The sequence below is a fragment of the Homarus americanus genome, unplaced genomic scaffold (genome assembly GCF_018991925.1).
Source record: "Homarus americanus isolate GMGI-L3 unplaced genomic scaffold, GMGI_Hamer_2.0 scaffold31037, whole genome shotgun sequence".
Lineage (NCBI taxonomy): Eukaryota > Metazoa > Arthropoda > Malacostraca > Decapoda > Nephropidae > Homarus > Homarus americanus.
Window position 1 is genome coordinate 2,629,345 of NW_024722227.1, and position 60,109 is coordinate 2,689,453.

General features: G+C 38.9%; 1 protein-coding gene across 2 annotated transcripts; it reads right to left on the reverse strand.

The window, feature by feature from the left end:
- Positions 1-3,006: 3,006 nt before the first annotated feature.
- Positions 3,007-47,557, reverse strand: LOC121862288 (uridine 5'-monophosphate synthase-like). Of its 2 annotated transcripts, none has more exons than XM_042360420.1 (11): positions 47,455-47,557; positions 40,454-40,564; positions 37,127-37,270; positions 34,426-34,548; positions 27,905-28,028; positions 22,693-22,859; positions 16,599-16,720; positions 14,344-14,462; positions 10,419-10,514; positions 4,916-5,055; positions 3,007-3,173 (listed from the first exon to the last, which is right to left on the reverse strand). In XM_042360420.1, exons 2-11 carry the CDS (start codon positions 40,544-40,546, stop codon positions 3,021-3,023), a joined length of 1,281 nt encoding a protein of 426 aa, XP_042216354.1. In that variant the 5' UTR covers positions 40,547-40,564; positions 47,455-47,557; the 3' UTR covers positions 3,007-3,020. The 2 variants fall into 2 exon arrangements, with proteins under 2 accessions (XP_042216354.1, XP_042216353.1); XM_042360419.1 differs by lacking the exon at positions 47,455-47,557 and adding an exon at positions 47,132-47,399.
- Positions 47,558-60,109: the final 12,552 nt, after the last annotated feature.

Here is a 60,109-nt window from a genome sequence, read left to right on the forward strand (position 1 = left end):
CTTATTGGTAAGTCTCAGTCACTCAATACTGGGTTGCAACTTAATTTCCAAAACAAGTTTTAACTAACTGTATTGAAGGATTTTGAAACTTGAATGGCTTACATTGGCATTAAATATTAACTTTACTTTCAAGCAACTTTTTAAAGTACATTTTTAGTTATAAATAAAATATATGAATAATTTACCAGCACCCGAGTACTGCCAACACAGTGTACAGTACAGCTAGACCCCGACTTACGACCGTCGGGACTTACGACTGCCGCAGTTGTGACCATTTTTTTTTTTTCAAAATGACACACGCATTTTCTATACCGAAACGTTTCCAGTTAATGTAGTCTAATGTATACCTGTAATTAGAAAATTATGGGGGCCCCATGTGCATTCAGCTGACTACATTAAAGGTAAGTGCTCAGTCACACTATCCATTCCTCAATATTTATTACTTTCACTGTAATGTATCCATTATTCATTACTTTTACTGTATTGTATTTCATTGTAGATTTTTTTATTTAAATTTTTTTTTCCCCATCTATGTCGGACTTACGACCTGGATTTGGGTCCCTAACCCCGTCGTAAGTCGGGGTCTAGCTGTACTATCATTAATAATATAAAGTACTGCACTGTTTATTGAATGTTCTAAATTGGCAATCCACTATTTACTCTACCTTTGAGCATCGTTTATTTTGTATTATTTTAGGCGAAATAAGATAACCATTTTTAATTGTGTACCGATAGTTCTTGTGCTTGTTGCCGTATACTGCCAGTACATCGTACTGCCATATATTGTTAATACAATGTGCAACATCCTTTGCTTATTATGTACAATAATTATGAAGTTTGATTTTTTTTTACTTGTCAATATATTTAATAATAAACTATTGGCATTAGTAAATTGCCATTATTCACCTACAGTGTACAGTGTATCTTAAATATTTTTACGCTTGCAGGAACCGTATTATTGTGATTGCTAGCCTGAGTATGACATTTGCTGTGTGCGCACGTTGTTGTTGCTGCTGTGGTTGGACGTGTCAAGGACAGCTCCACATTTCAAGGGAAATTCACAAGGTATTATAGTTTAATTCGCCAATGAACTATACAGAGGGTTACCGAAAGGTACAGAAATATAGAAACTTGATTTTCAGAAATAGCAGTGCTAAAATTATGTGTAAAGGCGAATTGAACTGATATTTTGATTAACCACGTCACCTTTATACAGTACAGTATACCCCTGCGCATAACTATTAATAGCTGGTAAGAAAACAGAAAATCACAGTAAAGAAAAGAAAATGGCTGAGGAAATAAATATTGACTTGGATATTGAGGCATTGGTAAATGAGAAAGTAGAGGGTGAGCTAAAGACAACTGTTTTCACAAAGAAGGGTAAAGAATCCACAAAAAGAGTCGAGGATCTTGCCGAAGAAGTTATGCCAGAAATCACCAAAGCTATGGGAGTAGCAGTGTTGGTGGCAGTGACAAGTGCGAACACAAAAGTAATGGAAGTGTTTAATAGCACGAACAAGAGATCAAGCCAGGCGCAGAAACATGCACTCTGGAACAAATATGAATATGACAAACTAGAGCAGTATCAGAGAAGAGAAAATATATGCATCGTTGGTTTGGAAGGAGGAGTAGAGGAGACTGAAGAAGACTTAGAAGGAAAAGTGGTAAATTTAGCATCTGATACAGGTGTAGGTCTGAAACCAGAAGATATCTCAGTGGTACATTGCCTGGGCAGATCAAGGAATGGGGAGCAACAAGTGATTGTGAGACTTTGTCAAAGTAAGAAGAGAAATGAATTGTTAAGGAAGAAAGCAGTTGAAAAATAAAGAGAAGATATTCCTAAATGAAGATCTTACCCCGATGAGAGCAGCAATGTTGAAAATTGTGAAAGAGCAACAAGAAGTGAATAATGCAATAACGAGAGATGGCAAAGTTGTGGCATGGCTGAAGGCTCAACCGGACAGGGTGATAGAAATAGACAACTCCGATGATCTTTATAAAGTGGGAATAGTTTCCTCTGACTGGGAAAGGTTAAAACTGACCCATTTAATTGCAAATGAAGAGGAATAGGATAAGTCTGGGCCATAGAAACCAGTGAGAAACATTGTTATCTTGACTTTGAATGTGTTCCCCTCTCTGATAGATAGGGCTGTATTCCCCCCTCCCCCCTTTGATGGCTAGGGTAGTACTCCCCTCCCTGATGGCTAGGGTTGGAAGGTTTTACTCCCCTTTTAGTGTTTCATTAATACCAACTGAGTGTTGCATAATATACAGTAAATAAGTCTCCTTAAGTATACTGTATGTGAGACAATAAAAGTAATGCAGTTACAATTCAAGTTGATCATACAAGTCTTTGATATTGTGAGGTTTAATAATTTTGAAATGTTATGGAGAGTTTTTCATTTAAAAATTTACAAAAATAACATTGGAAACAGATTTTTTTTTTAACTTATATTACTCTCCAGAATACTGTATGCTAATAAAGTCTGAAAGAAAGTACAGTACAGAAAAAATATATTATAAATATTGTATATAAATATTTAATTATAAGGCTCTCAAGATTCCTAAATCACAATTGTTAACTTTTACAACATTCTCTTTAATAATTATGTTGTTAGATATACAGTACAGTAATACACTGCACTGTATTATAATTTAAGATCAACAACATTCCCCCTACATTTCACAGGACTTTATTACATGAACAATGCACTTTATTTATTTATTTTTGTAGATTATACATCTACTCTATCAAGGTCTAAACTTTGAGAGTAATTAAACTGAAAGAGTAGGGGCAATACTAACAGCAAGTGAATACCGTATTTGTGCAACTTCAGAGGCAAATTTTAATCAAGACCAACAACTAATGTTACCTAATTAATACCATTATTTTATAATCATGAACACATTGATGAATATTTAATGGAAAATGTTCACAAACTTTGTAATACTCAGGTTCTTATACTTTCAGCACTAACAGGACTTATTGCATTAATAATAATAACCTCAAAAAGTTGTTTTTACTGAATTGATACACGTTCCTCATAAGCAAGAAATGCTTCCTCTCGATACTTCTTGGCCGCAGCAACTGGATCACTGGCTTGTGTGATCCCACGCCCAACAATAATAACATCTGCACCTCGTTCAAACACAGCTGCCCGAGGCGTCACATACTGAGAAGTACAACAAAGAGCACGCCATCAATTAAAAATACAGTATCGTAAAATCAAGCTATTTACAGTACTTACAGTATACTGTAGGTGAAGAGTCATTCTTAACTGCTCCAATCAATAAATATTCTTATCATTGTGTTGTCATATCCATAAACCATCTCCAAAGCAAGCTAGCCCATTTTTATAGTCACATTTATATAATAATAGAACATAACCATAAATGGCAAAAATTTTAAGGGGCCTTTTTCCACTCAATGTTTATGCCTATTAAAAATACAGTATACAGAAATCTATGAATACAGTACAGTAGTACCCCAATTTACGCAGTCAATTGAACCCATGGGGTACCGCGGAAAGTGAAAACCGCGTTAAGTGAACAACAGAACATACGGGATTAATTCCAATAGAGACTGGCCCGACCCCCAAACTCCACTTTTTCAGACACAATACCTACGTTGTAGTAAAAATTACATCTTAATTTTATGATGGTATGCACACACAATTAATAATTACGAGAAATATCAATAATATTAGTTTTTTTAACACTTACATTAGTAGAAAAGATGGCTGGACACACAGGGATGGGGGGGTTGGTTCCAAGACAGAGGGCAGATTATTGGCCCTCACCTGTATCACTTGTATCAATTGTATCACTATCCACCACATAGGCTTGCAGGGCCTCTTCGTCAAACCCCTCAAAGTCCATATAAGTCCATATCCTCACTATCACTGACTTGGGCCGGCTGTGGTGGGTGGCGGGTGAAGAACTCGGTAATGTTTTGATGACTGGGCGACCTTGTGTGCATCCTGCCCGTGCCGCTTCCCGCGTATATGAGTAGATGCACCGCGTAAAGTGAAAGTCCGGTTCTGGCGAGGTACCGCGTAAATGCGAAATCGCGGAAAGTGAAACCGCGTAAAGCGGGGTATTACTGTATACTTGGCTCAGCAATAGGAAGGTGATTCTTTGAACTGGTTTGAATCCTGTACCTAAAGGACTTATGAAAGGAGTTATAAAAGCAAACACTGCCTTGAATTGCATTCTGGATAAGATCTATAATTTGATTATTACAGTAATGGGTATATTATTAATGTTAAGTACAGTACTGTAGCTGCCAATCAACCAGTGCTGTTGACAAGTATAAACTGAAATAAGGAATAACTATAAATGAGCATTAAAGCTGCAAATTTCTTTGTTTTATTACATTAAATATCAAGGTACTGTATAGGGAAACCCCACTTAGCATGACAGATGCATTCCAGAGGTACTCGTATTGCTCTAAAATTTGCACTAACTTCCTAGTTTTGCTATGCGACAGGTGGGATACAATTTGATTAACGCTCAAAGAGAGTACAGTAGTAACCTCAACAAAGAAATAATAGATAGGCTTCATCCGAACGCAACTTTTGACTTTGACTTCGACCGTTTGTTATATACATGTAAAAAATTTTAACATCCTCTTTGATGTGCTAGTGCCTTAAAACCATTTTAATTTTTTAATTTTTAACATTATTATAGAGAACAACAGGTCTGATAATAAATAGTGAACACAGTAGTATGAATAAATACACAGCAAAACAAACATTTGATATGAACCAATCAGCTCGCTTATAGAAATGAGGGCGTGGCTTATGGGCCAAGCTAGTGTAAAGTGAGTATAGTATCCTTGACTAAGCCCCCCCCCACCCAAAAAAAAGTAAGAAATAATTATAATAATGATTCTGTACCAAATGAACAATCTTACCTGCTGTCCAAGTCCATCTGTAGTTTTGTTCAGCTGTACCCCAGGAGTAAATACAATAAACCGAGGGTCCCCACTGATGCTGCTCTGTGACACAAACCCCACAACAAAGGAAGTGTGATTCTCAGCCATCTTTCCACAACCTAGAATAGGATTACATACTCTGGTTACACAGTCAATTTCTGCAGCAATGTCTGTTGATACTCCCTTGGATGTTATCACTGCTGCTACATAAATTATCCAAACATGCAGTCTCCAAAAATTTTATGAAAAAAGATTTTGAATGGCTTCAACTTAGAAAAGTGTGTTAACATTACAATCCAGCAAAAGTGGTACCATAAAAGGACACACACTTTCATCCATTTTTTCCAATGCCCCGCTAAACTCATTATTGGAATATGGTCTGACCTATAATCTGCCACTTGGTTTCGGTTACCAAATTTGTGGATATTTTCAAAATTAATATGTAATGTATTTGATTCCTGACAACATAATTTACATTATCCTGGGAGATATCATTGGATTAAGATACCTAGGGTGAAGTTGAAGCTAAGTACAGGTACTTGGAATTACCATCTTGCTGACCATACAAAAGTCAATTAATCTTTCTTCCCTTTTATTTTTAATACCCAACACATATGGCCCTACTTCTAGTGCTTCTTTCCCTTTCCCTAATTTTGCATTAACCCTTAAAGCCCGGGTGACGTTCCTCTACTTTGTTTAATTGGCAACTTATCTTTCGCGTAATCTGTCTCTCAAGACTCGTGGTCATCTACCCACCGACTATCGTGATGGATGCATGCCCTTCAACATTTGTTCAGTATTTTATAGTTCTTTTGAGAGAAAAGTAGAAATATTTTGTGTTTTGTAGTACAGTAGCTGTAAGATAGAAATATGACATAAAAGTGACTTCAATTAAGAACTGTGTTGCAAGTGTGTGTCAACATCACTTCCCACTCACTCTGGGCTGTGTGCAGCAGTTTCAAACAAAACATCTTTCATTACTCCACACTGCTCATTAACAGACAATTCTCAAACCATGCTACAATGAAAGTTGAATGTAAGCACATTCCTCTGTTTTTTTTTCTTATTTTGATTAACCCATATTTAAGGTGACAATAGATTTTTTATTATTATTATATTATTTTTTGGGGCGCCGAAATCTGTCAGCATAGGGGGTCTGGCGAGTCTTAAGTCGCCCAGGCTTTAAGGGTTAAAATAACCCATTATAATTTGACATACATTCATTAAACTTCACAGTGTCTTTTGCCTTCTTTAAATCTTCAGAAAACTTTTGTAAAACTTCATATTCACTAAGATTATGCAGCTTAATTCAGATATGAAAGAAACACTGATAAGACTGTTCTGCTTAATACAATAATGGACAAAAATTGAACGGATTTTTCTGCTTAAGGTAGCAATGGAAGATACAGTACAGTAAGTCCATTCTTAACGTCTCCCACTTAACGTTGTTTCGGTACTACGTCGCCACGTACTGTAGTACATTTTACAGTGCACCACCCTCTCGTCTGGCCGCGCTACGCTCTCTCAGTGACTCGCCACCCTCCTCCTCCCCTCCCACCGTACTCCAACCCTCCCGCCATCCACCTCCTCCGCTTCACTACCCACCACACTCGCTCTACCACCTCCACCCATCGGTAAGTACCAAAACAAACTTAGTAGTTGTATATATATGCATAATTTTCTATAGAAATGGCAATGATTTTCTGTATACTGTATGTACAGTGGTCCCTTGATTAACGAACGATCCAATTACTGTAACAAAATTTCGGTTAACGAATTTGCTAGTCCGCCAATACAGTAATCGGTTCTATGTTTACATTCGTTTCCAGTGGAGTAAATATCAAGAAAGTTGTGCTCTTGAATATTTTTGCATTTTTTATATTAAAATTATTGGTCATCCTAAAATTTAGTGAACATATTGATGATGTATACAGTATAGGGTACAGTTTTGTGCGCCCACCAGCTGATTGACTCACCCGCCAAAGCTTCTCTGTTTAACTTTGTTTACAGTGGAGAAAACATGGAGTTTGTTGGTCTCTTGAATATTTTTACATTTTTGCATTAAAATTATTGGCCATTCTGAAATTTAGTTAACATATTGATAATATATAGCACAGTGCAGCGTTGATTTAAATGAAATAATCTTTAATTACAGGTAGTGAACTTAAAATTTTATTGGTGAAATTACTATATCAAGCACAGGTCCAAAGAAATCTAGAAAGGCAATTTCAATTCAAGTGAAACAGGAAATTATTAAGAAACATGAAGAAGGCATTAGAACCAATGTACTGAGTAAAAAATATGGCATGTCGGCATCAACTGTATCTACAATTATTGTTCAGAAAGACAAATTTAAAGCAGTGAAAGTGAGAGATAATTCTACCAGAGTGCTTAAAGGTAGATCATTAATAGCAGAAACAGAGAGGTTACTTCTTATTTGGATTAAAGAAAAACAAATGAAAGGAGATTCCATTTCTACTGAATTTATTTGTGAAAGAGCCAGGGAAATTTATGAACATTTGAAGGAAGATCAACCTAGTTCTTCTGAAACCGTGTTTGAAGACTTGAAAGCCAGCAAGGGCTGGTTCGATAAGTTTAAGAAAAGAACTGCCATTTATAATGTTAGGCATGGTGAAGCTGCCAGTGCGGTTAAAGGAGCTGAAAAATTTAGTAGAATTCAAGAAACTGATGGATGAAAAGGATTATCTTCCACAGCAAGTTTTCAATGTGGATGAAACCAAACTGTTCTGGAAGAAAATACCCAAAAGGACATTCATCACCAGAGATGAAGTTGCTTTACCGGGGCATAAACCCATGAAGGACTGTCTCATTCTATTGCTTGGTGCCAATACTTCAGGGAAATTCAGACTGAAACCTATGCTCGAATACCACTCTGAGAACCCCAGGGTGTTCAAACAAGTAAGAGGACAACTTGGAGTTTATTGGAAGACGAACCACAAGGCATGGGTTACTACACAGCTCTTTAATGAATGGGCAGTTGAGGTGTTTTGCCCTTCTGTGAAGAGTTACCTCACCACCAATAAACTTCCTTTAAAAGCTCTTCTCCTTCTGGATAATGCCCCTAGTCATGACCCTGAACTTGCCAGCACTTTGGAGGCTCGATTTGACTTTGTCAAAGTTTCGTTTTTGCCTTCCAACACTACATCAATTATGCAGCCAATGGACCAAAATGTAATCAGCAACTTCAAGAAGCTGTACATGAAGATGTTCAAAAGGTGTCATCAGGCAACTACCACTGATCCTGATCTATCACTGGCACAGTTCTGGAAGATGCAATACAACATCCTGAATTCTGCATGGAAAGCACTGTGGCCACCAGCAGTCCATGATTTTGAGGGATTTCAGGAAAAAGCAGAATTGGGGAAGGAGATTGTGTCCATTGGTCAGTCAATGGGACTCGAAGTGGAAGAGGAAGGTGTTGAAGAGCTTGTGATGTCTCATGAGCAGGAACTTTCTCCTGAAGATTTGAAACAACTGGATGAGATGCTTGAAACAGACAGTGGTGAGGAGGAAAAGGAAAGAGATGACCATATGTCTTCTTCAGACTTAAAAGATGTTGTTCACCACTGGGAGATGTTTAGGAAACTGGCTTCAAGGCACCCTGATGTGGAAACAACAGAACCTATGTTGTGTGCCATGGAGGACAAAGTGGTCTCCTTCTTCAAGAACCAGCTAATGATCAGGAGAAATGCCACACAACTAACACTTGACAGTTTCTTCTCTAAAAAGCAGCATGAGAAAGATGAGTCCCCTCAGTGTTCCTCTCCAAAAAGAAGAGAGGATTTTCATGTTATAGAATCTGTCAGTCCAGAGGTTCCTGACATTATTATGGAAGGTGACTCGCCTTCCAAGTAGCAGTAAAATGCTTCCCTTCTCTTCCTCCACCCCCACTTCCTTCTCTTCTCCCTTCTCCTCCACCCCCACTTCCTTCTCCTCCTCCACCCCCACTTCCTTCTCTCCCCTTCTCCTCCTCCTCCTCCACCCCCTTCTCTTCTCCCTTCTCCTACTCCACCCCCACTTCCTTCTCTTCTCCCTTCTCCTCCTCCACCCCCACTTCCTTCTCTTCTCCCTTCTCCTCCTCCCCCTACTTCCTTCTCTTCTTCCTTCTCCTCCTCCCCTACTTCTAATTCCCATCATCATCATCAACAAGCAACATTTTACATACACACATCAGAGTAAGTGTACAGTACTGTACTGTATTTTGTTTATACTTTGTATGTACTTTTTCTGTGAGTTGGAACCAATTACTCAATATCCCATTGAAATAATAGATTCGGTCAACGAAATTTTTGGTTAACAAACGACTCTGTGGAACCAATTGTGTTCGTTAATCGAGGGACCACTGTGATGTATTTCATGGGGCAAAGGGAGGCTCAGGAATGTAGCGCCCGTATTTTATCTATCTCTTATGCGGAAAACTGATCAGCTTAATGTTGTTTCATATAACGTTGCATTTTTAGGAAAATAACCCCGACGTTAAGCGAGGACTTACTGTATTACTAAAACGGTTTTGCTTATTATTAAAGGAAAGTGTATTATTAATGTTTTCTGTTTAATACAGTAACGGAAACAAATAGTGTACAGTATATCCTCATTACAGTACAGTACTAGTATTTGCGGCTCTATCATTTAGTGATATGTGCTCCACAGAAGTCTTACTTTTTATCAATACCAAATCAAATACAGTATATGAATTGATATTGATAAAACCATATTTTCTTTGCAACTATAAAGGACTTGAATAATTTACTCGAGTACCGTATATTAAATCCAGTAACAGTGTTATACAATTAAAAACTTAAAATACATAGCTCATGAAGCTATAGCAAAATAAAAGGCTTATGAATGTTTTATTAATGAAAATAATTCGCCAATATCATAAAAAGTAAGCAAAATATAGTACCTTATCACATTTATTCACAAAATTATATATCTATAGTACTGCAGTTTTGTTGTTTCTTTGTTACTGATTACCAGTAGTCCCCCAACCCCAGAAAAGACACCAACGGAAATTAGCTGCATGTACATTCAGTCGAAGATCCAACTCCACCCTGGGTTTCGTACTTGCAATTTTATCTGGTAATACTTGGTGAAGGAAGGCTGTTTGTAATGGGGATTGTGATTGGTGGATCTATTTTCGGCTGTATCACTGTCAGGATAAATATTGAACAAAACAAAGGTAACATTTTTATAATAATAAACTATTCATCATTATTTAAGATAATGAAAAGTTTCCAAATGTTCGTATATTTGCTTAAATAACGAAGAAATTATATTAATGAATTGGCAACTCAAGTACAACGAGGGCTGCCACAAGATTCTCGGATCAAATTTTCTTTGGCTGACTGTAAATGGTAAAGCAATATGAATTTGCATGAAAATTTTAGTGAATAAATATCTATTTCTCTAACTTCCTTCAAAATTCACACATACTGTATGTAGAACAAACATAAGAACCTACTCTTGATGTATTCCTCTGATGTTAGGGTCCCTGAGGAACTCATCTGCGAGACCAAAACACAGCCTCGGGTACGTCCATTGACTGCAGATGCCAGACCTGTAGGATGACCAAGTGATTAACCCTTTTGATGTGAATCCTAAGTAGATAGCTGTACCCCCGTTTGAATTTTTTTTTTATAAAAAAGACCTTCAGTACTTGTGTCTAATGATGCAAAAGACATTTTATGCAATAAATAACTGTCATTGATAACAAATTGTGGGTAGATGCACACAAATATACATGTACAGTAGGGTGTCAGAGTACTCGACGGATACGTTCCTGAGATCCCTGCATAAGTGTGAATTTGTGTATACTCAGACCCCTGTACAGTAGTACCCCGATTTACGCGGTCAATTGAACCCACAGGGTACCAAGGAAAGTGAAAACCGCGTGAAGTGAACAACAGAACATATGGGATTAATTCCAACAGAGACTGGCCCGACCCCCAAACTCCACTTTTTCCGACACAATACCTATGTTGTAGTAAAAATAACATCTAAATTTTATGATGGTATGCTCACACAATTAATATTTAAGAGAAATACAGTCGCCAGGTTAATGTCCATTCAAATAATGGACTCAAATCCCCCCCCCTCTTCCCAGCTCACTGGCCCCTACCTCTCTGAGAAATGATTGGGTGAAACACTAGATTTTAACGTTTAGTAATAAATAATACCTCAGACTAAAGTTAGGATAATATAATTGACATTTCTGGATTCCTTGCAGGTCAGGGAATATTTTGAATGTAAACTTCATATATTTTGCACAAAAGATAAAATACTTGCTTTGTGTAAACCAAATTATTACATTAGATCTAAAATTTGTATGTCTAATGCAAAATCCATGATGTTTATATTCAAAACGATCAACATATTGTAAGAATTCCAGCAATGTAAATTATATTCTGGTCCAGTAATTTGTATGAATTTTACGAGCTAAAACAAATATTTCCAGTTAATAAAAAAAAAATATTCTTCACGACACTATCTGTCAATCAAAGTACCCCAACTTGCCTCCCCCCCTCTTCCAACTGCGCCAGATGGTCGGTCGGTCCCACCCCTCCCCCCCACCCCCCACCTTCCCTCCCTACCAGAGAAATGTTGGGTGAAAAAACTAAATTTTAACTTTTAGTAATAAATAATACCTCAGACTAAAGTTAGGATAATATAATTGACATTTCTGGATTCCTTGCAGGTCAGGGAATATTTTGAATGTAAACATCATATATTTTGCACAAAATATAAAATATTTGCTTTGTGTAAACCAAATTATTACATTAGATCTAAAATTTGTATGTCTAATGCAAAATCCATGATGTTTATATTCAAAATGATCATCATATTGTAAGAATTCCAGCAATGTAAATTATATTCTGGCCGGGTAATTTGTATGAATTTTATGAGCTAAATAAAAAAAAAACATTATACTTCAAGCGTATATGAGTAGAGATGCACCGCGGAAAGTGAAAGTCCGGTTCTGGCAAGCTACCGAATAAATCAGAAATCGCGGAAAGTGAAACCGTGTAAAGCAGGGTAATACTGTATATATGAATGTATAATCCCTATTTTATACAAAGGCAAATAACACGCAACTTCAGAGTTCAATACGCCACTCCTTAGTAAGTTCAATATCTTGAATTTTCTTCAAAAGTTTTCACAGTATGGGAGTTAAAAAATTACAATACAGTATCACAACTTGGAGTGGTAGAGGCAAAGCAAAGGGGATGTAGCAATAGGTACATTCCTTGGAGACGTGCCAAGTCCACACATACATTCATTTTACACACACATACACCCATGCTCTACATATTTCTTATTTAATAGCAACATATTTTTCAATATACAGTACAGGTACACTCCATATAATGCAATAAAATAACTACAATACCCTAAAAATAATACAAAAGAACACTATGTGTGAGCGAGTGCCCGAGTGTGCATGTGTGCTTGAATGAGTGTATGGCATTTGCATATGTCTGTAAACATTTAAACAAGCATTTACCATTGCCACATGCAGAATTCTAGAAATCTCAACGTGTTTTTTTAAGCCACAGTTTGGAAGTACTGTACGGGTACAAGCATGGAGTAAGCATCTCCCGCGCATGAATTTTCACATGTGTGCTGTGTAAGTTCCCTTGAACTTAATTAATTTCTAAACCGCGAGGGTCCTCACACAAGGGAAAAAACATGCTTGTGTGAAGCAGGCCTTACAGAGGAATATGAGAGCTGTGGCTAGCCTGTGCAGTTTAAAATATTACTTGTAGGGTATCGTAATTTTTCTTTACGAATACCGGTAAGAGGGTTATGCTTTGCAAATATTGAATAGAGGTGTTAAAATATCAATTGCGGATAAGTGGGGCTGCGAATAGTGAGGTAATCCTGTACAGGTGCTGACCATTATAGGATGAGGGTTTAAGGACCTCAAAAAGCCATCATCAAGTGATCGATCGTATATCGATATTAATAACTTATGGGGGAAAATAGGTTCTGCTCCTGAGACTCTGAAGAACTCAAACAAGTTTTATATCCTGCTGCTATAATGATTAAATAATGTCTAAATAACTGAAATAATTTATAGAAAAAACAATAAATTTATGCAAAATAGTTTTATTTTCATTTATCTTACATGTTATGTACATGTACAGTAGTAAGTTGTGATCACCCAGCTGTCACTACAAGTAATATCGGGTAGATACCACTAATTCGTTTAACGTCCCGATGACTCAGTACATCATCATTTTCCATCGCCACGGACTACTTTTTACCTCTCTTGTTTGGCCGCGCTACGCTCTCTCGGCTTGGTGCAGAATCTCAGTGACTCACCACCCTCCTCCTCCTCTCCCGCCATACTTCTCCCCTCCCGCCATCCGCCTCCTCTGCTTCACTACCCACCACACACTTGCTCTACCACCTCTGCACATCGGTGAGTACCAATACAAACTTAGTACTGTAGTTGTATATGTACCGGTATGCACTATTTTCTATAGAAATGGCAATGATTTTCTGTCTATGTAAAGTATTTCATGGGACAAAGGGAGGCTCAGGAACATAACTCCCGTATTTTGTTTATTTCTTATGGGGAAAATTGATCTGCTTAACGTTGTTTCATATAACATCGCATTTTTAGGAACGTAAACCCGACATTAAACGAGGGCTTACTGTAAAAATTTTTGTAACACTTGTTACATGCAGATATACCCTTTCACACAAAAATGTGCAAATAATAATAATAATAAAATTATTATAAGGTCTAAAACATATTGGGAATAATCATTTCTTACATGTGTGGAACTTATCAAAAGGCAGGGATAGAAACACATTACACAATTTTCTTTTACTGTTACATGCACACAATCTTTCATACAAAATGTGAGAAAAAAGGTAAAAAATAAACATTTATTATGCCAGCAGAAGTTAGTGTGGATTATGGAAGGGGAATGGGAGGGGAGTGCGGCATTGGGACCTCAGCCTCCCCTACCAGGTCAAGCTGTGAGCTGCGTTAGTTATTTTTCAACTAGCAATTTCAGGCATCACACTGTTATGTGTGATGTGGATGTGAAATATGAAAGCAGAACAAATCTATTTTCAGTGGCAAGAATAAAAGGAATAATAGCAAATGATGGGAGAGAGTGCATTTATTCTTGATTATAACACACTTGTATTACTGAGAAAATGGAAAACTTAATTCTTCTGTCAACACATGCAAGTGCACTTTCTGCACATTTCTACATCTTCTCTCTAGGTTAGGAATATTGAACATTAACTTTAAACTCAAGCAACTATTCACATTACACAACATTTATCTCTGAAACTTTTTCTCTACATACAAATAACTTGTAACAGAAGTTCTCCAGAAAAATTAATTATGGAAAAATTATAAGTATCACCTTTAATAACTCCATCACCAGGCAAACCATGAACAGTTACCAGGTCCGCCCAGTCTACAATCTTGTACGCCCCACCTGAGTACTGGCTGGCTACTGTACTCCCAATGTCACCAAATTTTCTGTAAAAGAAAAATCAATACATCTAACAAAACTAAAGAAATTGACAGACACAGTACACCCTTGATAACTCGGAATAGATGGGGGTCTAATCATTCCGAGTTATCAAGGCACTTTCTTCTTGGCCTTTCATCCCACATCAATATCCAACTTTTTTGCCCAAATAACCCACCATAATCAGAAAACTTGCACTAAAATAAATGCTTACCAGCACTGCAGGAGATGAATGAGGATAATTCAGGCTTGTGGTGCCATGTGGTTGGTACCAAAGGTGGTGGGGGGCTCACTGCACTACAGTAAGTACAGTATAGTATACAGTAAACACTTACAGCATCAACTTTACCAACAAATGCCTGGGAGGTTTTCACTGAACCAGTGTGAGAGAGGATGCCAGTGCCAGAGCTAGCACTCAGAGTGGTTATTTTTCAAACAGTATTTTTGGGTAGACATGCTTTTTTTTATTTCATTACATGCACATACAATCTTTAAGTAAAAAAACAAATGGAATATAAACATTTCATATGTGTGTGGGAGTTATCACACAGAGCGGGGGGAGGGGAAATAGGAGGGGGTAGCGGCATGGAGGATATCTCAGCTGTTCACTGTCTCGTCCTGTGTGTAGGGAAATGATTGCCAGATGGCAATGCAATATTTTTCAATTTATTTGTTAGTATTATTTTTTATTTATTCCTCAGATTTACTGGTATTGTACAGTGCAGTATATATTACTTTCTATACAAAGATCAGCTCCACTGGGCAACATGACACAGTTCAGCCACTCAGCAACATTAGAGTATTGAAATGATTTTATTTGTATTTATTTTTTCTCAAATGAGCACGGACAAGTGATTAACACGCTGAACTAGCAAGAGATGTTGGGTGGGTTGGCTCCTGCAAGAGTGAGACCCAAGGATAAGGTCACACGTTACGCCATTCCGATATTGCGTCATCATATCTTGGAATATTGTAAGTTATGTAAAATAAATTTTTTATGTAAAAAATAAATTTAAAATAACTTACAGTAGAGCATTTTACTGCCATTTAGAGTTAAAATGAAATACGAGTTACCAATTTCGGAATCATCAAGGGTTTATTGCATATATGAACTAGGATATTACCAAAACTTTTAAGCTCTCAGTTAATTAACTTTTCCTTAACACGATCTGTCAGAGTAAAAGACAACCTAAATGCAATTTACGCGGGATGTAAAATTTCTACAAAACTACTTGATATGCAAGAGTGTGGCTACGTGAGAGTTTTTCCAAGGTCTATTATGAAGTTACCATTAAGAAATGACAAATGTAATTTTATACACTGAAATAATATATTTCCATATGACAAAACAGAGCATATTGGATTACAGTAAGTACAGTCCTAGAAAAAAATATAAATAAAATACTTTGTAGGTGGGGATTGTCCTCATAATCATCGATAATTTAAGGCCATTTTCCACAGTAATGCAGGTTAACTGTGATTACCTGACAGCAGCTCTCCATTTTGCATGGTCTCTTGCAATCTCGTCAGGTTCTTAACTCGGATGTCATTTCTTACAACCACTCCCTTGTCATTCTTGGCCTATCCCTGGCTTTCCTCCCTTTTACATTTAGACTCATCTTTTGACCCAATTGGTGTCATCTATTCTTTCCACATGGTCAAACCGTCTCAACTATGCAAAATTTTACCAATATACTCTCAATACTAAGCCACTTTCTTAGCTCGGACATGTTTCCTGTCTTTCAGTGTTGCATTGTACATCCACCTCACCACTCTCATTTCAGCTTGCTAGAGTGTGTGAATGTCAATCCCTCTAACTGCCATACAACATAACACTTCTCACACCAGCTGCATACATCTTTCCTTTGAAGGGAAGGTTCTCTTGCGGTCAAGAAAGGCAGCAACTCTCTAAACTTCCTCCAGTCACTTCCAATGTTTAAATGAACAGGTTTCAGCAACCCCTCCAACATCAATCATGTCATCAACACAGTTCAGAGTTATATACCCAGCTAGTTCTAGTTGTACCACTCAACACTCACAAGATTTATAAAATAATAAAATGCTAACTAACCTCAAAGGGCAAAAAATTAAACAAAACAAAGTTTACAAAAGGTTTTTGTAAATAAAGTATCACAGATACAAACCTGTCTTCAAAGATCAAAAAGTTGTGTTTGACAGCAAGGTCCTTCAATGCAGCAACAGTGTCTTGGCTGAAGTCTGCCAATATGTCTATGTGAGTCTTCAAAACACAAATATGTGGTCCAACCTGAAGAAATAATATTTCAATTTAAAAATGAGAATTTTAACCCAATGTAGCTGGGTATCTGAACTGTCTGTCATGAAATGAATATTATTTATATACAAATGATGACTTTACTTATAACAATGCATAGTTGTTTTGAGAAAATTATTGTACATGGGTCATCTTTGATTACCTCAGGGAGTTGTGACCCTGCCATGCCAGCTAAGATGGCTCTTTGAAGTTATAAATAGTAAAACCTGATAAATCGGACTTTAATATATTGGAATTCGCTTTTTTCAGACTCCGAGGAGCTCTGATCACCAGAAAAAAAAAAAAAAATGTTTTAAGAAATTGATAAGATTAATAAAAAGATCGTATGAAATGAACAACACTTATTGAATACTGTACAGTGGTCTAATCAGATTTGCTATAGGCCTACTGAGAACTAAAACCCTTGAGTATGTAAGCAGGTTGGGGCCGATCAGGTGTTACCGCATTCGTCAGGTTTATTTATTGATTCGGTATTATATTCTCATATGATTGGCCTCTTATGGTTTATGGTTCATCATGATTAATATAACATCTTCAGTAATAGAGAAAAAATACAATACGTACTGTATGTAATTTGTAATATGACTTGAAAATAAAAGGATAAGTTTCGTATCAGAATAAGTTTTTTAATTATTATGCATTGATAAATACACTACAATATTACTTATTAAGTGGTGATAAATACACTACAATAGTATTTATTAAGTGGTGATAAATACACTACAATAGTATTTATTAAGTGGTGATAAATACACTACAATAGTATTTATTAAGTGGTGATAAATACACTACAATAGTATTTATTAGGTGGTGATAAATACACTACAATAGTATTTATTAAGTGGTGATAAATACACTACAATAGTATTTATTAAGTGGTGATAAATACCACAATAGTATTTATTTAGTGGTGATAAATACACTACAATAGTACAGTATTTATTAAGTGGTGATAAATACTCGACTGTACTGTACTTATTTACTAAGTGTTGAAGACAGACATTGTGGTAAGCCAATCAGCTGTTTGCTTTTTGTAAACAAGTGATTCATGGTGTTCAGTGGATTCTTTTTTCATGAAAGCTGATTCTTTTAGGATAATATTTTATCACTCCTGGTATCAAATGAACATGAATTTTATGAGAACTATGGTGAAAGTGCATAAGGAAGTGTTAAAGGCATCTGGGGGAGGGGGTACTTTACCCTCCTCTGCCAGCGGCTCCCAGATATACACCCGTTTTCCACAGTGGTGAATCTAGACTGTTTTACACTTTCTCAAGTCGGTCAGAATTTTGGAGTTAAAAAAAATTTTTTACTTGCAATCAATAAAACCGAGAAGCAAATCTCATCTGGCTAATCTTGGCGCTTACAAGGAAAATCCTCACCACCAGCACTTCCCCACCTCCTCGGACTCCACACCTGAACCCAACCTCCTGGGTGGAGTATGACCTGACTTGGCTAATCTTGCTTATGCTAAGGAAAATTCCACCCACCAGCCACTCCCACACCAGCCTGCCTGCACCCTCGCCTGACCCCAGTAGCCCACGTTGAACATCAACCTCAGTGTAGACTGACTCAGTGTGACTTAACATAGAGCTTCAGCAGAAGCTAAGGTTCCGAAAGAAAGCAGACTACCATCAATGGTTTCTCAGTGTTGCAGACAAACACTTTGAGAATGTTTTTATTCCAGAGCATGGCTACCAGTTTACAAAAACGATCATAAATGGTAAACTGCGCTCGTTCCAGCTTCATTGGTTGGATCTATACCTTTGGCTTGCATATTCCCCATCCCAGATGGAGAAACTCTGTAAGTTCTGCCTGTACTTTGGTCATAGAACAGGGAAAAATTCCTTAAAACTAGATAAACTTTTCAGATTCCCTCTCACAGACTGGTCATCAGCAAGAGCAAAATACAAGGACCATTAGGATAATTCAGAGCTTCATAAAACATCAGTTGTATTGGGTGAGTTCATCAAAAGAATGCATGGAAAGACTACTCCTGTGATTGACCAGGTTGTATCTGCCAACCAGGGAGGATGGAAACTAACAAGTCAATACCTTGGTCCATCACCAAAACCATCATCCTTTGTGGAAAGCAAGGACTAGCCCTACGAGGACACAGCGATGATGCCACCACTGAATCTTTTAACAGGGGAAACTTTCAAGCTCTGTCTGACTTCAGAGCAGAGACAGGAAATAAAACCCATAAAAATACTTTGAGAAGTGTCCTAAAAATACTTAAAGACCATACAGAATAAACTTATAAATATACGTGGCCAAGTTATTCAGAAAGAAATCGCGGATGAGATAAGAGAGGGTGGTGGTATATGAAAAGGGCATTTGAGGCATCTTGTGAATGGAGCTGTGTCTGCTTTCCTGATTCTAAGCAATGATCCCACACTGACTGAAACAAGAGCTGTATTTATTTATGCAAACACCACTGTATACATACAATATATTATAAATAAACAAAATAATATACATCACTACTGTCATCTTGAGCCTACAGTAGGAGTATAGTGTCCAATCTCCTGAATGTAATACATAATTGTAACCACTATTTATGTCTTATAACACTTGTGATGGAGGTGTGGTAGGGGATTAGTAGGTCTCATGCTACTGACCTGACCTGATACAATGAGAGTTCACCCATTGTATGTAAACTCTTCTCTCATTTGCAGTGGAGGTAGGGTGGGGTATTAGTGGTCTCACATTACTGACCTTCTGATGCAATGTCATGTCACCCATTTTTGGGGTGGGGGATCAGGACAAATGCACTTCATAGTCAGAGCGAAAGCACTCTACAGTCACTAAAACAGAGTACAATGTGAACTTTAGTGATGTCCTCTCACTGTAATGCATAAAACAAAAAAAAACAAGCACAAAAAACCACCGATGATGACCATTAAACATTAAGCTCCATTTCTTACACGCATGTAACCAAGAAGAAACATTGCATGGACTGTAGTTCACCAGATGGCCATGAGGCAGCATTCAGGTAGATGATGCCTCAGCTGACAAATGAAGTGAGTGATGTGTTCCATATGCCGACTTGGCAAGATGACCTAATATTGTTAATGAAAGTATTTCTTTACATCGCAAATAAGGAAGTAGTCTTAATATATCAGCATCATTAAAGCAAATTATTGTACATTGGGATATCAGAAATATAGGTTTACCTGTATTGAAAAGATGGTCTACTATTGTATATATTACTGACATTATAAGGGTCACATGTAGAATTTTCCAAACATTCTACATTCACTTAATTAACATATTCTTCATGTAAATAAATGTTTTAATGGCCTCTCTTTGCCTGAACTTGTCAATGCTCACACACATAATGATGACTCTCACACAGTATACAATGATTATAAATACTTGTACGGAGGTGTGTAGAAGGTCTACGAGATGATGATGATGGATGCATTTGAAGTTGTGAGTGTGGGAGGAGGAGAAGGAGAAGAGAAGGAAGTGGAGGGAGAAGGGCTTTGGCTGCTTTCCTGGTATGAGCTACCTTCTCATGAAAATGTCAGAACCTGGACTGACAAGGATTCTCTCAAGGGTCATCCTCTCTCCTTCTTGAAGTGGAAGCGCCGAGGATACATCTTGTTCCCTCTGCCTTTACCTAAAGAAAGTGTCAATTGTGGTCTGTGGGGCATCTGTCCTCACCATTAACTTATGTTTAAAGAAGGAGACCACTGAGTCCTCATGAAGGAGCGCAAAGAATAGTTTTTTTCCACTTCTGCGTCAGCTGGGTTCCTTCGAATCCTCCCAGTAGTAAATCACATCTTCAACTGTTTGAATAGAGAGAGGGTCATCACTTTCAATTTCTCACCATCAGTCAGCCTTTCTACCTGTACATCTCATCCAGTTGCCTCAAGTCACCAGGAGTAAAGTCTTCCCTATGAGATATCGTAAGTTTTTTCTCGCATCCTCCATACTCAAGACGGAAACAGATCAATTAACATAAATCTCCGATCAGAATTTTGGTTTTTTTCTTCAAATCCCCAAATGTAAGACCAGAGGGATCACTGATGGCCAGCAGGCTTTCAATATGAAGAATTGAGGGATCTAGCGAGACTTCCTGCCATGCTGACATAACGAATTTTGCAGCCCAGGATGTTGAATTGTGCTTCCAAACTGTTTCAGTGTTAGTTCAGGATCATAAAGTTGCCTGATGACACCCAAACATTCTTCTTCATGCACAACTTCTTAGTTGTTGATCACATTCTGGTCCATTATTGCATGATTGATGTAGTGTTTGGAGTAAAAACAACACTTTCACAAAGTCAAATTGATACTCCAAATGGCTAAGGTCAGGGCTGACTGAGAGGACAATGGTAGAGGAGAAGAACTCAGAAGGAATACATGAAAAAGAGGTAGCTCTTGACAGAAGGCAAACAGATTTAACAGTCATTCATAGAGCTGTCTTGCATACCCATGCCCTAGCATTTGACTCCAATAAACCCAGTTTGGTTTTATCACTTTCTGTTGCTTGAACACCCCTGCCTTTTCAGAGATATAGGCTTCAGCCGAACTTCAGCTTACTGGCACCAAGCAGTGTAGGCGGAGACGGGTCGTGGTTTGCGCTCAGGTAGTAGAGGGTCATCTTCAGATGAATGTTCTTTTTGGAGATTTTTTTCCTAGAACAGCCTTGCAGTTTTGTCCATATTGAATGACTTGCTGTGAAGATAATTTTTTCTTCCATTAGTTTTTACATTCTGCTAAAAAATCCTTACTGCCCTTCTTTACTGGAAAAAGCACTAGCAGCTCACCATGCCTAACAACACTTAAAATGTCATTTTTTTAAATTTTGAAACCAGCCTTGCTGGCCCGAAAATTTCAAATTCTAAATGGAAGAACTAGTTATCTGCTCAAATTGTCTATAATTCTTTGGTTTTTCATTAAATGGAATATCGTAAAACTGAATCAATTTTTTCATCTGTTTTCCCTAATCCAGATTAGGCAACTTCAGTTTCATGATTTAGGATCTACTTTTGAACACTTTAGATTTCATATTCCACTTTAGCCTTTCAATTGGTTTTAAAGTGGAAGAATTGTTTATGTTGATGCCAATACGCTATCTTTTGCTACACATTTGATTTAATGCCTGTTCATGTTTTTTATGATTTTGAAGTTTGGTTTGATGAAATACTTTTTTGATCTTTAGGCCCTATGATTCAAAACAATGTCAATATGGTTTTCGTGTTAACCAGCTTAAAGAAGAAAGAAGATGAAGAATATCACTATGTTATATATTTTCGTATATTGTCAATATGCAAATAAATTTCAAAAATGACTTAACAATTTGCTTGAAACACAGAAAAAGCATTTAGTTGAAGAGAGTCTCACAAGATGTTACTCCGTAAAAAAGAGAGAATTAACGCGTCTAAAAAGGCGAAAATAGATGCGCTAAAACTAGTTTCTTTTACCTTCACTATGTTTAGCACCAGCAAAATGATTCAAAAAAATTGGAATATTAAACTTTAAAGAAATTAGTTAAAGTATAAAATTTTGAGGTGAGTTTACTAAAATAGTAAGGTATTTAAGCTCCCCAGAACACATAATGGGTCATGACTGATACTAAAGTTGCCGCCCGTCAGTGCAAGCAAAACATGTTTGAGGTCGGTTCAGAAGGAAATTGCTAATGAATTTTGTTCAAGAATCAATTGAAGATCCTTGTGAAGGCGGAAGTTCGTTGAATCCAAATTTCTGTTTAATCAGAAGTCATAAACGAGAGGGGTCATTGCATTTGCCTTGCAAACAATTTTCTACCAGCCATTTACCCCTTCACTATGGTACGCTAGACAAAGAACCAATGTCCTAATATACTACCGTTCTCATTACCTATTAGTTCTATCATCTACCATTTTCATTATCTCTACTAGTTCTATGATGCTCTCTGTCTGTTTTTGCAAACAATGATATAAACCAAATAAGTATACCTTTTCAGTTAAAGAAAGCAATTCCTTTGAAGTGGTAACATCTGCAGCCACGCACAAGTTTGTCTTTTTGATGGACATGATCTCAAACAGTTTGCGAGCCAAAGGTTGATTGGTGGTTGCAATGCGAGACTTAAATGAACGTTTCTTGCGGTCCATTACCTGTATTCCTGGAAAAGTAAGCAGTGGTTTATTTCAAATTGTTGTAACATCAAGGTTTATTCATACAGGGGTTATCAACAATATATACAGTAATATTTTAGACAAATTGAGGGAAATGCATGTGTGATGAATAAGTGAGAGGCACAGGAGAGTGGTTGAACATCCAACAGCTAGGGAGGAGGCGAGGTGAGAGGAGAACAGGATAGAAAGTGTAGGGAATTCTAGCTATAATTGGACACGTATGAATTCTTGATATACAGTCTGCGCGGAATGTGAGATCGTGTGCTGAAAAATATTGATATTTACGATTATGTTATATAAATAAAGTCAAGTAACACTTACCACTTCAATTAATACTTTGTAGTGTTTCCTCTGCACTTCAGACAGTCTTTTAGCCTTCGAGGAACACTGTCAGCAAGGTTTTACAAGAGGTCAGGTGGCAAGTTAGCCCAGGTATCCTTGATGGCTGCCTCTAGCTTCGGGATTGATGATGTGTCAGCGTCGCGCAGACGACGCTTAACAATGGACCACAAATTTTCTATTGGGTTAAGATCTGGGCTACTGCCAGGCCAGTCATTAAAGAAAGGTACCTCACAGTCTTTGAGCCACTGTATGACACTTTTAGCAGTGTGGCATGGGGCACCGTCCTGCATGAAAAGCTTGCCTTAGCTTTATCAAATGATTCAGGTAAGAAATCACTGAGCAGATCAAGATAGTTGTACTGATTCATCATCTGGTTCTTAGGGAGGATTACTAGTTCACCAACACCATAATACGTAAAGGAAGCCCAAACCATAAGCGAGGCAGGGTGTTTAACAGTGTTTACAGTGTACTGTGGGAGGTGTGCGTCTGAGTGGGGCGGGCGGTACACCCTCCCACCATTACTCTCAGTCACAGAAAATGTAGCCTCGTCGGACCACAATACACTTTTCCATGACTCTAAATCCCACACTTCATATTTCTTGCAAAATTTCACTATTTTCCTTCTGTCTCTTTGTCAACAGAGGTTTACGGCGGGCACGAAAGCTCTTAAATCTCAGGTCATCGTGCAGGGCTTGTTGAACACAACTTAACGAGACGTGACTCAAAAGACGGGAGTTTCTCTCTTTCACTTCACGTGCTGTGAGTGAGGGATTGGACCGAACTTGTTGAGAAATAACCTTAAGTGTCCGTGGAGACAATAATTTAGGCCTACCAGACTTAGGTAATGGAGCTGGTAACTCGTCCTCTCCAAGGTCACGGAAACGTTTGACAAGATTTTGAACAACTCGTAATGCCACACCAGTCTGAGCCGAAATTTCTCTCAGTACAATGCAATCACTGCTGCAATATCATCTCTTGTAGTAACCCTCCTGGACATCTCTGATGGCCACTATGTCGGGTTAATGCACCTTAAACTAGACAAAACATGGCCACATGGCACAGGAACCCACACAATAAATCTTCCCCTCACAGTTGCCAGAGGCGCACTGACTACAAGCCGTGACGTGTTCTCAGTTGCCAAATGTCACCACTTGCCAGCAAACCAAGCGTTTTGACATCTCGCATCCCAGGACAGCCTTCACAACATATGATCTTATTTTTGCGAGAACTTAGTTCGTCGGCCCTATCGCGATTTAATATTCAGCGCACTCTGTACAGTATGGCCTCAAAGTACATGAGGGTTACTTTCCGGGAGTCTCGCATAAAAGCGAATTTTGCATATATTTGGGTTCCCCTGTATATACTGTATACGTAAAACTTATTTTCTATACTAAAGTAACCCTACCCAAGGTAAGCAAGTGCATGAACTCCCACAAACCATGTACCCTGTACAGTATAGAAACAGCTTAAATGATCAATAAATATGCATATTATAAATGAAAACTTTATATAAGAAAAATCAAAAAGGCTTTGCGTATCTCAGCTTCATGATGTTCGATGGAGCTCATATATTACAAATTCGTGTGGAACCGACACGCAACTTCAAGAGAAATGATATGCTACTTTTTAATAAGTCCAATACAATAAAATCTTGATGATATGAGTATATACTTTCCTTGGAGTCTGCTCATTTCGCCAAAACTCATATAACGGAGGGAATACAGCTCCTCCCCCACTTACGCCCACCCGCACTTATGACCTGCCTCAGTCGTACCAAAATTTGGTCAAATTACGTATTTTTGAGTCCCAAAGTCAGTACACAGACAAAATCTCACACGTGGGTGGCTGGGCGCAGCACTGTATTCCACAGAGCGTGTGCGAGAGTGAGATTGAGGCGGAGCGGACAACTACGTCATCAACATGGCAGCAAACAAACGCTATCATTGATGCGCACGGACGCTTCCCGCAAAATCTCCGTTATTCATGAGAATCCAGACGTTATTATCGAAAATGGGTATCTATTGTAACTTACTGTTGTTGTCGAAAACATTATTGTGGAAGTCGTTATTGGCGAGAGCCTACTGAAATGTGATTTTCAACAAAATCTAATTTTGGGCCAAAACTGTCGAAAATGTAAGTCGTACACCATAGTAATTTTTCGACCAAAATATACTTTTCTCTCAGAATTAAAATTTAAGGGGTTTAACTAATTAAGTACTTACAGAATAACACATTAACACCAAAATCGCACTAACGAAACCCATAATTGGAGATAAATTAGTATTGAAAAATGTCGTTAAATTTTCCAAGCGTAATTACAACCACTAATTACCCCGCAGTCGAATCGTGGACCTCATATTCTAAATCACCATGCTCAGGAGTACCTATACTATTCGGAAAAAATAAAAGAAATAATTGTCCTAAAGGCAAACCTGTACTCAAATGTAATAAATAATTACTAAAATGTTTGTCTAATGCAAACTATGGGATGTCTGTACTCAAATTAATCACTATATTAAAATAATTCCAGCAATGTAAGTTATATTCTGCCAAGTCAATTCAGTGACATTTTATAAGTGAAAAACTTAAACTCCCTCTATATATGACTGATAAATACACACTTGGTAACCTTACTAACCTTCGCCCCGGCTGTGTCAATACCTCACCTCCTATCCTCCCAGCCAGGGTGAAGGTGGTTTTAGGCTTAAAGTTTTTATCTTATAAAATGTAGCTGACTAGACTTAACAAAATATAACTTGCAGTGATGGAATCCTTTTAAGATAATGATTTATTTGAGTAAAACGTCATATAGTTTCCACAAGAGATAATAATTATAGTCCTTTAGGGTATAGTACAATTGAGTACAAAGTGTGTACAGTACAGTAATATGTCGCTGAAAATTATGGCTTTTTCACAGGAAAAGTCTGTATAACTAGCCCAGAGAGAGAGAGAGAGAGATGCTAGTTGGGTTGGCTCATGCAAGAGTCCCATGCATACGGAGATCAGGGAGTTAACTGCATGTACAGTAGGTGTACTATGGATATGAGTACTTGAGACCCTAGTGTACAGTATAATGGAAGTACATACAGTAAAACCTCACTAAGGAGGACTAATTCGGGGGGAAGGGGTATTTGGGATAAGAGGTTGTCTGCCTTAGAGAAGAAAAAAAAAAATAAGAGTACAATACCAATGTATCCAATTTTTTAAAAAAATGCATGTTTTTTTAACAAAAAATAATTTAAAAAGTTATGTACAGAAAACACTGTGCAGTACATTTAGCCCCCAAAAATGGAAGGCAGATGCAGCTGGACATGCCTTTGACTGCTAGAGGCTTGCGGTTCGAGTGCTTTTAAATTCTGTATTCAGCGCATATTTGTGAGGGAGCAGCACCTTTTTCTAGCTTTTTAATCACCTTTAACTTTTCGTTCACTCATAAGGTGAACCAAACACTTTCTTAGGGACCATGGTTATTGTCTAATTTTTCAATAATAATGCAAAAATATGAATGCCATGTCAATCTACAATATAATCACATTACAGGCAATGTCAAATAAGTTTTAAAAAGATTTCAGCACGTCTAAATGGCAATAAAACACAATCGATGGAGCGAGAGAGCAGAAGTGATGCTATCACAGGCGATGCTAATTTATGACTGAGTGTGTGATGCGTGTCCCTGTTTACCAGCGTGGGTGGATCACGAGGTCTGTTCGCCTTGCTCCCTTGAAATTTTGGCTTATGGAGGACATGGCATCTTATGACAAATTATGTCCAACCTTTTTATTTATTTGTAAAAAAGTAATTATTTTTTGGCAAATAATATGTCCAGCTTATGCAGGGTCCACCTTAGCGAAGTTTTACTGTACCAGATTTACAACAGAGTTCTGTTCCTGAAAAAAATAATGTAAATTTTTTCATTAAATTGGATCTCATTTTCCCAGACTCACATTGTAAAAGTGGAGATATGTTCATAGGGGAAAAAAAAACTTATGCTAAATGTCTTAAAATGCTACAGAACATATTCATTATTGGGAGGAGTGTTTCAATTTACTCTAATTGAATGATAAAGACAAGGAAGAAGTAATGCAGATTCTGAACTGGTTGATGAACTGTCCTCAGGATCATTGTCACTGACACTCAACATTAAACCATCTTCAGTAACAGGTTTAAAGACTTCTGTAATTAAACATTGACATTTTCTATGGAGTTTTGATATATTGTTCAATTACACTAAATGGTTAGTAAGCTAAAATAACCCAAAAAATTATCATGCTGCATTCGGATAAAGTTGACTTTGGCAGTGGAGGACAAGGAACTTACTGAGAAATTGTGCCACTGGTAATGATGCAGTGCAAGACTGCAAGCCCCAGCCAAGACATAGGGTTTTCATTTTGTAGTGATGCAACAACAGTAAGTCCACTGCTTTGTATGTACAGAACAGTCTATACATTTTGAAAGTTTAACTTTCACTGGATTTGATTTCTGATGAAGTTTTATCTGAAAAAGAAATGCTAACCTTGTCAATTTAACAAATATTCAAGTGACATCAGATCAAACTCTGGGATACTAAATACATCAGCATCCCCAGTCAAAAGAAGGACTTGGAATTTGAATCTTGCCACTACTTCACCTAGCAATCCAGTAAGCCAATGGAGAGAAAAAGAATACTTGTATTACATTTCACAATAATTACCTTCTTTACTAGAAGACTTCTCCTTGGTTACAATGGAAGTGTCCTGATGAGAACTGATGAATTCCAAGACTGACTCGTGTGTTGTGTGGTCAACCAGTCCATGTTTCAGAAGAATTGCCATCATCTAAAAAAAATATAAAATTAATATAAAGTATTTATCCTGCCAGACATGGTAATGCTTTCTCATAAGGTAAAGGCTAAAGCTTATATTATCTTACTTCATACATATATTGTCATTAACTGTAAGGTTATACAAAACCATTTCATTTCCATTTACTGAGAGGGAGGGAGGGTAGTACCCGACTAGACATTTCCTGTAACTGATACAGTACTAAGATTTTTTCACGAGATGAATTTTTCCTGCGTCTAATCTAAATTTCCCAATATTCATTTTTGCTAAAAAATTTTTAGGAGCCTTCTGGCAACTGTTTCAATGTAACTTAGGCCTCTTGGGAATGTGCTCCTCATTACTGGTTCGTCAATGACCGAGTCAAGATGTAAAGCTCCTGCTTGTACAATGTGCCACAGTCATTATTCTAAAGCTCAAAGTCCTCATCGTAGATATTTAAAACCAGGGTGTATTGTTTCAAAGTTATAATCTTTATCGTGAGGTCGTACTTGAGAAACACCCTGGATCTGAACTTGTAACATCCCATTATTATCGTGACACTTTTGTACCGAGTTGAACATTGTGTCAAATTTATTTATGTTGACTTTCCATCAATTCTTTCTTTATTGTATTTAGGAACAGCAATGGGGCGGGGGGGGGTTCATTTTAAAAATTTTGTAAGGGATTGTGTAACTTTTGGTCTTTCTCAAGTACAGTACTGTAGATACACAAAATCTACATGCCCAAAAGAGTCAATACAAATATTTATATGCAAATCACTGCTATTATGTATGATGTGGTAGGTAGTTAAAAATTTTGAATGTCATTATTTGGGAACTATTTTGGTGCCTATACCCCTCTGGTACTCAATGCCTTAATTGTATTAGGAAAATATGAAATAAAAGTTAATGGTTGTGAGCAGTAACAAAACAGTTAATCATAGCAGGCATAATAATAATAATAATAATAATAATAATTAACGGTTTATTGAAAAAGCTTGGCAGCCAGAAGGCTGAAAATATACAGTTACGTATTTGGGGAATGGGTTTCGAATTACAAATAATATACAAGTAACATAAGTGATATAAATAAGATATATAATAACTAGATGGGGAAAAGCTCAAACTACAGTTCATTTCAACATAGTGACAGTGCAAGGAGTAGTGTTTACTGGGAGTGAATACACTGGTTTATTACAAGTTATTGATAATTTTTACAATGGTTGGGACTGGGCTGTTCTTATAGCGATCAGTTCGTGCACGTATGGGCTGGATGCGGTTGTGGTGTCGAACAGCAATTCTCGGGCTAGGGATCTCAGGTGGTAGTAGGAGCCGGTGTCGAGGATGGTGTAGAAGCTTCTTACCAAATTTGCAGATGAGGTCGTGGTGATGGTCAGTGAGAGTCGAAAGGGTCAGTGTGTTGAGCGCTTCTTGATATGTGGAGTAGGAAGGGGAGAGAATAATCTTGCATGCCCTCTTTTGCACTTTTTCTAGGTGTTTACATTGTGTGGCATTTAGGGAGGAAGACCAGGTGGGGGAGGCATAGGTGAGCTTGGGAAGTATGAATTTTGTGTAAACACTGAGGAGCTCGGGTGCAGGAACTCCGAGGGACTTGAGTCGGCGGAGGAGGTGGAGACGGAAACTGGAGGATTTGACAACTTCACTGACGTGTGGTTTACAATTTAGTTTGTTGTCTATGGTGACGCCGAGGAGCTTCGTGGAATCTACAACCTGGAGTGTGTTCGGACCTAGAATAATGGAAGGAGGTGGGACAATGTCGGAGGAGAGGTTGATGTGCATAACCATGGTCTTGGTATGGTTGATGGTGACATGGTTGTTGGTGGCCCAGTTTTGGAGACTGTTCAATAAATCCTGAAGGGCGGTATAGTTGGGAGCAGAATTGTTGACGCTGATCCCAATAGTGGAGTCGTCGACATATTTCCAGCGAGCAGGGGTTTCTCTTAGGGCATCATTGATGAGCATAAGGAAGCAGAGTGGTCCCATCTTGGTGCCTTGGGGACCACAGGTGAGTGACTGAAAGGTGGAGACAGCCCCTCGGAAGCGTACAGCTTGGCGTCGGTCACTGAGGAAGTCTGTAAGCCATGGTATAAGACTTCTCCGAAGCCCGAGGTCAATAGCTTTGTTGATGATTATATTGTGGTCGACTAGGTCGAATGCTTTAGTGAAATCAATGAAGGCGACAGCTACAGACGTACTGAGGTGTATGTCATCACTTTGGCTGTACTTACAAGTGTGGGTCAATGCGAACCAGTATGGTGTTCCAAGGGAAGATAGTATGCCTTGTTCTCTGCAGGGTTTGAGACCACATCAATAAATAATGAATGCGTCAAAAGGCTAGTTTCAATCATTCCCTTCGACTTGTCCATCACCAGAACTTCCTTAACCATGGCGTTTACAGTCAAAAAAGTGGGGGTCAATGTGAACCAGTATGGTGTTCCAAGGGACAATAGTACTGTGTAAATTGTTCCAGCACAAAAACTCGGCCAGGATTGGGAGTCGGTGTTTACCACAGAGGGTTGGTCGCAGGCTGATAGATTGAATGTTTGTTTGGGTAAGGCAACGCGAGCAATGTAGTTGAAGCCAGCGACGATAACATCGTTATTGATATTCATTTATATTTTTTTACATTTATATTAGAGTACGTATTTACATATTTTACAGTGGAGTTGATATCAGGGTTGTATTAAGGTGGAACAAAAGGAGAGAAGCTGTCAGTATCATGTCTTATTGACAAATATGATAATTGCAATGGTATTTTCTATCTATCTACATGACACTTTCTGATATAATGGACTTGGTGGTAATATAAAGCAGGTATTACAAAAATATTAATACTTAGACAATAGCTATTTTTTAAGAGATGATTTAAAGGAAGGGAGCGTAGTCTTTGCTCGGAAGGGTGGGGGTAAGTTGTTCCACACCTTCACACCATGATATTTTATGGAGGTCTGGGACTAAGAGGAGCACATGGGGGGTGATCTTAGTTCACGAGCGTAGTCCTGCACTGCCCGCGTGTCGACCGCCATGTTCCGTCTTGCCTGACGAATTAAGTAGCTCACCAGTAAGTTCTCAGTCTTGAGCAGCACCTTATTCTGACAATACTTCACCATTGAAGCACCTGCAGACTTTGTGATGCTCATGTGTTCTTTAATCTTGGCGGCATCCTTCTTGAGCGTCCGGATCGTAGATTCGTTCACGCCATGCTGGCGCGCCAAATCAACTTGTCTCGTTCCTTTCTCTAAATCTTGCACGATCTTGTACTTAACTTCGTAACTTAGGGCACGTCGTATCTTCTTGGGCTTGGGGTGGCTTGGTCCAGGTAAATCAAGATTTTTCTGGGGTGGTGGGGGTCCAGCGGATGCCATTATTGAACAGATTAGTGAGCACAAGAGAGAACAGTATACACGGTGACCGAGACCAATGAGACTGACGCGGCTAGGTCAGTAGCTTCCCTCCCGTGCCAGGCCACATCATATAACATTAGGCCAATCACAGCTAGCGGCGGAGAGAGGTAAGGATGCGTGGCCCAATCACAGTCCGATACGTCATATGACGTCAGCGATAACGCAACAGCGACATACTGCGCATCCATATCCGCGCCGCTTCCTGCGTATAGTCGAGAATGGACGGCGTGAATAAAAAATGGCGCGGTGCGTCTGGACCTCCAGCCACTCTCCGCGTAAATGACCAAATTTACCGTGTAATTAAAGCATTTTCATTCTGGCAAGGCACCGCGTAAACAAAAACCGCGTAAATGCAGACTATACTGTAATGTAGAGGTATCACACAATAATATTTAACTTCTAATTTCAGAAAGGTTCAGATACAAACTCATAGGAAGAAGGTACAAAACACATTATATTAATACAGGCAGCGTGATATGCAGAAGGAAGGTGCGCGGATGTCACGAGGTGGGGAATTTAGGAGTCCACATGAAACTCGAGAACTGCAAAACTTGAGCTGTTTGAAACTTACGAGGCTACTGTACTATATTTCTTTCCAGACCTTAATATGAGATGAAAAACACACACACACATCATTTATACATAATGACATGTTCACAATTATACTCACATCTTTTACACCCACTCACGCGTTGCCTACTCAAGATGTAAATATTGGGAATGTTGAGAACATGGAAAGGTATTTGGCCTTTTAAAAATCATGGGGTGAAAGGACGGTGAACATAAACATTGGCTGCAACTACCCATGGCTGTACTATATATGTATGTAGGCCGCAAGTTAGGAGCTAACAAAACCTTATTTATTAATAGAAATATGTGTATTAAATAGACCCTGCTGCCATATGGCATCACAAAAATTGTGACCAAGTCCCAGGTTGCTGATCTGGCTTTCTGCCTCATTTACACACAATTGCAGGGTCTCAATTGTTTCGCTTTGACAACACAACATATACTCTATACAGTAGAGGTATCATTTCTCACTCTTGATTTGTTATTTTTTCCATTTCTGTTTTTTTGGTTCAATACTTTTTTCCCCTTCAGGCCCAATGTGGGTTGGTGACATGTGCCCAAGTGGCCTAATTCCTGTAATAAAAAAAAAAAAAGTATTCAACAACCACCTGATATGGTGGAGGAAATTGTTTATAAAGGCTAAGTAGTGATGGCAATGCAAAATTTATTTTTTTTCCAATTAATGATTTGATTTTCTAAAATAATGCCAAAAAAGTAAGAAATACTGTATCCTGTATATTAGTTTCTTCATGAAATATGAATTTTGATGGTTGAGAATGAGAAATATGGAAACCTCCCAATAATAGAAAGGGTCTGGTACAGTACTGGAAGGGTTTACTTATACAGTATTTAAATACCTGCTAGGTTTATATTGAAAATATTAATTTATAGAATATATTAACCCTTTTACTGTGCAAACTGGCTGTAATCAAATTTAAAATTATTGTGCTACACCAGGAAAATCGATTGTAGTCCATGGCATAATTTTTTTTTTTTATTCCTTGCTTAAATCGACTATGTTCCAAGAGTTTGAATGCACACCAGCCCTGGGTCGTGCTGCCATCTTTCGATAAAAGGCTCAACCACAACACAAACATGCAGAGTCGCAGACAATGCTTGACCCCCGAGCTCAGCTATTGCCGATCATTCTATGAGATTTTTTATCATCTATCATCCAAATAAATAAGGTAAGTTTTTATTCTATTATATGAGGATAGGCAGTGTAAGTGTGTCAAGTTTGAAAATACATATAAATGATGGAATACTGTTTAACTACCACTGTTTTTGGCTTCCCATTTTCTGTGGTGGTGTGAATGTGGGAGAACATATTTTGTAGTAACGAAGGCATATTTTTACTGACTAATTACCATATTTTTTATTTTTTTTTAATTTACTACTGGTATGTGTTGGTACTGATTGTATCTCCCTTTACAGAACCATGAGTGTAAGATGGAAGATGATTGTTGGGAAGAGTTGTGTCACTTCCTTGCAAAGAAGTTTATAAAATACTTTTTTATGGTTTAAAAAAGTGAATATATGCAAGTTTAATGTTTATTGAAATATTAATGAGTTTAACAGTATAACATTTACTAAAGCTTCTCCTGTAAACATTGTTAGCTATGCCGAGTCTAGCAGAGGCTAGTTTGGCAGCTTGTGGCAACCAATCACAACTTCTCTTGGCAAGGCTGGCCAATAGGAATGGTGTGTGGGTGGAATGGGTGGTGAGGGGACACTACCCAGGCAGCATATATACTGTACACATGTAACACGCCATGTGTTGAGACAAAAAAAGACGGCACTGGAAAATGAAAGATATATCCAAAAAAATACTTGAAAATTTTTTCAATTCCAGACTCCAGAATTTTGTTATTGAGAGATTTTAAAATACCTGTAACCATACCTGTATAATACAGAACCATTCACATTGCCCCATCATAAGTAGGTAGTAGGCAGCTATTAAACAAGGAGGTACTACTGCCTGGGAAGATATTGGAAGCATAATGTGTTGTCTAATGGTAGACCCTGGTGCCATATGGCATCACAAAAATGGTGACCAAGTCACAGGTTGCTGATCTGATTTTCTGCCTCATTTACACACAATTGCAGGGTCTCAATTGTTTCTCTTAATTTGACAACTCAACATACATATAATGTTTCTCACTCTTGATCTTTTTTTTAATTTTTGTATTTCTTTATGGTTCTTTATTATTATTATTATTATTATTATTATTATTATTATTACATTTTCGCCCCCCAGGCCCTGATGTGGGTCAGTGACCTGTGCCCGGGTGGGCTAATCCCCGTAAAAAAAAAAATATATATATTTATATGGTATTGATGTGCTAATCCAAGAGTGCTAAGATAAAACTTTAATCAGTTCTAAGAGCCAAATGAATTCTCATTGGCAGTATGGCTCACCTCAGTCATTGTAACAACAGAAACAACATTGATGCCCATTGCCGAGAGATTTGCTGTAGCACCATGCTGACGGTCCAGGAACACCACGGCATCTTGTACACTCAACTGTAATTCTTGTAGGGTCTGCAAATATTCAACTTACACCATCAAAAATTATTTATACAAGTTCCTTAGCAAAAAATATAAAAAATAAATAAAAAATAAAAAAATAAAAAAGTCTATTAGCATAATCTTAAAAACTTCAAAGCAGATATTACATCAGAATACAGTACTGTACTGTAATTAATCTCCAGTATTGAATTACCTACATTTAGAGAATGACTGGGACACATATGTTAGCATTTAAATCAAGTAACAAAAATACAGTACAGGTACGTATAGTGAAAATACATGCTATCTTACAGAACTATTCTTTGTCAATCTTATTCCATCCACAATTAAATGGCATGAAATAAGCACAGGTGCTCAACCCTGACACCGTCAGACATCATATGATGTTTGAGAGGAAAGCATGTAAAGGGCAGAGGACATCATTTGATGTTTAGGTTATTTGTGCCATTGTTTGGGTGCACTTGTGGCTATGTTGTTGTCTGGTTTCTATGATGACACTGGCGGCGCACTCCAGAGCCGGAAAAAAAGTACTCCCAGTTCAACTTGTGATTTCTCCAAGAAATAATTATTTCTCATATTTATTTACTAAATACAGGTACTGCATGAATTTATAGAAAAAAGTTCCAGCTTTCTAATGGTGCAAAAATACCGGTAATTGAAATACCTGTATCTCTATTATCTTACGTACATTAGTTCCATTTACTAAGTAGCAAAATATCCCCTCCAATAAAGGATCAATGCAGGATCATGGCAATGAGGCAGAGAACAACATTACCACTGGGGCAGGACCCCCCCCCCCCATCATACCACCACCCTCAAAGCCTCATTTGAGCTGTTGATAGGTTACCTTCATGCTAACAGCAAGAACTCACAATATTGATTTACCCTTATCGTTACACATCTAATGCTTGCCACGTTCAAACCTTCATTGAATATGAAAGCCGAGATTTTATATGAATACTTATCATTGTCATGGTTAGGGCGATTATTTGCTAACAAGCTGATTGACAGTCTGATATACTGTGTATGGTAAAAATGGACAGTGGTGGTGGTGCGAAGACATATCATTGCTCTGTGAAGAAGAGAGGAGGGGGGTTCACGGAGTCATGAGGGCTGCCCCCAATAAATAATACTATGTTTTAGAATGATGTAAATATATCCAACTATGGTCACTTCAAAATTATCATTTCACAAATTCGAGCCACCCCTCGATTTACCAAACTATTTCACTTAATCAAGCGTGATATTGTTAAATTCTGCACTAAACGTGCCACATGTCACTTGGCATGTCAAATTTGTTTACATCCACTCAGTCTGTGTCCTGCTTTCACCGAGTGTGTTGTTCATTGCTACCTCTCGATCAACTAACTACACTGGAGCACCTTAGCTTTTGTCTTTATGTTACCGCAAGAAGTAATCAGTAGGATGACACACAAACAAACATTATGTTAGGCTGTAAGTCATGACATGTTTATTGGGCGTGCCTGCCCGTATACAAAGCATACAAAGACGGCCCCACAAATAAAACACAGTTACAATAGGATGGTAGTATTAACATGCCAAAAGTTACAGTAAATGTCCCCCATGGTCCTGCATTGAAGGTGCACCTAATGTTTATCAGAAGACAACTCTTACTGATTAAGTTTGTCATGTCATATCTTACCGATACACAAAAGAGACAATTTTATATCAAAACCCACATCCCATAACCTACTAACTCTAGAATACTTTTGATATGATCAATCCTATGAATGATTGCATCTCGGCCCATGTTAGATTCGACCAAGCACCCATACAGTGACCTATCACTCCCACAGTGACACCACCTGAAGGCATATGACTATCAATAAATAGTTATACTGTACAGTGAAATCTAGAAGTTTTATTTGGTCGTGGCAAAGGTGGGGATTGTTTTCACAGGTGTGCTCAGAGCCACCATGAAATATCAAAACAGGTTCAAGAAGGGTTTCTTATTTAGCATGATATTATGGCAGTAGAGTAACCCTCACAATTTTACCTCTGGGGCAGGGACCCCCTCCCCAACCCCCATCTAATGACATCCAACACCCAAACTTGTCCAGCAATCAGCTCCACCTTTCAAGACTACAACACATTCATTATAAATTTGGCATTGCAACGCTGCCACATTACGTAAACATCACCCCTGGGGGGAAGGAACCTTTCGAGGCAACTATATTTGCTTGGCCTTTCATCCTGAAAACCAAAAACCCTCCAATTCCAAAGATTTTGGTTTTGTGGTTAAGTACCTGTACATCTAGCTACAAAATACAACAAATTATAGCTATCTTTAAGTTAGGTCCAAAGAAAAATTAATCAAAATCCCCATAGTCCTAAGATATAAACAGATAACGAAAGAAAATTAGAGGTGGTGTAGGGGGTGTCATGAAAAGATATAGGATAAATAATGAAGGCAGGAAATTAACAAAAAAAAATAAGAAACCCTGAAGGATAACCTGCTCTTTCAAGTCAAGCATCAGAGAGTGGCACAGTGAAAAGAGTCCAGTCATTAATGGGAATAAAGAAAATTCACTGTAATCCTTGCTTATTTAAACTGTCCCACAGATTGTACCTCAACTGTCTCATACACTGAGCTGCCAGACACAATGACGTCCTCTATCATGAGACACTTTTGGCCTGCTTCAAAGTTTCCTTCCACCATTTTCTTGGTGCCGTATCCTTTTCTTTCTTTACGCCGAATCAGCATAGGAACACCCTGAAGAGGAAAAAGTTAATAAATTGCAATGGCTTTCATATTTGCCAACTTCGTACAAGACAACTTAAAATGGGGGAGAGGATGATTCTAAATTGAATTTATTTTCCTCTTCTCTGAAATCTGAAGATTGATTCCTTTACAGTCAGTCCTCGACTTACGACGGGGTTAGGGACCGACGACCAGGTCATAAGTCGAATTGGTCGTAAGTCGAAAATGCAAAAATAATACTGTACATAGAAAATCTAAAATGGGTGTCTCTCTTTCTTCTCAGTACAACGAAAACTCTCACTTTTACGCTTGCCAGCCATTTTAAAGGGAATTACAAACAAAAATTTTGTCAGTACACAGCGCTATCACTAATGTCGGGACTCGAAAATACGTAATTTGAAAAATATTTTATATGACTGCGGCGGTCGTATGTCCGGGTGGTCGAAAGTCGAGTAGGTCATAAGTCAAGGAGTACCTGTATTATCAATATGTTAACTAAATTAGAATAACCAATAATTTTAATATAAAAAATGCAAAAATATTCAAGAGCACAATTTTCTTGATATTTACTCCACTGGAAATGAATGTAAACATAGAACCAATTACTGTATTGGCGGACTAGCTGTCCAGCTGATGCGCACAACAAAGCGTGTTTCTCGTAAGGCTTTCGTTAATCGAAGTTTTGTTCGTTAACGAAATTGAAAATCCTTATGGGAGCTACTTCATGCCAAATCGACCCCCTCACCTGGGAGACAATTACCCTACACCTTTTCAAGTAACATATGTGAAGGAATAGCATATACAGATTGACAATCCTTTATCCAAAATCCTTGGGGCCAGAGGCATTTCGGTTTTCGGAATTTTTCGGTTTTCAGAATGGTTAGGGTTTTTTTTCCTTTTTTTTTTTAATGTGTATTAGCCCACCTGGGCATAGATCACTGACCCACATTGGGGCTTGGGGGTCGAAAATATAATAAAAATAAAAATAATAATAATAATAATAATAATAATAATTCATAGGTCTAGGTCATGTTTCTCACTTTTGATCTTTTCTTTCATTCTTGTATTTCTTTACTGTATTATTATTTTATTATTACAGTATTATTGTTATTATTATTATTATTAATTTTATTATTGTATTTTACTATTATTATTATTATTGTAATCATTATTATTTTATTTTGGTGTATTATTAAATTTTATTTACTATGAATAATTATTATTATTATAATTATTATTACTATTACATTTTTGCCCCCCAGGCCCCGATGTGGGTCAGTGATCTGTGCCTGGGTGGGCTAATAATCCCTGTATATATATATATATATATATATATATATATATATATATATATATATATATATATATATATATATATATATATATATATATATATATATATATATATACACACACACACACAGTTGGTCCTCATATTACGCGGTTAATGTAACCCGGAGGGTACCGCGGAAAGTGAGAAATGCGTAAAGTGAATAACATAACATATGGGATTAATTGAAATGGAGTCCGGGCCGATCCCCAAACTCCACTTTTTGACGACACACAACTATGTTGTAGTAAAAATATTATCTTAACTTTATGATGGCATGCACACACAATTAATAATTAAGAGAAATATCAATAATATTAGGTTTTTTAACACTTACATTAGTAGAAAAGATGGCTGGGCACACGGGGATGGGCGGTTGGTTCCGAGGCAGAGGGCAGATTATTGGCCCTCACCTGTATCAATTGTATCACTATCCACCACAGAGGCTTGCAGGGCCTCTTTGTCAAACCCCCCAAAGTTCATATAAGTCCATATCCTCACTATAATTATCACTATCACTGACTTGGGCCGGCTGTAGTGGGTGGCAGGTGAAGAACTGGTCATGTTTTGATGACTGGGCGACCTTGTGCGCACCATTTTCGCGCCTCTTACACAACATGGCGGATGGCGGGAGGTTTGGATCCAAAAATGGCGCGGCTTGCCAGCCGCTCTCCGCGTAATGGGGTTCACGACCGCGGAATGTGAAAATGTTAGGTTGGCAAGGCACCGCGTTAACGGTGAAAATGCGGGACCGCGTAATAGAGGACCACTGTGTGTGTATATATATATATATATATATATATATATATATATATATATATATATATATATATATATATATATATATATATATATATATATATATATATATATATATATATATATATATATATATATATATATATATATATATATATATATATATATATATAAAGCAGCCCCACCACAAAACTTTTGGTTTTTAGAGCTTTTCGGTTTTCGGAATTTCGGATAAAGGGTTGTCAACCTGTATTGAAAAAGCTTGTACAGTGGTCCCTCGGTTAACGAGCACAATTCGTTCCAGAAGGTTGCCCGTTAACCGAAAAATTCGTAAACCGAAACCATTGTTTCAATGAGTTTTTGGGTAATTGGTTCCAGCTCACTGAAAATTACATACAAACTAAAAATAAATGCAGTAAAGTACACTTACTTTGAGGTGTGCATGTAGAAGGCTCCTGGTTGATGATGATGATAGCAATTAGAATGGGGGTGGAGGAAGAGGGAGAAGAGAAGGCATTGGGGTGGAAGAGAAGTCACCCCATGCCACCATTTCACCCATAAAATTTTAGTTCACTTGGTGTAATTCAAGATTAATTTCTTTAAATCAACACTGCACTGCGCTATATATTATCAATATGTAAAATATATTTCAAAATGACCAATAATTTGACTGGAAACACATAAAAAAAGCATTTATGTTGAAGAGAGTCTCAAGCAAGATGTTCCTTCCTCTGAACTGGTAAACAAACTGACTCCATGCTTGGTGTGTTGAGTGGCTGTTTGGTGCGCAAAAAACTAGTTTCCTGTACTTCAATTATGTTCAATAATTGTTAAAACGACTAAAAAAATTAATATACAACTTTTAAAATTATTGAATAGTACAACCTTCTTGATATTTACTAAAATGGTAAGGAATTTAAGCCCTAAAACCGATTACTGTATTGGCGGACTAATACTACAGCTGGTGGGCAGCCAAATGCAGGCGAAAACATGTTGGGAAAAATTCGTAAGGAATTCGTTAACCAAAGTGAAGAATCTTATGGAAGGTAATTCGTTAACCAAAATTTCGTTAACCGAGGGATCACTGTATATATGATATTACGTACCTGTTTGGTGGATATGACTGTAGCAATAGGCAAGCCTGTGTATGCAACTCCACACACTAATTTGTATTGATTTCCAGGTCGTTTGGCCCACATCACTTCTGCTACTGTCTCCTGTCAGTACAAAAGAATTTTTAGAGATATACAGTATTATAAAAAATTGGCTGAAAAAAAATTTCAAAGACAACCATTGTGATCAGTTGTCAACCAAAGCTGTAGAACAGATAAGTAAACTAAAGAAATTGACAGAAATAAGTAAAGAATTTGGTCTAAATTTAATAAAAAAATATTCTTCCCTACAAATGACAGACCAGTATCCTACTCAAAGGAAAGCATACAACTATAGAATTGGTATAACACTTGACTTACTTACAGTTGCATCTTAGACAAGGGTGTAAAAGAAATAAATATACAGTACAGTATAGTCTCGATTTACACGGATTTCCTTTATGTGGTTGGTCATTTACACAGCACCTGGCCAGATGCGCCAATTATTAGTTACGAGGTACATTCCATCATTTAAGCGGGAAGAGGCGCAGGCAGGGTGCGCGCTAGGTCGCCCAGTCAACAAAACATTACCGAGTTCGTCACCCGCCACCCACCGCAGCCAGCCCAAGTCAGTGACAGTGAGGATATGGACTTAGAGGGGTTTGACAAGGAGGCCCTGCTAGACTCTGTGGTGGATAGTGATACAGGTGATACAAGTAATACAGGTGAGGGCCAATAATCTGCCCTCTGCCTCGGAACCAACCCCCCAACCCCGTGCCCAGCCATCTCTTCTACTAACGTAAGTGTTAAAAAACCTAATATTATTGATATTTCTCTTAATTATTGTGTGTGCATACCATCATAAAATTAAGATGTCATTTTTACTACAACGTACGTATTGTGTCGGAAAAAGGGTAGTCTGGCGGTCGGCCCAGTCTCTATTTCAATTCATCCCATATGTTCTGTTATTTCGTTTACGCGTTTCTCGTTTTACGCGGACCTCCATGGGTTTAATTGACCGCGTAAACCGAGACTATACTGTATACTGTACTATACCGTATGTAAATGATAATGTCTTTATTCTCAAGACATGACAAACAAATGATCCTGCCTGAACCCAAAGGCTGGTTTTACCTGCACTACTCTAAAAGCAGTTCAGGAAATTATTTATGATCAATAAATATCACAGAGACAAATAACATGCACCTGAATTCTCTTCACAATACTATACATATAGCAGCCCTCTTATTTCATGACTTTTTAATTTAATACCATAGCACGGTCAGTGTTGTACGAGTCAACAACAAAAAAAGTGGCACCGACAGAGTTAGCGTAAACGGCCGAGAAATTTGATGCCGTCAGCAATTTCATAATTGACGCCGTTAGCATCAGCGTCAACGAATTTTCAGTGACGTACAAAAGCAGCCCCGAAACACGTATTCTCCTGTGTATGGAAGTAACATATGCAAAATCAAAAAATATTAATTCATTTTTAATCTTTCATTATGATTTATATTACATCATTTTAATTATTCATTTGTTCCCCCGCAAGAATACTAGCATCTCAAAATGCTTGTCGCTCATTCTGCTGTGCTTGGGCCTCAAGACGTCCTTGCCCACAGAGAACATGCGCTCCACTGCACCACTAGAGGGGATGGGGGTGTTGTATTTGATGAACAACTCCCTCATGGCCTTGTCGGTCGTCTTTATAACAAGATAATTGAAAATCGAACTTGGAAAATTCGAAAATTTTAGAAGTTGACGAACAAAGTGATGCTCCACTTGGGTGAAAAGTTGACTGCGTCACCTGTAGCCACTAGCGCACCAAAGGGGTGGGCCCATGGGGCCCGTCCCCCCCCTTAAGCCCAGGGTTCCTTAACCGTCCGTGGTCAAATGCTGGAATCCTACATGTCACCCCTTTACTTTTACACAGTGGTCCCTCGGTTAACGAACACTATTCGTTCCAGAAGGTCGTTCGTTAACCAAAAATTTCATTAACCAAAACCATTGTTTCAAAGGGATTTTGGGTAATTGGTTCCAACTCACCAAAAATTACAAAGTAAAAAAAAAAAATGCAGTAAAATACACTTACCGGAACTTTGAGGTATGTATGTAGAAGGCTCCTGGATGATGATGATGATGGGAATTAGAATGGGGGTGGAGGAGAAGGGAGAAGAGAAGGAATTGGGGTGGAAGAGAAGTCACCCCATGCCGCCATTTCACCCATAAAATTTTAGTTCTCTTGGTGTAATTCAAGATTATTTTATTTAAATCAACACTGCGCTGCATTATATATTGTCAATATGTAAAATAAATTTCAAAATGACCAATAATTTGCTAGCAAACACAGAAAAAAGCGTTTATGTTATAGAGAGTCTCAAGCAAGATGTTACCTCCACTGAAAAGACAGAGAGACTGGCGCCTGTTTGGTGTGTTGACAGGCTCGATGGCGCGCATAAAACTAGTTTCCTTACCTTCAATTATGTTCAATAATTGTTAAAATGACTAAAAAATTTAATATTAAACTTTTAAACTTATTGAATAGTATAAACTTCTTGATATTTACTAAAATGGTAAGGAATTTAAGCCCTAGAACCGATTACTGTATTGGCGGACTAATACTACAGCTGGTGGACCGCCAAATGCAAACGAAAACATGTCGAGGTCGGCTCGTAAGAAACTCGTTAATCGAGGGATTGCTCGTTAACCGAAGTTGAGAATCTTATGGAAGGTAACTCGTCAACCAAAATTTCGTTAACCGAGGGACCTTTGTGTGTGTGTGTGTGTGTGTGTGTGTGTATATATATACATATATATATATATATATATATATATATATATATATATATATATATATATATATATATATATATATATATATATATAATGTATATATATATAATATATATATTATTATATATATATATATATATATATATATATATATATATATATATATATATATATATATATATATATATATATATATATATATATATATATATATATATATATATATATATATATATATATATATATATATATATATATATATATATATATATATATATATATTACAGTGATCCCTCGGTTAACGAATTACCATCCATAAGAATCTTCAGTTCGGTTAACGAATTCTTTACGAATTCCTCTCAACATGTTTTCGCTTGCTCACCAGCTGGAATATTAGTCCGCCAATACAGTAATCGGTTCTAGGGCTCAAATTCGTTCCCATTTGAGTAAATATCAAGAAGGTTGTACTATTCAATAATTTTCCAAGTTTTATATTAAATTTTTTAGTAATTTTAACAATTATTTAACATAATTGAAGTACAGGAAACTAGTTTTTAGGGCGCCAAACGGCCACTTGACTCACCTAGCATGGCGTCAGTTTGTGTCTCTGCTCAGTGGAGGTAACATCTTGCTTGAGACTCTCTTGAACATTGTAAAGGCCTGGGACTTAGGGATAGAAATCCCTTACTAGACTAATCAGGATCTTAATAAAGGAAAGTCAAGGACCATGGTTTTCCGAGGAATAACAAACAACCGTTTGAGATTGACATCTCTTTACTATAAAAAATATAACACAAAACTCTGACACCACTCAACAAGCATCAAGTAACAATTACGGGAGTCAAACAATTAATGCAGTAAACAGTTAATGGAGTCAAATAATTAAAAGAAGCAAACAATTAAGGGAAGCAAACAATTAAAGGGAAGCGAACAATTAATGGGAGTCAGCAATTAAAGTAATCAAACAATAGAATCAAACAATGAACAGATATTTCCTACGGCAGTGGCCCTGGGGAAGGTTACAGAACACAGTGATCCACTCTCAGGGGGAAGCGTCCATTCAACTCCTCACTCGAGCGACAGCGGCCGATGTCTTGATACAGCAGACGAAACACAGGGGCACAGACGGTGGAGAGGAGCTGGCGGTCGTGGCGGCTTCGGTAGTGGTTTGGGGTAGGTGTCCAGAGATTAACAGACGAATTGTGAAGGTCTGGGAAAACAGCCCACGAGTCCAGGAGTCCTATGATAAGATCACAGCCAGAATTTGACGAACAGCGGGGGAAGATAGTGACTGCACTCATGGCTGAGCAGGATCTGCCTGTGACACAGGTAGCCGCTGCCGTTCTCACCTCTATCCAACCCCCCCAAGTGTTGGTCGCACCAGCAAACGAGAGAGTTAGCAGAGGTAACGAGCAGGAAGATCGTTTCCGTCCATACATACAAACTACTTTTACGTTTTTACAGTACAATTATTGGTCATTCTGAAATTTATTTTACACACTGAAAATATATAGCGTAGTGCAGTGGTGATTTAAAGAAAATAATCTTGAATTACACCTAGTGAACTTAAAATTTTATGGGTGAAATGACGGAATGAAGCATGGGGTGATTTCTCTTCCACCCTCACTTCCTGCTCTTCTCCCTTCTCCTCCACCCCCACTTCTAATTCCCATCATCATCATCATCAACCAGGAGCCTTCTACATGCACACTTTTACACCTCAAAGTAAGTGTACTTAAATGCATTTATTTTTACTTTGTTTGCAATTTTCGGTGAGCTGGAACCAATTACCCAAAATCCCATTGAAACAATGGTTTCGGTTAACGAACTACCTTCTGGAACGAATTGTGTTCGTTAACCGAGGGACCACTGTATACAGCTCCTCCATGACTTACGACCTACTCGACTTACGACCACTCACACTTACGACCTGGCTCAGTCGTACCAAAATTTTGTCAAATTACATATTTTTGAGTCCCAACGTCAGTACTCAGACAAAATTTTCGTTTGTAATTCACTTTAAAATGGCTGGCAAGCATAAAAGTGAGAGTTTTGTGGTGCTGAGAAGAAAAAGAGACACCCATTTTAGATTTTCTATGTATTATTTAAGCATTTTCGACTTACGACCTGGATTTGGGTACCTAACCCTGTCATAAGTCGGGGAGGAGCTATATATATATATATATATTTTTTTTTATAGTTAGGTTAGGTTGGTTGTTGGTTCCTTTGGTATGAGAATAGGTTAGGTTAGGTTGGTTGGTTCCTGTTATGAGAATAGGTTAGGTTAGGTTGGTTCCTTTGGTATGAGAATAGGTTATTTTTGGTGTCTTGCTCAATTCTAACCTTCAATTTTTGCACAAATTAATTTTTATTTATTTTTTTGCAAAATATGAACATTTTTGTTTTAACAGAAACTGCAAATTTGCAAAAAAATGGAGGTCAGATTTGAGCACGACACCAAAAATAACCTATTCTCATACCAAAGGAACTAACCAACCTAACCTAACCTATTCTCATACCAACCAACCAACCAACCAACCAACCTAACCTAACTATATATAAAAAAAAAAAAAAAATATAAGTGATTTGCCTAAAACAGCAAGAAAACTAGTGTGAAATTTATAGTCTTACACCGGTCTTTCTCTCGCTGTTATTAATATGTTTTTCGTAATGTTTTGACAATTCTAAGACATTTTTCTTCTAGGATATTTCTGCCGGTAAATTATGGTTAACCGAGATATTAATTTTTCAATATTATTAGATTTGGTCAGTCACAAGTGTCGCCATTTGTTGTTTACGTCTCACAGAGAAGGTCTGACCACCCATCACGCAGTGCTTCTTACCTCCGTATTGGCTTCTTAAAGAGTCTACAGCGCATGTACGGGGCATGTTGTGGGAGTTTCTTATTGGCTATGGTAATACGACTTATAATTGGGCGAGTTTTTTGTATTAGCCAATGAACAATGCATGGGTGCGCGCAGCCCCCAGGGGCCATCCCAGAGACCTCGAGGGGCAGTGGCGCACCGGAAACCCTCCCAGGGTCGGTGGCGCCCCCAGAGGTCCCTCCCAGGGGCGGTTGGGCACCTGGGGTCCCTCTCGTGGGAAAAGGAGTGCCCAGGGACCATTCCAGGGGCAGCGGAGCCTCCAGGGACCATCCCAGACCCTCCCAGGGACGGAGGCACCTCAAAGGACACTCCCAGGGGCATCTGCAAAGTACCAGAATAACCAGATATGGCTGAACAGGTGGAAAGAGCTGTGCCGACAATGTGAGAGATTATTTTATGTCAATTGCAGAGTTTTGTCAGAAAAATAGTGTTAGGTTAGGTTAGGTCAGGTTAGGTTTGGTTTTGTTGGTTTTTTATTTGTGATTTACTCGAAAAAAATACATTTTCGTTAAGATTAAAGGGTAGGATGGGGGGGAGGGAAGTTCTCAAATACTATTGATTTCCGGCTGAAATAAATATTAAATTCGTTCGAAACTCATCAAATAACATCGGAAAAACATATTTTTAATATCCAAACAAAGACCGGTACATTAGTGAAAATTTACCAAAACTAACGAAAAGAATTATTAGGTGATGGGTGGATAAAGAAAAATAACCCGTCTTTTCAAATAACCAATGACTCAATACTGTATATGGTTTGCCGGATAAAAATTCGGGAGAACCACCACACTATCATCATGGGCCGTCATGCCTGTAGGATATCCACTTTCAATTTTGTAATTAAATTCAAAATAAATTTTGCTTTGCTTGCTGCCGATTTATTTTCTAAGTCAAAAACTTTGAAGCCAACAAAACATAAATAAAGGTGAGGGTTAAACTTCAACATTAGTCTAACGGTAGCAACTCGTGGTTATCCTCCCCCCAGAAATGTTGTACTCTACAATATCTTAATTACCATAAGTTTGGGAAAGGAGATTATAATCCGTAGGTCAAAGTAGACAGGAGACAGCATGCCACTCTTCAGGGTAAAGCTCCCAAACTTGACCACCCCAACGTTGTACAGGTCAATTACACATTGTTCAACGACATTAAGTTCGTCTTGACGTACTGTCGCCATCGTATTTTTTGCCTGCTGCCACCTGCACGGTCCCTCCACTACTGAATACCCAACCCAAGTACCAACCCCACTCACAGGTACCTGAGACCCGCAGCGGCGCAGTTCCTAGACTACTGGCTCAGATGATCATCTTTTGTAACGCCCTTGCTTTATCTACTTACTCATCTCAAGTTAATCATATTCTTATGGCATTGTAATAAGTACTGTATATAATGTACAGTCCAATGGTACAGATGGGGTCAAAAGTCCTGTCAACATTCCAGCTGCTCCACCAACCCCAAGGTTCAGACTCGTGAACCCGAAGCCTCCGTGGACAGAATAATGCATCAGCGTCTCCCACTTTGGTTAAAGAAGCTAGTTTGTTGGATCAAATAGTTCATTTTGGCATGAACATTGTACTACATTAAAGAACAGATAATGTAATCCAACACAATATTAAATGCCATACCCTTGGAGCAAAATTTTTATACATTGCAAGAATTAAAATAATTATTGTATTAACATTTATAACTTTTTGTAAACCCCAGAAGGGGGTGGCAAAGGTGAGGGTGGGAGTAGTATACTACCCTGTCCTTTTGATGTAATATTTTTATGGTCAATAAAGTATTTAAATTTAAATTTCCCGCTTTGGGGTCACAGTCTGAGTCTTGTTCGTGGAGCAGCAGAAGAGGCGTTGTTGTTCGTGGAGCAGCAGGAGAGGCGACAGGACTTTTGACCCCGACTGTAGGCCTACAATTTAAGAGATTAATTCAACTCCATAATCATCTTGTAAATTAAAATGCCAAGTTAAACGGGTTCACCTCGAGGACAAAAATTAGCTACGACAAGAATTAATGAAACAATTGGTTTCTAATGTTCTAGGACTTTTCTGAAAAAAACATAAATATCTATAATCAATTAGAATAGAGACTGCTTGAAACAACTTACCGGCTTTCAGTTTTGAAGAGGGCACGCTAGGGACTGTCAGTTGGTTGAAAATGTTCAAAGGAGGCCACCAGACTGGTGCCTGCACTTCGGCACCTCAACTACCCTGATCAACCTTCTGTTGGCCTAAGTACGTTGTAGTGGATTTCTCCCCTACAAACGCTGTTTGTCGCTGAGTAGCCGAACCCCACGAATTCCAGTGTATGCCTCGTGGTCTAGGTCAACCAGCGCCGCCCACGGAGCGGGGATCAACTGACCTCGTGGTGACCACTCTCTTTCTACCTACACCAACCAGCCAGCAACACCTCCACCTCCTGCCTGGCGGTCCTCGCTCCCGCCGGCGAGCATGGCGACCCACAAGCTGGTCCTCCTCTGAGCATCCTCACTAACCAGCTCTCTCTACTCAACGCTTGTAACCATGCTGCCTTCCCAGCACCAAGCTACATTGTACATCCAATACAATATGTATACAGAGAGCACATTGTGAGTTTCCTTTCTCCATCCCATCCTGAGTGTGCATCCAAACAACTCGTACCCCCACAACGTCATCAGGGGAAAATTGCTCTTGCTGTGGCATCCTCAGGCACTGCTGCAACACTACTAGAAAGAGGACGTACTGCACACTCAACTTTTAAACTGCCTCTCAACCTCGCTCACAATGAGAATTCAGTGTACAACATCAAAAAAGGTTCGGCAAAGGCAAAACTCTTAGAAAAATGTAGCCTCATAGTCTGGGATGAATGCACAATGTCTCACAAGTTAGCGTTTGAAGCATTGGACAGGACCTTGCAAGACATATGAGAAAATGACCATCTCATGGGTGGCATTACAATGGTCATTGCTGGAGATTTTCGCCAGACCCTACCTGTCATTCCTCGAAGCACTCCAGCTGATGAACTGAATGCGTGCCTCAAGGCATCATACCTTTAGAGAAGTGTTCAGACACTCACCCTATCCACAAACATGAGAGTATATCTACAAGGAGATCAGGATGCTGGACGGTTTGCAAACCTTCTACTGCAGATTGGGAATGGAACTTTCCCTGTTGATTCAGAAGGACAAATAATCATTCCTCAAGGATGTGGAAATGTTGTAAAGTCCTCAACCGAGCTTACTAACATGGTCTACCCAAACATTATCCACCACTACAAGGATCACAAGTGGCTGCGTGAACGTGCAATTCTGGCAGTGAGACCTCATTCAAATCTGTTGATACAGTAATCGACCAGGACCAAGCAGTCCAGTACCCGGCAGAATTCCTTAATTCTTTGGAGCCCGCTGGAATGCCTCTTCACCACCTCACTCTCAAGATTGGAGCTCCTATAATGCTCTTAAGAAATCTTGAACCACCAATCCTCTGCAATGGCACAAGACTGGTGATGAAGAACATGATGCCACAATGTGCTCTCTGTATACATGTTGTATTGGATGTACAATGCAGCTTGTTGCTGGGAAGTGGCAGCGTGGTTACAAGTGTGATGTAGAGAGAGCTGGTTGGTGAGGGTGCTCAGAGGGGGACCAGCTTGTGGGTCGCCATGCTCGCCGGCGGGAGCGAGGGCCGCCAGGCAGGAGTGGAGGATGAGGTGTAGCTTGTTGGTTGGTGTAGGTCGAAAGAGGTAGGTCACCACGAGGTCAGGTCTTATATAGCGGAGGTAGGCGTGGCTTAATAGTTGACCTCCGTCCTGTAAGGCGGCGCTGGTTGACCTAGACCACAAGGCATACACTGGGGAATTCGTGGGGTCGGCTGCTCAGCGACAAACAGCGTTTGTAGGGAAGGTATCCACTACAGGCGTATCACATCTTTTACCCTCTTCACCACTGATCGGCTGCGTTAGCCGCTTGGGCGATCGGTCACGCCTCTGATTACTTTTCCTTTTCTTTTATCCTCTTCACAAAAAGATCGGCTCGTTAGCCGCTTGGTTGATCAGTCAAGTCTCTGTTATGCACTGTTGGCAAGTACCGGGCATGCACCGGCTCCTGAATGTACCTGAACTCACGTCTTGAATTTCTGGGTTTTCTTCTTAACTTTGTCGACCGCTGCATGGTTCATGTGTAGGAATCCCCTCGTATTCCTAGAGGCACTGGGTTTGGTCTTGGGCATATATTTATCGACCAAATGGGTCACTTTACTTCAGTATTTATGATATTCAGCGGCCCGTGTAAAGTGAACAACATAACATATGGGATTAATTGAAATAGAGACCGGGCCGACCCCCAAACTCCACTTTTTCAGACACAATACCTACGTTGTAGTAAAAATAACTTCTTAATTTTATGATGGTATGCACACACAATTAATAATTAAGAGAAATATCAATAATATTAGGTTTTTTAACACTTAAATTAGTAGAAAAGATGGCTGGGCACACGGGGGTGGGGGGTTGGTTCCGAGGCAGAGGGCAGATTATTGGCCCTCACCTGTATCACTTGTATCACTATCCACCACAAAGGCTTGCAGGGCCTCTTTGTCAAACCTCTCAAAGTCCATATAAGTCCATATCCTCACTATCATTACTACTATCACTGACTTGGGCCGGCTGTGGTGGGTGGCGGGTGAAGAACTCGGTAATGTTTTGATGACTGGGCGACCTTGTGCGCACCCTGCTCGTGCCGCTCTCAGCGTAAAAAGGTACACACACCGCGGAAAGTGAGGATTCTGGTTTCGGCAGTGTACCGCGTAAAGTGGGACCGCGTAAAGCGAGGGTTGACTGTGTGTATATATATATATATATATATATATATATATATATATATATATATATATATATATATATATATATATATATATATATATATATATATATATATATATATATATATATATATACATATATATATCCACAATGAAAACATGGATAAGATAAATCTTGATAAAATCACAAGGGAAAAAAGAAGCAACGGAGTACCTTAGCTTTCGTCTTTATTCAAGACATCTTCAGAGGCAACTAGATTACATGGACAGAGAGAGGCTTAAATATACAGGTTGACCTTATTAAACATGAGGTCAGGTCATAATGATGTCATCCACTAATCCCCACACCAACACACATGTAGAGAAGCTTAAGAGAAGGGGGCGACGTGACTAGTTAGGTCAGGTCGAAAATAAGGGACCCACTAAATAACTATGCTACACCTCGATCCAAGGTTTTCAAAGCATTTTTAACCTTGGGCCACTGACAAATAAATTTATGTTACATATTATCAGTTTTGAACTGCGTCGCAGAGTGGTTCGTGTGATTCTCTCCTGGAAGCCCCATCAGGGAAGCCTACTTCTCTAGTGTTAATGAATACTCAATTATAGACATGAGCTAGTGTACCTATTCAGTGGGGTGGGGGGGGGGAGGATTCAGGAATGCGACCCCATTTCTAGGTGGACCCGCACGATCACAGCTACCCAGGAAGGCTTGGCGGAGGGATGGGTTCTGCTCCTGCCTCCTTTCGTGTTCACAAACTCCTGGGAGGGAGGTGAACAGTTACAGGGGAGACCCAAGGACGAATACACATCTGGGGTGCAAGTCCCTAGGCCAGAGCGAAAGAGAAGGAAGAACAAAGGAAGAATAGCCATTGGTGCAAGTAAGACCAGTGGGATCACGGCCCAAGTCCGTTGCAGGAAGCCGTTACAGAGCACCCAATCTGGGCTGCCTCTGATCAGGAGACACAGAAAGGGCATTGTCTGGAGCAAGCTTCCCGAATATTTAAGTGGTGGTGAGTGGTGTCAAGTGATGGTTAGTGAGGTAGTCGTTTACGTTCCAATCATCAACAGTTTGAGACAAAGGCTGCCTTTGGCGGTGAAGGGTCTGGAGAGAGGTTCTATCACGGCGAAGGCTGGCTGGCGATGATACTTTTGGCCTTCACGGAGAGGCGGGGGGCATTTATATAATCCTGCCTACTCAAGGACGCAGGCAGCAGCGGATTGGCTGATGGGGAGGACGGCAGCTGGCCAATCAGCGAGCGAGGGTGGCGCGAGTAGGCATAGCATTTGTAGGGAGAGTTAGCCACTACAATACTCCCTCTCCCCTCCGGGCGCTGGCAGGATGCTTGTTGTAGGCAGAATTGTATCCCACGTGGGAGGCAGTGGGCAAGGGTGTGAATCACTCGGCCGCTACGAGTGACGACTCTATCAAATGGCACATAATCTGTGGCAGAAGTAGGAGGAAAAGCATCAGGAGAAGGAGGGTTGTAGATATGAGAAGGGTAAGCGGTGGGAGGACCAGGTGAGTAATGTGGTGCTTCTCTCGCGGCAGGTGCGAAGTCATCGGGGGCGCTGGGTGGGATGTCTGGGTCCACAGGGCCAGGTGCAGGATCCTCATCAGGAGCAGTAGGTACCTGAGGATGAAAAGAAAGCACCCAGAAATGTTGTGAACGAGGTGGTACTGCAAGTGGCATCTGTGGGCAGACAGGTGAAGAAGGTGCAGACGTAATTTGCTGGGGGTAATGCTGGGCTGGGGCATCATCGGGTAAGGTGGCCGGCTTCACTCGATCGATGCTGACTGTATGTATATTATGTATGCTGTATTATATATTATGTATGTATATTATGTATGTGCTCCATTTATATACATTATTTATTCAGCCTAGCTAGCAGCGTGTGGCAATGTAATTACCATGTCCCACATGCTTAATTAATGTGCCTGGCGACATATGGAAGCTGTTTATGTATCACTTACCATACGTCACCTAGAGAGCAGTTGACCAGCAGACAGGTTGAGGAGCGCTCCTCCCCTTGTGTACATATCTCTTATCCAGTAAATAGAACCTACAAAAAACTATACAGGTGTTTGTGTTCGCTCCTGTATATAGAACTTAAAACCCAGAACACGAGCACTGACAGTGTCATGTCTGCCGTTGAAGTTGATCATCAAATACTTCGCTGATCGTTCAAGTACCAAGAAGGGTCCATCTTAGAAGCGTTAAAGTGGGTTGCGGTGAGCATCACGCTTGACGAAGACACACTCAGTGTTGAATAGTGCAGGAGAGATGTGTTCAGGGAGATGGGAAGGCTGGCATGGGGCAGTAGCCTTGAAAGCAGAAACTGCCTGCCGTAGTGTTTGCAGTAGGTCGTGATGGACAGCAGGAATAAAGTGGTCAAGGTCAGGAGTAGGTGAGAAGTTCTCGGGTAGGCGAAGGGGTTCGCCTCGGGTGAGATCCGCTAGGCTGCAGTCCATGTCTTCTTTGTGTGATGAGCGAATGCCAAGGAGCACTAAGGGTAGAGCATCCGTCCAGCCGTAGGGGTCGTGCTGTTCCTTGATGGCATCCTTCAGCTGATGATGAAACCGCTCTACCATGCCGTTGGACTGAGGGTGGTAAGAAGTAGTGCAGTGCCTGGTAGTGCCGAGGAACTGCAGGAGATTAGGTCAGAGTTGTTACTCGAACTGGACTCCTCCCCTGTCAGTGATGACAGTCGTGGGAGGACCGAAACGGGAGACCCAACCAGACAGGAAAGGGCGGGCGGCTGACTCTGCTGTAGCATCAGGCATGGGAATGGCTTCCATCCACCTGGTCAATGTAGGTGTTCCCGCAAGATGCTGGAAGAGGTCCCACGATGTCGAGGTACACTACCTGGAAGCGTCCTTTGGGCACAGGAAAGGTTTCTAAGGGAGCCCATGTGTGTCGATGTATCTTAGAGGACTGCTAGGCCAAGCACTGGACAGCCCATTTCCGAGTATCAGCCTTGATGCCAGACCAGACGACTTGTTGCGTGAGAAGGTGCTGGGAGGCCTGTACACCTGGGTGGCTGAGACTAAGGATGCGGTTGAAGATGGCACGAATGGTCTAGGCTGCCCACAGGACATGTCACACCACAACTTGATGTTCGTGCTGGGAACGGAGAGTTCCTGGAGGGCGAGACTTGAGGGAGATGTCTTGTATACTGCAAGGTCTTCGTCATTTTCTTGAGCTGTGGGGAGCTGTCTGTAATCCATGGGTGGAAATGAGGGAAGAATGCTGGATATACAAGAGAGAGAGTGTTGGCGCTCTCGTTGTGACTACCCTTGACGTGTTGGATGTCACTGGTGAACTTCGAGATGTAAGTCAATTGGCGAAGAGCATGAAGTGTATGTGTCCCGGAGGCTGAAGCAAAAGCGTGGACAAGGGGCTTGTGATCAGTGAAGATGGTGAACTGACAGCAAGATACTGTATATGGCCAGGAGCTCTCGATCGAAGGCCCTGTACTTAAGTTGAGGTGGGTGAAGCTGTTGTGAGAAGAAGGCAATGGGCATGATATTCCGTTGACCTCCTGTTGCAAGACAGCAGTAGAGGAAGCGTCTGTCGTGAGAGTGGTTTGGACGTTGGGAGCAGGGTGCGCCAGCAGGGTAAGGCATGTGATGTGCTGCTTGACAGTGTTGAATGCTGCAAACGCCTCTTGAGTCCATGTGAGAGGCTTGCGAGACATTTTGGGGAGTCCCTTGAGAAGATCGTGGAGAGGAGCGAGGATGTTAGCAGCCTGGGCAATGAAACGGTGGCAGAAGTTGACTAAACCCAGGAATTCTCGGAGCTTCTTCGCTGTCTCAAAAGTGTCAAAAATAAGGGTTAAGCTAAAAAGTCACATGAATGCAAAAAGCTATGTGATTGGTTGTGACGTCACTGGTTGGGGAGAGCCAGCAGCCAGCTGTAGTTGTCCAATGTTCTCGGCTGATCGGCTCTATAAATAAATAGTATTAGATAATTAATTGTGCTTTACTATCCAACACAGTAATACTATTTTGAATATATAAATATTACTAAGCACTTAAACTAATTCAATGGATATTAGCTGCCCATACAGCAAATTTTATAGTATAAACATTCCAAACAATACTGGTATTATTTGGGTTTTGGTCATCTGGGGAACCTTAAGATTTTAACTTTATGGGATTAAGTACTTTAAACAATAAGACACATTATCTCTACAGGATTTCTGTCGCAAAACATATTTTGATCACATAAGAAATTCGGTTAGGGTATGATGAGTTACAAGGTTAGCTTAACATACATCGGTAAGGGGGGGTAGTAACCCAAAACTAGTGATTCACGATGGAAATGGTGTAAATCGTTCATAACACATCGCAAACCATCAGAAAAAAAACATAGTCTGCATGTCTAAGTACAGGGATGACCAAAACTTAAAATTTACCCAATATAGCCTATCTCGAATCTAAACATCAAAATACAGGTTGACAATCCCTTATCCAAAATCCTTGGGGTCAGAGGCATTTCGGATTTCGGAATTTTTCGGTTTTCAGAATGGTTATTTTTTTTCTTTTTTTTTTAGCCTACCCGGGCACAAGTCACTGACCCACATTGGGGCCTGGGTGGCAAAAATATAATAAAAATTATAATAATAATAACAATTCATAGGTCTAGGTCGTGTTTCTCACTTTTGATCTTTTTTTTCATTCTTGTATTTCTTTATTATTATTATTTTATTATTACAGTATTATTGTTATTATTATTATTATTAATTTTATTATTTTATTTTATTATTATTATTATCATTACTATTACATTTTCGCCCCCCAGGCCCCGATGTGGGTCAGTGATCTATGCCCGGGTGGGCTAATCCCTGTTTAAAAAAAAAGCCCCGCCCTAAAAAATTTCGGTTTTTAGAGCTTTTCGGTTTTTGGAATTTCGGATAAAGGGTTGTCAACCTGTACTTATGGTAGTTAAAGTAAAATTTTACCCATTAATTACAGTAATATAAATGATGATATATCCCAATGGTTCATTAGTGAATCATCAAAACAATAACAGCAATATGTTGTCATGTTAACTAGCATCAGGCATTCTTAAAACAAAGTCCAGACAATGTCATTAATTCTAAATTTACTCTTATCTCCATCTAGTACTGATATACTCTGTAAATGCTCTGAAAAAAAAGAACAACAATTCTACATGACATCTGAGCTGGTGTGAGCATGAGAAATTTTTATGTCCAAAAGTACATAAGAATGGAGGAAACTGCAGCGAGCCTATTGGCCCATACTAGGTAGTCCCATTTACACCCAATCCCTATCGCTCACATATCCATCCATCCTGTTTTAAGCTGCTCTTCATGGCACATTTCTTCACTTACGAAATGTCCATGACTTAGACCATTAAAAAAACATCCTTAAAACTTTCCTGAACGTGGCATTTGGGGTCTGAAGAGGCCATCCCTTCTAGTAGCTACGACTGCAGCTGTGAGTTTGAAACTAGTGACGTCATTGCAAATGGCAGCCCTGTTTCTAGAGAAATAAATTTATCTCGACTATTATAGCAGGACTTTAAACTTTTATTACAAATTATATATACCGTATCACTCTACGAACGTGGCAGAGTGTATTTCTTGTATTTACCCAGGACCGTCAACTCGTCCATTGCCTAGCTTATACAGTACTACAGACGGGCAAGGGGAGACCTAATTGAGGTGCATAAACATCTCAGTGGGCACTACTCAGTCGAATGTACAAACCTAGAGCTGGCGGATGCTTGCCCCACAAGGGGTCACAGCTCAAAGTTGAAGAGGCCACAAGTCCAGAAAACTGTGAGGGCAAACTTTTTCAGAGTGAGGGTTGTGAACTCTTGGAACACTCTGCCAGAGAGTGTTGTGATGGCACTGAATGTGAGCTCATTCAAGACCAAACTTGACCAACACTGGAGCAGGTTCAGGTACATTCAGGAGCCGGTGCATGCCCAGTACTTGCCAAAAGTGCGGAACAGAGACGTGACCGATTGCCCAAGCGGCTAATGAGATGATTAGTAGTGAAGAGGATAAAAGTACAGTAAAAGTTGACATCTCTGTCTGCTTGCAGGGGCAAGTGGATCCAGGGAGGGGGGGGGCCTCCCTGTTTCATCAGGAAATTTCTATACTTTTTCTTTAATGTAGTATTGTACTCAGGCATTTTTGTATAGTAATAGTAATTTCAGGTACGTACTATTAACCTCAGGTTATTTCTTAATATCAAGTGCACATGGCTTCAAAATGCCCACGATATCTGCAAATTTGGTGAGGAGCTTCTGCACCATCCTCGATACCAGCTTCTACTTCCACCTGATATCCCTTGTCCGTGCATTGCTGTTTGACACCACAACAACATCCAGCCCATATGAGCATGTACTGATCGCCTTTAGAACAGACCAGTCCCAACCGTTGTAAAAATTATCAACAACTCGTAATCAACCAGTATTTTCACTCCCAGTCAATCTTACCCTTTTGCACTGTCACTATGTTGAAATGCCCTGTAGTATAACCTTTTCCCCACTTAATATTATATATCATATTTGTATCACTTATGTTACTTGTCAATCAAGTGACCCATTCCCCAATTATGTAACTGTATATTTTCATCCTTCCGACTGCCATGCTTTCAATAATTTGTTAATTATTATTATTACAGTATTATAATTATTACACACACACTACTTGTTCTTAATAACATCCCCTACCATGATATATTGGCTGCACTCCATCTAAACAATGGCATAGTCTATCAAGAGAAACACACATGGACTGATGATATATGGATTAATTTTAGTTTTTGTGAGGTTTGGTGCAGCCTATTCAGTGTGACAAAATAAAATAAATAAATATACTGTATTAAAAATACAAATCTTAGTATAAAATAAAGAAGGCAAATGGAAAAGGGGTAATGTTTTTCATATTTATATAATAAATGGTCATATTCAGGTGATAAGTATTAAGCTACAAGTACAGTATTATTATATTCTGATATCTGTTAATCTTCTCTAACTTTACCCTATATTTCTAATTAAATTTTTTTTTCAAAGTACTTACACCTAGTACTGTAATCAACATTAAACTAAACTACAAATAAGGCACACATGACCAAAGTAGACAAAACACCAGAAAATGAATAAAAAGGAAGAAGACTTCTGGAGCTTTCCTGTCTGTTATCTGCCGCCCACCAACCTCACTGCCAGCCCTGTGGGTGAGTACGGTAGTTTTACTTTAAATTGACACTTCCAGTGTGTTTTCTCTATTCTTTTGTGAATAAATCTCGATTTTGACCATAGTGGCGCTGTGTCCACTTTGGTCATTGCGCTTCATTTCATATTTGCTATATCCCACACAAGCTCCTAAATATCTTTCCTACAACTATGCATGGCAAAACAACTTTTTATGAACAAATGCTTAAAGTAACCGTTTCCCAATATTTCAGTTATGACAGCAGGTGAGCACAAAATAATTTTACTGGACAGTAATAACAATAATAATCAAATGTGAAATATATTCAGCCTTCTTGCTCTACAAATGATACTTTAAAGTACAGTACAGTACAGGTATGATGGTAGGACATAAATGACTTGCAATCTTTCCTTATAAGCCCCCAAAATCACCCAACTTCTACATTCCATATAAAAGTGAAACTACTGTACAGTACATATAACAAATATGAAAACATAAAAATACTAGTTGTATACTGTACTGTATTTACGGAATACAGCTATCTTAAATTACTGTATTCCAATCACGTTTATTTACCTGCTTCAGAATTGTGTACTCCTGGTAAAACAAACACTGTACTACTGTAGTGTACTGTACTGTACTTGGTGGCATACCATGGTTGCACTTGTAAGGCATGCAGAACACCCACACATATCAGTTATCAAATCAAATATCAAGTAGGATATGGCCTTTCTCTAAGTAAGGGTTGTCAAGCTTTTATAAACACCTATTTTCTTAAATTATATCAGTGGCATCTGACAAAGTATCTATTATAAATCCTCAAATAAAGGGTGCAAAAATACTTATGGCAGAAGAATATTAAGCTTTCAGTGTGATCTACAGTACCTAATTAAGAAATAAAGTACAATTAGTTAAAAAAAATGACTAGGCATCATGCACAACGCTGGCCCTCTGTAAAGTTGTCAATGATCTTATTGCTGAATATTTAAATAATGAGTAAATATTTTTATTTATATGATCCAATTTTTATTTCAAGTAAACCAGAAAACTGAATAACTTTCCCAAGTGTAAAAATTATAACTGAAAGCGGACTGTAGGGTTATTTAGAAATATTAAAAAGTAGTAATGTGGACCAGTTTTGTCCAGCCTCTCGACAGGTGAATGCAGAGTTCCAAGTGCATGCATTTGTACCCATTACTTTTACAGAAACCTTATTAAATAGCCACTCTTATGGAACAACAACTCTTAGGTAATATAAAATCACCGTAAAGACTTCATGTTTATCAAGGGGAAAAAGTATTAAATTAGACTAAAATGGCTCAAATTCCTTATGCTCCAACACAATAAAGTTCATTTTAGCATGTTATTGATAGGATGGTTGTCTATATGTCCATTGAGGGCATGCGGCCTTCTGCATGCAATGAGGGACGCTGAGTCTCCTCGACTTTCTTGAGTGAAAACTGTGAAGACTGTAAAATTAAATCTGTATTATTGAAGATACTATTTAAAAATATATTTTGCTTTCTACTAGGCATGCAAGGCATCCCTTGCATTAATTAAGAATACGCCACCGACTGCACTGTAAAAGAAACTAGATAAGTACAGACGAGGCTAATTGTGTATAACTTGCCTACAATTTGGGCATCATTTTTTTCTTCTTTTTTTACTTTGCAAAGTTGCATGTCATTTAACTACAACTGTACATATAAATTAAAGCTTGCAACTGGTTGCTAAAATAACACAATACAGTACATACATTCTGTTTCAACTATATCTACTTACCAGTAGTTGAATTTCTATTCAGAAACTGTACTGTAATACTAGCTCAGTCAGTAACATTATGCTGAATCTCTGTTGCAAACTGTGGTTTGGTGATTTTTATGTATTACTGAAGTAATATTGTGTATAGTATACATATGCGTACAATATACACAAGAATAGCATTCTGTACACAGCCCGTGTGTACCCAAGACACATGTTCTGTGCTGTCAACACACCATGGGTTAAAC

Bases quoted from the DNA above. Each gene is read 5' to 3' on its own strand.
- LOC121862288 (XM_042360419.1), bottom strand. From the start codon at position 47,293: ATGGCGACAGTACGTCAAGACGAACTTAATGTCGTTGAACAATGTGTA. The intron at 37,271-40,453 runs GTACGTAATATC...TTTCCTCTTCAG, and splicing joins CAGTCATATCCACCAAACAG to GGTGTTCCTATGCTGATTCG. The intron at 22,860-27,904 runs GTAATTATTGTG...TTACTTTTCCAG, and splicing joins GAAGTCTTCTAGTAAAGAAG to GAATACAGGTAATGGACCGC.